Raw genomic sequence first — 71,656 nt, forward strand, 5'->3', positions numbered from 1 at the left:
TTTTCTTCCTCCAAATCCCTCCTTCTCTTTTACTCTGGAGACAACTTGCTCAAAGTGGCTGAACTTCCCCCTCACTGTTTCATCTATCCTCATTGAGCTTCCTCCATGTATTTCACTTCATTCTATTCTTTTCACCCTTTTCTCCGAAACATCACAATTTCCATCATGCTCTGCAATGGGAAAGAGCAAGGCACATCTCCACACAGGCAGAGTCTCACGACGGTAGTGACCGGAAATAGTAGAAGAGAGGGCTCAGTTTCCTGAAGAAACCCAGCTTCCATCCGTCTGAAGTTAACTATACGCACTTTCTTTCATAAATTCTGGACCGAGCAAACTGTTTAATCATCTCCACCATGACAGTCTTTTGACCCTCACCTTTCAGGCTTCAAAGAAGGATATCTTTCCTTTATGTCTCTCAGAAACTCGACACTGTCAAAGCAGCCTTTCTCCCCTCTGTCTTTATCTTTCTTGACCTTGACTGCATTTGATACAGTTACACATCAGATCTTTATTTCCTCCCTGTTTTATGATGGCACATACTGTACATTTGCATGATAATGTGTATGTATATAGAATGTACATCAGAAGTGAATATCATGTTCATGTACGATGTGTCTCTGTAACAGCATGCATGGTTACAGAAGAACAAGGGGTCAGTGATGGAGCCTTGACACTAAAGGTCAGATGTGCAATAGAAAAAAAACAGATCATGTCAAATGTAAAGCTCAATTTTAAGAGGATCGTGGAAACTTAGTCTGAATCAGCTAAATACAGTGTTGTTATGTATAATTGACAGGAATTAGGAGTCTGTGAGTGTTTACTCGTGGCAATGTGTCGTGATGGAATCCCTGAAAGTGTCAAACATTGTTTGGTTCACACTCTATCACTGGCTGGCCACACCTGGCCTTCGCATCTGTGTGGTCTTCCGTGGAGGTAAAACTCTGCTTTATTACACCTTCTTTCTGTCAAACAGCTTCGTCCGGCTAACTGCGTACTGGATAGTATCCCTGCACGCTTACTGATGCAAGATGTTTTTAACACTGTTAAGGATAAAATACTGGACCCATCTCTCAGCTCAGGGTGTGTTCCAGCCGCTTTTAAACATGCTGTTGTGCAACCACTCTTAAAAAAGAAAAATCTGGATCCGTTAGTTTTGTCTAACTTTAGACCTATTTCTAAATTACCCTTTTTATCTAAGGTCTTGGAGAAGGTGGTTTTTAATCAACTTCAATCATTTTTAGATGATTTTAGTATTCATGAAAAGTTTCAGTCTGGCTTTAAGCCCCGCCACAGCACTGAAACTGCCCTTCTAAGAGTCTATAACGACCTCCTCTTAGCTGTCGATTCAGGAAATTCTGCCGTTTTAGTGCTCTTAGATTTGACTGCTGCCTTTGACACTGTCAACCACTCTATCCTTTTATCCCGACTCAAGCAAAAAGTTGGCATTACAGGTATAGCCTTAAAATGGTTTGAATCCTACTTGACAGAGTTTTTCTGTCCACATTGGTAACTGCTCTTCATCTGTTGCCCCTCTGTCCTGTGGGGTCCCCCGAGGTTCCATTTTGGGACCAATGCTATTTTCTCTGTATATGCTGCCCTTTTTAAAAAAAAACAACATCTCTTTCCATTGTTTTGCTGATGATGTACAAATTTACTTGCCTGTAAAAAACAATGATAAGGACACTATCAAGCCGCTGTTAAACTGCTTGAGTGATCTCAAAGTATGGATGGATCAGAATTTTCTCTGTCTTAATGACAATAAGACGGAGGTTGATGTGTTTGAACGTGCTGAACATCTCAGTGCCTGTGTAGATACTCTCAGTATTTTAGGCTCCCAAATTCGTCCTTTTACCAGAAATCTGGGAGTGATTTTTGATGCTTTTAAACTTGACAAAGAGATTAGTTCTGTTGTCAAAACTAGCTTCTTCCAGCTGAGACTCCTGGCTAAAGTCAAGCCCTACTTGCTACGCAAAGACTTTGAGAGAGTCATACATGCATTCATTACGTCCCGCTTAGACTACTGCAATTCACTGTATGTTGGGTTGGATCAGTCATCCCTTCGTCGCTTGCAGTTAGTCTAGAACGCAGCAGCTCGACTTTTAACCAGGACTAAAAAACGCGACCACATTACACCGGCTTTGGCCACCCTCCACTGGCTTCCTGTTTGTTTCAGGATTGAATTTAAAATTGTATTAATTGTTTTTTAAATTTTAAATGGGTTGTCGCCTTCCTACTTGTTGGAGCTCTTACATGTCCACACACCTATCAAAGCACTGAGGTCGTCTAATCAGATGCTCCTCGATGTACCTCGATCCAGGTTAAAAACCAGAGGTGACCGAGCCTTTTCAGTGGCTGCTCCAAACCTCTGGAATAGTTTACCTATCCATGTAAGAACAGCTCGGACCATTGCAGCGTTCAAGTCCCTGCTTAAGACCCACTATTATTCATTGGCTTTTAATACAAGTTGAGCTTTTATATTTTGACTTTATTCTTTCTCTACTGTCAGATATTTTGTATTGTACATTGTGCTTTGTCTGTGTTTTATTGTATCGCTGCTTCTCGAGCTTGTTAAGCACTTTGGTCAACTGAGGTTGTTTGTAAATGTGCTATATAAATAAAATTGAACTTGAACTTGAACTACAGCACTTATAATAAAGCTGTCAAACTCATTCATGCACTGTTACAATCCAGGTCATATATCTCTGGGTTTGATCTGTGCAGTTGAGCAACAGGATATTTGCCAGGCATCACGTCTGCTGTAAAGCAGATGGTCGAGATTTGTGCAAGTGAAGCTCAGACACCTTTTGAGCCTCGGCTCACGACTTACCTCGTGAGCAGACCATGGAAGAGGGTCGCAGCAGATCTTTTCCAATGGCAGAATGGGAACTATTTAGTTGGGATGTTATGAGGTTTGCACCCTACTCAACAGCTAAACAGACTATGGCAAGATTTAAAGCTGTGTTTGCTAAGCTACAACTACTGATGGGGAGGAGACTCCAAACACCAGTCCCAGTGTCACCTCTGCAACTACAACCACAGTGGCCTGATCTCAAGGAATTCAGAGAAAAGGACACTGCGACAGCAACAAACATTCGACCGGAGACACCCACTCAAACCCTGCCACTTCTTCAATCTGGACAGCAGGTGTGGATCAGACCCTCACGCACTAGAGGAACAGTTGTGGGCCCTGCACCCACACCATGCTCATATAAGGTCAAGCCCCCGGATGGAGGACGGCTGCGACGCAACCGTTCACACCTCAGGAAAGTGCCAGTGCCCCCAACATCAAGTGACTAGGTCAGAGAGACTTTCTAAGCTTCCTGAAAGACTGGACCTTTGAACACTAAACACACTACGAAGGACAAAAAAGAAAAACACAAAGATGTTAAATTAAAAGAAAAGTCATGATGTTCAGTTTGAAAAGTGAAATGTCAAGTCGAAAAAGCTATGTTCTGATCTAATGCATTTAGTGAGTAATCTCATACGATAGCTACAGTAGTTTCTCAGTTTAGACTTTTAAGTTAAGAAGTTAAGAAATTGCACTTTCTTGTTTCTTCTTCTTCTGGGTTTGTATTCTTATGGTTGAAATGCACGTTGCTTTGGATAAAAACGTCAGCAAAATGACATGTAATTCTGACTTTTATAATACTCTCTGCTTCTGTGGGAAGCCAAAATGGCGTGTTGGTACCAGTCCTTTCAGCATGTGTTGTGCAAACTAAAGTTAAGAGCAGCCACGTCGGCTGAGGAAGACAGAGCCTCGATGTTTAGGTGCAGACACTTCGAACCTCACCAGGCTCAGTGTGTAGCGCATAAGCTTCAGCCTGAAAGACAAAAAAAGACAGACCCCTGGTGGAAAGATGGTGTCACCACAGGACCTTGGTGTCCGTTTAGAAAGTATCTGTTCACTCTTCATAACTTTGTTTGTTCTTGTTGTTATAGAAATACACACACACACACGTGTCATTAAGACCCACTGGGCTGTCGCTGTGTACCTCTACGTCCATGACAACTTTCACACATGCTTTCATTAGTGTCACATGCTGACATCAGTGCAACATTAAAACATGATGCAACTGTTACATAATAGACCAACTATTCCAAGTGAAGAGAAGTTGTTGTTCTTGTTTCTTTGAGACAATTTCTTCTTTCATGATTAAATATGTGTGATGCAACCCCTCTGAGGTCTGATCAACCAAATTCCAGAAAACGTAATGTTATTGTAATTGTGAGAAAAAACAAGGTACTTTTTAATCGGGAATGTACTGAATGTTTCATATGGAGAGATGCACTAAACAGATGACGTATCTGATAACATAGTATGAAAACAGCCAACCAGTCAAGTTTTTAATTTCTGTGACATTAAACACAGTAAGTGTGCATTCTTGTGCATTGGAATCCCAATCTTCAATAGAGATTATTTTCCCTTTGTTTGAACAGGCTAATAACATGTGAGTTGATTGAGGGTAATTAACTCCAAGCGTTCTATCTGTCCAGCTGAACCAAGACAGCAGTCTGACATGGCCATATGGTGGAGGAAGTCGTTCAACCCAGCAGCCAACACCGAGTGACCTGCAGGCCCCCACATGCTAACATGAGGGCAGGAAAAACAACTATAATAAAATATAACCACATCATACACATGAACCATTTATTAAATCACTATGTTTATTGTGTATTTTGTAATGACGAATACTCAGTGGTCATCCCCTCATTTCTACAAAGCATTTCAGTGTCTCTTCCCTTGGTTGGTGATCTTATGTATATTGTGTCCAGGTGTGGATTTCTGCTTTTAGGGCCAACGAACTGGAAACTGAATATTGTTTTTCAGGAATGAGCCCAGAAACTGTAGTGTCATAGATAAACAAGTGTACTCTCGTGAAGCAGGCTCCCTTCAGGGCTTGCAATACGCTCATCAACCCAGAGCCCTTCATAGCAGCCTGCACATACCCTTTGTGCAAACACCCTGCAGTGGATTGTCTCAAGTGCCAGTTCCTGGAGGCCTACGCCAGGTGGTGTGGTGGTCAGCAGTGTCGCCTCACAGCAAAAAGGTCCTGGGTTCGGCTACGCCCAGTGGCCTTCCTGTGTGGAGTCATGGATGAATCCTATCTGGAGAAACATCCTTTTCTTTTTTTCTATGTGCATGTGCAGCTGCTGTCCTTCGGGCCTTCTATAGGGACAGGTTCTGCTGTGGTCATGAGTTCTGTGCTGAGCACAATGTTGGGGAACCCACCAGCCTCATATTTGTCTCCAACTAGTTTTTGAGGTTTTTTGGTTATGCACAGTTGTAGCTCCATTACATCCTTCAAGGCATTTATGCTTGATTTAAAATCATAAATATAATTTATTGCTGGTATTATCTTCATATGTTATCTTTTATCGGACCTTCCCGATTTCATGACACTGTGAGCATAATTCCTTCTATGGTGAACGTGTGTTCAACCTTACGTGGTCTGTTGATCTTTATTGTCATCATAGTTCTACATACAGGTGTATTTGTGATGCCACTGGAGCTGATATTAAGTGTAATCAATGCTCACATGATCATTTCTAGCTCTTAATCAAATATAAAATGAGACAATGACATGTTCATCTGCAGTTTATTCATGTTTGTTCCAGTTTGAAAGTCTGTTCACTGTGCAAAACTTTTGTTGGAGTAGAGTTGAGTTTGTTGTCGTTGTTATGGACACACACATTGAGACCCACTGGGCCTCACAGCTTTCGGCATGAAGGCCATTACCTGTCGCTGTGTACCTCTGCAGCCAAGGCAACTTTCACACCTGCTCTCATTAGTGTCACATTCTGACCTCAGTGCAATCAGAGATGTTACTGTGAGACGAAACAAGGCAACATTAAAAGATGATGCAATCGTTGCACAACAAACCAACTGTTCCCAGGTTGGTGTTGTTAGTTTGAGGCAATTTCTTTTTTCATGATTAAATATTTGTGATGCAACCCCTCAGAGGACCCGATCAACCCAAATTCCATAAACTGTAATATCATTATAATTGTGAGAAACAAAGAGGTCCTTTTTAGTTGTACTGTATGTTTTATATGGAGAAATGCACTAAACAGCTGATGTATCTGCCGACATGAAATCAAAACAGCAAAGCAGTTTAGTTTTTAATGACAGTGACATTAAACACAGTGAGCGTGCGTTCTTACGTATGACCACAGGCCTGAACAAACATCCTTGTTGTGAATACAGGGAGAGAGAGATGTTTTATTTCATAGCGCTATGCCCCTCTTCCAGTTTAGTCTCAATGATTTGAATTTGTTCCCGACCACAACATGCTCATCCAACGCTGTGGCTCTCCACTAAACAAAGGCTGAGGGCCAAACTCAATAGCCATGAATGAATGAATGTCAGTCGCTTTGGATAAAAAGCGTCAGCTAAAATGACCTGTAATGTAAAAAGAGCTTGTAACACCGTATTGCCCTACAACGCAGCTGCGCTCCATTGATGCTGGGTTACTTGTTGTTCCTATGGTTTTAAAAAGTAGGCTGGGAGCCAGACCCTTCAGTTATCAAACTCTTTTTTTCTCTTCTCTCTCTAACTCTTTCCTCTTTTGTGGAACCAGGTTCCACTTTCAGTTCGGGGGGTAGATTCGGTCAGCTCTTTTAAGGTAAAACTTCAAACTTTCCTCTTTGATTCTGCCTATAGTTAGGGCTGGCTCAGGTTAGCCCGGACCAGCCCTTAGTTAAGCTGCTATAGGCTTAGAATGCCGGGGGACTTCTTAGGACACACCAAGCTCCTCTCTCACGCTCTCGTTCTACCATGATTCACGTTTTATTAATGCACGTGACAAATTCAGCTTCTTTCCAGGAGCTTTTTTGTGCTTTCTCCCCTAGCAGGTCTCCGTAGATCGTGGTTCCTTCTGGACCCTGGTCCTGACACCTACCATGGCCATGCTGACGCCTGCTGCTTCCATCATCATCATCATTATTATTATTATTTTAGATATTAATCATATCACTGTAATCATAAACCAACATCACCCTCTCCTAAAGTCTCTGTGCTCTCCCTCCCCACAGGCTTCTGTGGATGGTGGTTCTATCTGACGGTGGTTCTATGTGACGGTGGTTCTATGTGATGGTGGTTCTATGTGATGGTGGTTCTATGTGATGGTGGTTGCCCCTGCAGTGGTCCTGCTGTGCGGCTGGCTTACTACTCACAATTACTTGAATAATTTCTGTCATAGGAGTTGCATGTATTACACATTGTTCATTCTGTACACACGGCATCCATTGTAGTCCGTCCATCCCGGGAGTGGGATCCTCCTCTGACGTTCTCCCTAAGGTTTCTTCCCTTTTTTTCCCTCTTGGAAGGGTTTTTTCATTCTTTGGGGAGTTTTTCCTGTGCCGATGGTGGGTTTTGGGACAGAGGATGTCGTGTGTGTACAGACTGTAAACATATGTCTATGCACAGACACGATGAGACTGGATGGATGGAATCTGCGATTGAGATGCTACAAACATGCTACAACATGTGAAAAGCTAACCGGGAGTGGCTGCGCTGAAAAAGTGAAGCAACTCCAAGCTGCTTGGGCATCGGGCCTGTGAGTCAAACGAAAACCTCACCAAAGCCAGCTACGACCACGGAGAGTTGAGGACATATCGTCAGATATTCAGAGACAACTGGGGGACAAAGGGGCTTTCGATTATTTTTCACTAGCCTGCTATGAGAGCACCGATGCATCAGACACTACTACTTCTTTTTTTTTAAAGGACAGGAGTTGCTCAACCTTAAAAGCCTTACAGCAGGGGTCAACGTTTCTCAGACCAACTGATGGCGAGATGGAGCAGGGGACCGCTATTTTACGAGTTTGGTCCGCCATCTTTTATTTTTGAGCTTTGCGCTCTTTATACGTGAGCATAAATGCGATCTGATTGGCTAGAATGAACCGGTGACCAGCTTGAGAGATCTCCTGGTAGCTGAATCTGTGTGTTGCAGACTGAGGGATGACGTCCGCTACAATATGTTGGATTCGTGTTAATGTGTATTTAAAGACAAATACAATTCTGAAGACAGAAAAAAAAAGAAAAAGTCTTATCATGGGGTAAAGTTCCTGGGATCATTACCAATGGTGCGCTTGCCATGGCTGGTGAGCGAAGTGGATTGTCCACCCTGATCTGCGATAAAGTCCGCGAAGAAGCAGGGAACGCCACTAAACTTCCCTGCATCATTCAACAGCATGATCTCTGCGCCAAACATCTCAAATGTGACAATGTTATGAAACCAGCGGCAAAGGCAAACAATTCTATTCGCTCTAAAGCTTTGTTGAGTGAGAAGGGACAACCAATGGAAGAACTGTCCAATCCTGTGTGGCTGGCATATCTGGCCTTCTTGGTTGACATAACGAAGCATCTGAATGGTAATCTTGTAAGGAAGATGCAGGGATGAGCCAACTATACGCTCACATTAAGGCCTATAAACAGTTATGCAACAGCTCTCTTTCTGCAGAATTCAATGCAGTGTGACGATGAGTGCCGCGGAAAACACCAACAGTGTTCTCTTGTTGACTTTTACCGGCAGATGGAAAAAAGCAGGATTCCAGAAATGCGGTTACTCGCCAAGAAAATACTGAGCTTATTCGGCTCCACGTATGTGTGAGCAAACGTTCATGAACTTAAACAAGAACCGCATGAGGTCAAGGGTGAGTGACTCCCACTTGCGTGACATTTTACGCATCTCAACCACTGTTCTCAAGCGGGACCTGGTCTCTTTACTCAAATCTAGATCTCAGTACCACCCTTCTCATTTTCTGTTCCTTGATCAATCGGTCACTATTACAGTGAAAAGCCTAAAGCACACAAATGCACTTGTGACCACCGCCACCACAGGGGGGTGGTTATCGTCCCGTAGGAACAGTTATTAAATCGGCCACGGACCCACAGATGACCAAAGCAGACAAACCAAGGAGAGGTATTCCCCCCAGAGTACAACATTTATTTGAATATCGGTCTTAATATATCAGTGATATGAAACCAATTAATTAAAACTATTCCCATCAGCTCTAGTGCTGTCAACGAATATTCTATATTCAAATATATATTCGAATAGTTGTTGAAAACTATTTGAATGTGAAAATTAATATTCTAATGTAAAAAAAAACGACCGTGCTCATCTTCCTTCCCCCTGGAGATGACTATGATGTGTTTTGATGTTGACCTTTGACCCAGGCCTTTGTGATCATGTGCAATGTTTTTCATGGAATGCACTATTATAATTTCCGTGCACCTACTCATACAAACATTATATGCTCAAACTTCATCACTTGAAGACAACAAATTAAAGTGTACCAACATTAGATCTGTTTATTGAAGTGTATTCGCAGGGATTCTTTTTTACTTTTACTTTTCCTGTAATTATTATTCTTTTTTCTTTTCTTAACTTAACACTGTGAACCGTTGACAGGATCATTTTGAATAAAAAGCATTTTTAACAGTTTTTTTATTTGTTGTTGTTGCATGAACAAGAAAAACAATAGTAACACCAAACAAAAAAGCAAATTACTTGTATTTGAAAAGATTCTCATAGTGATTTCTCTCCATAGGCTTAAGGTCTATTCATATGTGGAAAATGCAATGAATCATCAGTCGAATTGTTATTTTTACATTTGTCACTATTGAAACTATTTTTCATTTTCATTGTCTGCTATCAGCAGTTTCTACTATTCCTTTGTTTTATCTTTGTCTATTGTCTAACTTCATGACATATACCAGGAGAATACAATGAGTCTGCCATCTCAATGCCAACGCTCAGTTATTAGTGCCGCCTAGTACATTTGTCACCTGATAAAAAAATGATTACAAAACGTTGCCATTTTTTCTGGTTTAGTTTAGAGAGAGCACACTTTGAGTACAAGCAGAGGTCACTCTGTTGCAGAGTGGGAGTGGAGAGGGTCCATTGTGATCTGATTCATTGCATCATGGTCTAATGTGATCACACACATTGCATTACGTTCCATTTGACCTTATATATCTGTGCCGGATTGTTACTTTTACGTTTGTCACAATTGCTGCTATGTTTCATTTTCATTGTCTGCTATTAGCAGTTTCTACTATTACTTAGTTGTCTTATTGTCCAATGTCATGACATTTATTCTGTATATGCTGCCTGTAGGCAATGTTATCAGAAAACACTGCATAAACTTTCATTGTTATGCAGACACTCAATCATAAAGGTTGATCAAACCAGACGAGACCAACCAGCTTATTAGACTTTAAGTTTTGGAGACGTCAAAACTTGGATGACCAGCAGTTTTCTGACGCTACATAGACAAAACAAAGGTTATCTTCATGCCCAGAGCGCCTTCAAGTCAGGGAGCAGTTTTCTGGGATTTCTCTGTGCACATGTACTGTGATGGGGACTGAAAACATTACAGTTTTCAAACCTAAACCTTCAATTAATTGCTCTTAATGAGTGAAGATCAATTATGACACTTGATTTATAGTTTGGTTATTAGTTCCTTAATCTCTTATTGATAATTATATTGATGTCAATGATTTAATTTCACACTAGCTATTAACCACATGCCACCAATCCCAACAATAAAATCATTATATATATGTATATATATATATATATATATATATAAAAATATTCATACATATGGGGGCTTGACATTAACATGTTTGCTCACCAGCGACTATGGCCTTTGGTTTTACAAAGTTACTAGCCACTCAGCAATTTCATTAGCCACAATTTTTGTTATTGGGAAATTAAATTTGATTAAAGTTGACTACGGTTATGGGTCAGCTGCCGTTTCTCCCCATCCTGTGTGTTTGTATCTTCCTTTTCCGCTGTGTGTCTGTCTGTGCTGTTTTTCCCACCTACAAGAGGCGTGGCCATCCATCCTGTGTGTGTGTCTGTCTGTGCTGTTTGTCCCCACCTACAAGAGGCGTGGCCATCCATCCTGTGTGTGTGTCTGTCTGTGCTGTTTGTCCCCACCTACAAGAGGCGTGGCCATCCATCCTGTGTGTGTGTCTGTCTGTGCTGTTTGTCCCCACCTACAAGAGGCGTGGCCATCCATCCTGCTCCGTCCCCACAGCGCTGATCCACATTCCACTATTCACCCGTGCAGTGAATGTTCGCTTCTCCAGCGCCAGATGTTGCACACCCCTACGTGGTAACTCGACTCCGTATCCCGGCTCGTAAGACTTTGTGGTGTTCTGTCTGTCTAACCCTGGTTCCTCTGTACAGATCCCGCTGTTCCGACCTGCCGTACCGCCTGCCTCGCGTCGCTCCGGCATCCCCACCTGCGTCCCCGGGATTCCCCTGAGGAGCTCGGGCCCCCTTCACAGGAACCCCGGGCTCAGCCTTGGCTATCCCCTTCCCGTGGAGTCCTGCACTCATTAAATCACTTCTACTGATTGTCAGTGTCCTGTAGGGCTGTCAACGAATATTCTATTCTATTCTATTCTATTCTATATTCGAATATATATTTGAATAGTTGTTGAAAACAAAATAATAGACTGTCAGCTTAGCGGGCGTGCGCGCGCCTGACTACTGACTGTATATTGCATGAATAAAATAGACTAGTGCTTCACCAGCTCCCCGAGCAGCCCTTCGTCCGGGACGAACGGCGGAGCGTTCGATACCGTCACCCTGACAGCCGGCACGGCGAGTGGCAGAAGGGGCACGTGCGCCCCGCAGACCACCACGCCGCCCGCCACCACCTCGCGCGCCTTCTCAACGCTGTCCACAAAGAGGACCACCGCTCGGTCCATCCGTGCGCACTTCCGTGACACACCAACTCCCCCACGGCCAGCCCGCAGTCCTCCACGGAACACGCAAAGCCCGGCGCGAGCTTCACGCCGTGCTTCCGCGTCAGCTCTGTGAGGTATGACGTGTCGACCGGTGTTACACCCCTACTGGTTTCTACACCTACTGGTTTCCCTACGCGTGTGTGTTTGTGTTTACTCCACAGCAGCAGATGTGTCCGCCTCAGTTCCCTGATTCGTCACACATTCACAAACAACCAGTTGTTTCAGATCTCCTACACGAGAAGGTTTCCTCCATACTAATCTGCTTTAACTTAATATATCATTGATACGTACTACCAAATTCCAATACAGCTTCGTAGCGCAGTGTTCACAGTGCCTTCCAACCAGGCAAATTAGTGTTTTGCTCCATAGGTTCGAATCCTGGTCAGTTCAATCTTTTACTATATATTTTCTTAACTGTATTATTTTGTACATGGCTGTGGTAAACGTCACGCAATGGCCGTCCAAAAACAATATGCTTTTTTTTTATCCAAATGTGTCGATGCAAGGCTGCAGCCCCGCGAAAAAGTAGCGTTGCACATGTTCGGAAGTGTTGTAAGACCCGCCCAAGGTAACCAGTTGTTTCAGATCCACTTCACCAAAAGGTTTCCTCCATACTGATCTACGTCAACGTAATGGATAAATTATACTGAGGGTAGTGTACTTCTGTCAGTCTTTGTGGTGCGCTGCCTAGAGCACTTGCCAATTTGGTGTTTTGCGCAACCGGGTTTGAGATCCAGATCGTTACGATCTTTCCTTTAATATATTTTCTTAAATAAATGTCTTCATACATGGCTGTGATGTGGTGCTCTTATACAATCGTAAACGCTGCAATGGATTTGTGATGCGTTTTGAAGATTTCCAGCAATATGTTTGTGAATGTGTGACGAATCAGGGAACTGAGGCGGACACATCTGCTGCTGTGGAGTAAACACACGCACGCGTAAGGAAAGCAGTAAGTGGAGAAACCAGTAAGGGTTTAACACCGGCCCGCCGAGTATTATTATTACTATAAATTATAGTAACGACCGCTGTAACACTTCTCCGTTCCCGACTTGAGTTTCCCAAAGCTCGATGACGGCAAAAGACCATGCATCGAGGTTTCTTAACTCAAGTCGGGAACAGAGAAGCGTTACAGCGGTCTTTACGTGCCGTGCGGCAGAGGACAGCTGTGCCGTGCTTTCTGAGTCCAGCTGCTGCTGTCTGCACAAAGCTGACACCAAACTATCATGCACTGGCAAAAAAGGGGGACCAACAACACTGTTTCCACTGAAATGTAATGTAATGTAAAAATGTAAGTTCACTTTACTTTTTAGTTATTGGCTTTTACTTATAATTTATATTGGTTGACATAAACGCTTTCTATCCATCTGATCCTGGCCGGCCCGTCTGTCAAATTTTAAAAGTCAATGTGGCCCCTGAGCCAAAAAGTTTGCCAACCCCTGGTCTAGAAAGTGCAAAAAATAGAGAGAATATTCACACAAAAAAATCCTTCCTGTTCATTTTAGAGCATGGTCCCAAGAGACTTTCTTTAAAGTCTCCCTGATATACATATGTCCATAAATGTAGGTCAAACAGGGCGCTGGGGCTACATCAATAAAAACTGCCAGGGGGCGCTATGAAGCAATTTACCACTTTTGAGCCAAAACTCCACATTTCAAAAACTCCCAATATTCACAGTGAACAATGATCAAAGATCTACTCCTCCTCCGAGAGTTTAAACCTAATCGATTTCAGGTTTGGGCAAATTGATACTGACACCTGCGTGGTCAAAAGCTCATCAAAATCAAGAGTTTACATGCAACTACCTGGGCGTGGCCTGGCATGCATTTTGGTTGATTTTTCCTCAAAATGTAAAATGTTATAACTCAAAAGGAACATTTTTATTCCTGGCCAAAATGTCTTATTCATTATTCTAGTGTAGACCTTATAGTATTCCCAGTATTTTCCAAAAATTATAGCGCCACCTCTTGGCATAGGTTACGGTGCCACTTGAATTTTAGTTATGTCTTTTTAATTGTAAAATACATAGAAGTCAAGGTTAATTTGGTAAAAACAAGACCTACACATATGCACAAGATGTAGTAAACATTTTTTGTGATATACAAGCAGTGGCGTGCCGTGGGCCTGGGTGCTCAGTGAGGTCCTACACACCCAAATTAATCCACCTCTTCATTAATATTCTTCTTCTATCCAAAAAATCCATCCTCCTTTCTTTCCTCAAGACTTCATGACTCATTCTTATGGAGCAATCTGGATTACTGAAAATTGATTATTTGGGCTGTAAATAGATTTTGAAAAAGACATACATTTTTTTAAAAAGCACGGATGGAGGAGTCACAAAATGTTATTTCAATAAAAATGTACAATATTGTTAAGGCTGTGAGGCATTTTTTCTCTCCCAAAAGTGGGTCGGGACAGAAAAAGTTTGAGACCCACTGAGTTACGTAATGCGAATGAAAATCTGCCATCTACAATATTAGTTTCTCTCCTCTTTTTAATTAACACACACATTCATGTGTAGGGAGAATGCAACATGTCTGCCATCCCACTGCCAACACAGTCGGCAATTATTAATGCTCTATTGGTCGAAGGTGGTGCATTAGGTAGAGAGGGTGCTCTGGGAACCACAAAGTTGGTGGTTCAACCCCTGGCTTTAGCATGTCATATAGCGTCAGCTAAATGACATGTATTCTAATAACTCAGTTAACATACAATGGAAATTAACCAACACTAAAACAAAGGCCCTTTTTGGGCCAATATAAGAGTGTTTGTTATGAGCAAGACCCTGTCAAACACACTGTTTCAAATGGTGTGCCATACATCAATTTGATTCAATTAATTTGAAAGCACAATCTATTGCATTTTGATTTTTTTACATTTTGTAAAATGTAATGTGCCTGCACTTATCAAGTCAAGTCATTTTATTTTGTATAGCCCATTATCGCAAATTACAAATTTGCCTCAGAGGGCTTTACAGTCTGTACACATACAACATCCTCTGCCCCGAAACCCAACATCTGCACAGGAAAAACTCCCCAAAAAATGAAAAAACCCTTACAAGAGGGAAAAAAGGGAAGAAACCTTAGGGAGAACGTCAGAGGAGGGATCCCACTCCCGGGATGGACAGACTACAATGGATGCCATGTGTACAGAATGAACAATGTATAATACATGCAATTCCTATGACAGAAATGATAGTAATGAAGTAGTTGTGAGTAGTAAGCCAGGCGCACAGCAGGACCACTGCAGGGGCAACCACCATCAGATAGAACCACCATCCACAGAAGCCTGTGGGGAGGGAGAGCACAGAGATTTTAGGAGAGGGTAATGTCGGTTTATGAGTAAAGTAATATGATTAATATCTAAAATAATGATGATGATGATGGCAGCAGCAGGCGTCAGCATGGCCACGGTAGGTGTCAGGACCAGGGTCCCGAAGGAACCACGATCTACGGAGACCTGATAGGGAAGAAAGCACAAAAAAAAAAACTCCCGGAAAGAAGCTGAATTAGTCATGTGCATTAATAAAACGTGAATTATGGTAGAACGAGAGCGTGAGAGAGGAGCTCGGTGTGTCCTAAGAATTCCCCCGGCATTCTAAGCCTATAGCAGCTTAACTAAGGGCTGGTCCGGGCTAACCTGAGCCAGCCCTAACTATAGGCAGAATCAAAGAGGAACGTTTTAAGTTTTACTTTAAAAGAGCTGACCGAATCTGCCCCCCGGACTGAAAGTGGAAGCTGGTTCCACAAAAGAGGAGCTTGATAACTGAAGGCTCTGGCCCCCAGCCTACTTTTTAAAACCCTAGGAACAACAAGTAACCCAGCATCTATGGAGCGCAGTTGCCTTGTAGGGCAATACGGTGTTACAAGCTCATTAAGATACGACGGTGCATCACCAGCAAGTGCCTTGTAGGTGAGGAGAAGTACCTTAAAATCTATTCTTGATTTAACAGGGAGCCAGTGCAGAGAAGTTAATACAGGAGTGATATGATCCCTTTTCTTAGTTCTTGTTAATACACGTGCTGCAGCATTCTGAATCAACTGGAGAGGCTTAAGAGATTATCACATTGAATAGTTTCATAATGAAGGAAAGATATGGCAGGGCAACAAGGGGAAATACCAAAGGGGATAGTGTTGTACAATACATCTGTACCAGCTTATCGTAGGTCTGCGCGGGGGCCTGACGAAGAAAATTGCTAATTGGAAAGATGAATTGAGGTGAAAAGGAAAATCTTGAATGCTTTGCACCCTAAATCAAATTCTGCATGTTCTGTTCAGGCTATAGCTTTACATTTAGACCCATGCAGCGTGTCTCTAAAGCACGTTGGTCCGATAGGAACCAGGCTTCAGTATCTGAAGTGTAACAATGACCTTAATTGATTTTCTGAACCAGGGGTAGAGAGTGGCATAGATCAGAGGGTTGAGACAGGAGTTAAACTGAGCCAACCATATTACAATTGCTACAGATGAAGTTGTGTAAAAGTTATTTTGGGGTGTAAGAGTGAAACAAAAATATGGACAAACGGATATCAGAAACACAACCACACCAAGATTCCTGGCTGCTTTCATTTCAGACTTTTTAACGGTTACTTTCGTTGTCACAACTGCAATGACCGCATGGCACGAGCCTGATACACAGCCACGCAAAATATTCTAATATATAGAATGACAATAACAGTAATGGGTAAAATGAATGAAATAATCAGATGAAAAAGATTAGCGATGTAGTTCATGTCAAAGACACACTCTCCTATGCAGGAGTTATACCTGCCTGGATGTTGCAGGTTATTCTTCATCAGCAGACTGTTATATAAAGCAGCAAACATCCAACACAAACAAACACAGACTTGAACTCTTTTTGGTTTGACTTTGGTGAAGTAATGCAGAGGATAACAAATAGCCACATATCGATCCACTGATATGAGCACCATGGTTCCAATTGAGGACGAGGTAATACTGGATGATAGAATCAACCAAAGAGAACACATGAGATCACTGAACAACCAGCAGCCGTCTATTATCATTATTTGAAAAATCATGTTAAGGCCCACAAAGAAATCTGAGACGGCCAGAGAGAGGAGGAGGTTGGTGGGGGTCTGGAGCTGCCTGGAGGGAAACAGATATTGATATTTGCATTAATATGTATGTCATCAATCAGTCAAATATAAATACACAATACAAGAAAAAATGAATTGGCAAAATCTACGAAATTTGTGATTAAGCTATTAAACACTACCAGTTTCACAAATAAATGAGACATTTCACTACTTGAAGTGGGAGACGGAGATGATGACCAGCAGGTTGAGAGCTACAGTGAGCAGAGAGATGGAGGACAACAACATGTAAATCAACATTGCTTCTAAGTGAGGACGAATTGTCTTTCTGCAGGAGGTGTTGATGAGATGTGGAAAGCAAAGTTCAGTTCCCACCAAGGTTTCCATTACCGGAGAGGAGAAGCTGATTTGTCTCTTTACTTTGGGTCCACCCCTTCCACTTCATCACCTCTGCTGTTGTTTCTTTCTCCATGGAGATTGAAGACCAATAGTTTCCGTGCTCATCTTCCTTCCCGCTGGAGACTATGATCTGTTTTCATGTTGACCTTTGGCCTTCCCCGCTAAATGTTCTGTTCTCACATTCAACTGTTCTGAAATCCTATATGTTGCTTACGTGGACGGCCTTGCCTTTATCTTTAGGTTTTACACCTTTATTGTCTGGTGACAAGTCAATGTCATGTATAGTTAGCTATCTGTATTTTGCTAATTCATTAGCTGGAGACATTGAATGTGTTGTGAAGTTTGCAAGCCTTTTTCAGTGCAAATATCTCTGTTTCGAGTTTGACATTGTTATGCTGGAGGCTCTAGACAGAGACAAGGTCAGGGGTCGTATATGTGAAGTTCCCTCGTCCAAAAAATTTCTACAAGTGACAGAAAATTATTTTCCCCCAGGGTTAAGACTAAAGGAACTCATGTACTAACGCTTTTGTGCCCACTTAAGGCGTATTTGTTTCAAAACATGCACCTAAAAGCATAGCAAGTTATGTACAAACATGCCACACCGAGGTAAAAATGCAGATGCATATCGCTGGAACTGGAAATGGCGAATTGCACTTTTCCGTGTCCTATATATGCATTCACGGGAAGGTCAAGGGGAAAGTGGGAGGGCCAGCAAGATCGTGTCAGCCGACCAGAATGAGCCAGTTAGTTTAACATCAACAACCAGATAGGGGGGCTGGTGAAGGACAAGGAGAAGAACAGCCGGACGACAACAACAGGAGAGTTACGCAGTTAGGATTGAAGAGGAGGGCTTCACACAATCCAATGGTCAAAGAAATGTACAAAACTATTGTATAAACTCATTGGTGGCCTTCCGGAAAGAGCTTGGTTTATTGGATCTCCGGTGTGTTCTAGGGGTGTGTCACTGAAAGTGCCTGGTCTTTGAGGATGGGTGGGTCCTCATCTCGAGTCAGATAGATATAGTCAGTGAGTTAGAGAATAATTGGAAAATACTTGAAACTATAAATAAATTAATCCACAACAGTATTGTGCACCTAATTATGTATTTTGCCATATGTACAGAAACCGCCTGTGAAAGCGTGCCTCCATTTTGCGGTGAAAATTCTCCGCCTGCAGGGCTAAACCAGAATGCAGGTTTTCTTGCATATGCCTCCTGGTGAAATGGCAGCAGTAATCAGAGCTAGACGGCGACAAGGAGATGAGCTGAAAGGATTTTTGCCAGAAGGATCACACTTTTTCAATTGAGTGAACACAAAATCATTACGCGTTACAGATTAAGCAACCATGCAATATTACAGTTATTGGCAAAAATCAAAGATGACATTGTATCTCTGACTCAGCGTTCACATTCCATTCAAGCAGTTGTTAAGCTCCGCGGTACATAACAATTATTGGCATCAGGATCATTTCAAACAGTCACAGGGTTGGCGGTTCTGGTCATGCCTGCAATTATTGTCTTGAGGCAGTTGTTAGTCTCCTGCTGCGTGCGACATGATCTCGCGACAGCTTGCGTCATTCCATTCACTACAAACACAAGATCTATTACCAGCTGACTGTCGCCCATCATAGCCCTAATCAAAATGCCCACAACAAAATCTTTTGTAGGGCCCTCATTTAGCCCCTTTTCTCAGTCAAGAGCCTTTCATCCAGGTCATCCACCGTATTCATCCTATGTGCGGGTGCAGATGGTTGAGACGAGGTAGAAGGTTTAAAGCTTGGGTCTTGTAGTAAAGGTTTCTGACTTGCTAAGAGTAGCTTTGAGAGGTTTCATTTATCACCCCTAAGCTATGACGATAAGCTAGTGTCCAAAATGTGAATACGGGCCCTGTTGTGCAAGCAGAAACACCCAGGAGGGTGCAAAGGAGGCTGGAGGTGGGGAAAGTCGCTGGAATGGGCCAGATAATTGTGGGCGGTCTCCAATTTTTGCTTGCATTGACGCTGACTTACTTATGGATCGTGTGCAATGATGTTTTGTTTGTGATGGAACACACTAATACAAGTTTTGTTAGGAATTAAGCAGAAAAGCTTGCCTGTGGAGTCTGCCACCTCAATGCCAACAATTAGTGCTGTGTATAACAGTTGTTATCGGATACAAACGATTCAGATGCGATTCAGTTTGCATGTTGCAATATCTAATATTACAATATTTTTCAAGTTGTTATATTTCAACTGTAAATATCGGCGGTAAAGTTTTTTTCTCACACTAAGATGTTTATGCTATGTCATTAATTTATGGTTACATGACTCCATGGTCATTTAAGATACTGTCGCCAAGCAACGGGGGGAGGAAAGACGTCTCTTAGTGGTGCCGAGAGCGAATAAGACGTCGTCCTGGAACTGGCGCATGCCCACCCAATGGCTGGCCACCTCGGGGTTCCAGAATACTGTCCAAAGGATCCGGCATCGCTTCCATTGGCCTGGCCTCGAGGGAGATGTGAAAAGGTTCAGTGCTGCATGATTTATTTATACAACAACCAGCTGAGCTTTCCAGATTTTACTTTGTGGACTGGTTAGTCACAGAATCAGGAATAAGGAATCAGGATCAGGAGGGGCTTTTGTCTGAACAAAAGGAGGCAATTCTTGGTTTCACTGACCAGATTAAACATTTCCTCTTTGCCAGACACAGAGATGGTGCTAGAAAACTTCATTCTTGTAGTTAAGTAATGCTGACAAAATCTGCCTCCTAAACTAGTACTCTCTTGTTTACACTCATTCACACACATTCAACCTCTACATGACAGACTCAAGCCCATGAGACTGGATTTGTTCAAAGCGATTTACACAACAAACATCAACATTACGCCATCGCTCTCTTGTGAATCCCTCTCATTAAGGATTCACACCTCCTGTATCGACGTCAGTCTCAATTCAGATTTCCAGGCATTGTTAATACTTGAAGTATAAAGTTTATATGTTTAAAGATGGCTTAATCAGTCATTTATATAAAGAAATGTATTTCTCAAATCCTTTGCCCTTTGCCTTTGAAATCTGGCAGTTTAGCACAACCTAAAATTGGGCTCAAAAGTAAAATATAACAAGAAAACTAGAGATGTCAACAAGATCTCTGAGTCTCGCCAACTTTGGGCGAGACTGGAAAAAAGTACTAAAAGAAATTAAAAAGAGTTCAACTCGAGGCTCCTTTCCGTTCCTGTGAGTGGTGTCCAGTTCCGTCCTGTTCCTCTTTGGCCTGCTCGCACCCTGCTCTGCTCGACCTCTGCATTTTCTGTCCTCTGCTTGTTTCCCTCCTCTCGTTTTTCTCTGCTCGTGCCGTGCTTCATGTTCTTTAATAGTAGCTGTGATGATTGGGGAGGGGAGGTCCTGTTATCCTGTTGGCCAGTTGCTTCAGTACCAGCGCTCCCTGTAACCGATTACGTCCCTCCAGGTGCATGTGATTATTGACTGCTAATAAAATGTGGGTCAACATGCTAAAATGTAAAACAAACCATGCTAAAATCAATAAAAATAATGTGCAGCAAACAACCCAATGTCCTCCTGGCGACACATTGAGCACGAGGCCGGTGGTGGACCAAGAGGAGTCACAGAGGTGGATTCCTTGGCCGAGGAGCTTTCCTCATTTCTACATAGGTGGTGTTGCCAGCTTCTCCGTTGCTGCACTGAAGCACAGAAACAGAAAAGTAACGGTTACCTAAAGTTCTTTTCTTCACCAGGTGGAGCTCAATGAAGCCTCATACGGCGCCTGAGACTTGTAGCTGCAACAGCTGGGGTGCAGGGCTGTGGTCGTTGTGGCGCAGGGGTCAGAGAAGGTGTGCTGGGAAGCACAAAGTTGGTGGTTCGAGTCCAGGCTGCCCCATGTTCCATGTCGAAGTGTCCCTGAGCAAGACACCTAACCCCTAATTGCTCCCCGGGCAAAAATGTGAAAAAGCCGTGGGTTTAAAGTAAGTCGCTTTGGATAAAAGCGTCTGCTAAATGACCTGTAATGTAATACACAAAAAAGAGTTGTGGCATACCTACGAATAACGCAGTTTTATTTATTAAAGGTACAGATATGAATATAAATGCTTTAGAATTAAACTATCCTGGAACATTCATTATAACCTTTCATTCGGTTCAAATTGCTGTCCAAATGTTTCCCTAAATGTAGACAGAAATGTAGACAGTAATTCATAAGATTTTCCTTGAGTATCTTTGTTGTTTCTTTTGTCTTTTCAGGGACAGAAAGACAAACAGAGACATATCCACCCTCAGTCTGATGTAGAAGGAGGTGATGACACAGCTGTACAGGAACATCAGAGCCAGCAGACCAATCGCAATCCAGAAGATCTCAAGAGACGGAGGACGAGAAGAAGGTGAAGGCTGAGCCAAGCAGGCCACTTCTTTTTGACCTGGATAAAAAACATGGTAAGTTAATTTCCTGTTTGTACTTCTCTGGTTTACAACACAAATAGAAATTCAAAGCGTTTGACCAACTGCACAGATCCAAGAAAACGTTTCCAAAAGTTTAAATATATGAAAGTGGAAACACGTGTGTTGCATGTGACCATAATTCTTCTCTACAAACCGTGCAGAGCGTTGAACGTACTCGGCAGCAGTTCGCTCGGCGTTCCCTTCCTGGTTTTGTCGATGTCGTCTTCATTCACTGTGAACTCACACTCGTATTTCACAGTCATGGCCTCTGGTCCGATGTTGAGCATGATGAACAGCCATTTCTGGGGATTCTCTTGGAGCATGGTGATGTTCTTACAGTCCTTCCTCCCCTTCTGGCAGAGCAGTCTAGCTCTACGTCTGTCTGTTCTGAGAGCAGACAAAGACGATTTAAAGAATGTGATAATAGCACACCAGGCCTAGAAATAGTCTGTCACATAAAACGGCAAACTGGGATCCACAACGTGCTGAATGATTGTGTAAAGCTTTAACACCAACATAGTTTTTTTTACTGAGCTGACGTTGGCCGTCTGTTCACAGCTGATTGAGACGGACCCGTCAGGGTTTACGGTCCGATTCTGAATCACCTCGAAACCTCGGATTCAGGATTCTTTGGTCATTTTCCACAACAACAAATTGCTTCACATTTCTTTTGAGAGGTGAATGTTTTCAATCTGTACTTTCGATTCTTTATTCAGTGTGTTAAAATCCTCACTGTGGCTGCTGTGTGACAACAAATCATTTTACTACAGAAGCATATAAAAAAAAGGTGAATTGCGCTGCTTTCATTCGTCCCACTGTTTAACTTAATACAACACGCATTAGGTAAAACTATGAATCAATTTGGACAGTATTTGACCTACTGTGGCTCCGATGGAGGAGGAAGCTGAGAGGAAATGTGAAGATGATGAAGATGTTCCTCCTGTGGTGAAATCAGCAGAGAACCTGACAGTCCGTCACAGCACAAAGACACTCAGGAAGCTCATTCTCACGCCGAGCTCTCTATTGAACAGGAAAGGGGAAGATTTGAGGTTGGATGATGAGCTAACCTCAGGATTTGTTACTCTGGGGGCCTCATGGTTTTGAAAACTTCACACTCAGGATCTGTAAAAAAACAAACAGATGAGGCTCCCCCGTTTCTCCATCACTTCTCATCAGCCCTGCAGCACACAACCGCCCCGTCTCCACTCACATCAGACCAGATTGTAAATGTTGGTTTATGACTTCCTTTGCAGACACCTGAACGACAGCGGCGTGGGGAAAAGTTCTGAGAAAGCCAAGTGAGACACAACCTCTAATCTGTGTGTGTTTTATGGGGGTGGGGGCAGAAAATCATATGTTGCTATTTCATGTAGTTGGGTGAACTAATACAACGCCCAGCATCACTTCACCAGGAATTACACACGCTTGTAATGTAACCGACACTTTGAGCACCGTCTCTCTCTCACTCATTTGATATTGGAAAGATGCGAATTCATTCACACACTCAATCAAAAGCCATTAAGTTTTACATCCACGTCAAACACGACGTGTACGCTCTATGTGAGACAAATGCTTTTCACTTTTCCTTATCGTTGATATATAATAATAAATGTAACTGTTCATTATACAGCAACACAACAACCTGTGGCTATAACCAGCACACCTGACATGTGCATGTGTTCAGACCGCCCGGCCCGTCATGGCCGTTGCTGTCCGTGCTCTACATAAACAACAACAATAAACAACAACTTCAGTGGACTCACTTGCTGCTTAATCAAATCAACGCAAGCAAGACTCACATCGCTAATTGGGCAGTTCAGTAACTACTAAGCTGCTTTTTACATTCTTGCCCGGGGAGCAATAAGGGGTTAGGTGTCTTGCTCATGGACACTTCGTTATGGGACATGAGCATCTGCTCATTGTGCTTCTTTGTGCTCAGACTTTTTGCCAAGTCCAGCGCCTCATTAATCCTGACGCGTACAAACAGCTTCAGTTTCCCACCGCAGTGACCACGTGTCTTTCAATTGCCCGAGACAGGTTGGCAAGGTGGGTGAATCCTGTGGTAACCCAGGTATTGTTCAAAGACCAGGAATCCTTGTCAAAAAGGAGACAGCAAAATAGCCGCTGAAGATTGGCGCTACCAGCTAGCCGCTCACTGCGGACGTCATTTTTCTCGTTGAAAGTCCGAAAACGTTTCTTCCTCTCAGCACGGAGCTCTAGTTTTGGTGTTGGCCTGCCGTCAGATTTCATTCGGAGTTGCTGCTGTAAAGGCAGCTTAGTAAAATTATTTTTTACTAAATATTCCAAATCTCCACCCTCCATCATTGCGCTTAATTCTTTCACTAGCTTACCAACACAAATCTTCCGTTATTTCATTCAATCACAGGGGAGCTGTGTTGTCACAATAGCCCCGCCTGATTGGTTAATCATTCTTTTTTTTTTTTCATCAAGGGAGGCCAACTCAGCTCAGCTTCCTCACGGACACAACTGCGTGTACTAAGCATGTTTTACACTACCATGTTTTCAACCCTCATTCACCACCTAACGTTTAGAGGGCCGCTGTTTTACACATCATAAAACGCTTAATAATGAATGAAGAGAGACAATGGAGACGACAGACGCAACTGAGAGGAATTACGTAAAACGTTAAAAAGTGTTTTTATTAAATGACTAATCATTAATGATGATTAAATCAGTTATATTCTGAAAAAAGTGAGGAAGCCTGGCTTCCCTTGGCCTCTGCAAGAAAACGCTACTGCTTAAAGCCAATTCATGTGGAGAATGAAATGAGTGCCTCCTCACTGCCAACACTGCAAGTGCTGTGTAGAACAGTTGTCATCTGATATAAAATGATTCAGGTTAGATTTGACTATTGCAATACTAAATATTGCAATATATAATATATTGTTATATTTCAGCATTTAAATGCATTTTTCTTTTTTATCTACTGAAATCCAGTTTTCACTTGGTTCATCTCACTCATTTTCATAGCCAAAAAATGGTTTTCTCTCGGTCAAACAGAACGTTTGTGTTACACTCTACATCGTCCAATCCTGCTCCTGCTAAGTGGTTATTGGCATAATACACCATTGAAATGTTTAGCGTATCAAAGATATACTTTTATTCAAAGAAAAACCTTGTCAGAATCATTCCATACAAGTTTCTCAACACCATCATGAAAATGTTGCAATGTAATTTCATTGAGTATTTTACTGAATGGAGCTGAACACATCTCGACGCAATTAAATTAACTCCATGCGAGAGCTGCACCACTTTGAACTGACATTATAAACATTATTAGCTCTCCTTTGCCGGGGTCTATGCTACGTAATCAATTCATGGTTCACATGACTCGATGGTCATTCAATATATATATTGAAAATACTCCCAGGGTCAAATAAAGGCCCTTTTCAGGCCAATGTCTTACATACAGTTTTGGTCAAAAGTTTACATGCAATTGTAAAGAACGAATGTCATGGCTCTCTTGAGTTTCCCTTTATTTCGACCACTCTCATTTTTCTCTGAGTGATTGGAACGGATACTTCTGTTAGGGGGGTGTAGTTGGTGGACCCAAATGCACACGCACAGCAGTTTGGATTTACAGCCAAAATGATTTTATTTTCCACAAAAAACAAACGAGGCGAAAAGGGAAACAAAGCGCTCCTCTGGCTCAACTGGAGTCGGGAGGGAAACTCCACCGACGTCTTGCTGTCTGGGGCAGATCAAGCAGGGTCTGGTGTGGAAACCCGAGGCCCGACACCATAATCAGAGTCCAATTCAAACGAGTCACGTGTACTCCGTGGTACTCTGTGGGTCTGATACTGCAGGGGAAAAAACAACAACAAAACATGCAAAACTGGTTAGCTGCTACTTCTCTTTTTCAACGGCACCTGAGACCAGCTTGGGTACTGGGACGGACTGACGACGACGAGCCTCTGAACGAAGGAGCCTTTATGCCCGTCACTAGTGATCCCCGGAATGAGCCACAGCTGAGCTCTTGGGAGAGGGGCGGGGCCGGAGGCGGAACACAAGGTTGGAAACTCTAGGTTGAAAAAACAACAAAACAAAAGCAAAGACTGGGGGAAAACTAATAAGCAAATACGGACCCTAACAACTTCTTTGTCACAAAAAGACATTCGTGAAGTTTGGTTATTTTATGACCATTATGGGTTAACAGAAAAAGTGATCAAATCTGCTGGGTCAAAAATAAACATACAGCAGTGCTAATATTGGGTTACATGTCCCTTGGCCATTTTCACTTCAATTAGGCGCTTTTGGTAGCCATCCACAAGCTTCTGACAAGCTTCTCGTTGAATCTTCGACCACTCCTCCAGACAGAATTGGTGCAGTTCAGTTAAATTTGATGGCTTTCTGACATGGACTTGTTTCTTCAGCGTCGTCCACATGATCTCAATGGAACCATCGCTGCACCGATGTGAGCGAGCGTTCTGGGTTCGTGGATGATGTCATCATGATGATTAATATCCGCCGTACGGGGCCGTTATTTGCCTGTCTGTTGGGTGCATGCGAATTTAGGGTGAAAAAATTATTTTGACTTCGTTGACCACCAACATTTTCGTCTCGTGTCTTTCACGAAAGTTAGAATAGATTTAGTCACAGTTTTTATTTTTTAAGATCGTTTTCGTCACGCCTTAGTCTCGTCTTAGTCATGGAAAAAAGGTTGTTAACGAACATTTTTCGTCATAGTTTTCGTCGACGAAATTAACACTGAAACACATCATAGTCTACAGCGGGAAGGAAGATGAGCACGGAAACTATTGTTCTTCAATCTCCATGGAGACACAAACAACAGCTGAGGTGATGAAGTAGGAGGGGTGGACTCAAAGTAAATGTCAGGGATGTTGCGTGGGGAAAAAGGCAGGACTCAAACGCAGAGTTTGCGGGAAACAAAAAGAACTTTAATAGTCAAAACGGGAAAAAAGTAAAAGGCCAATGGGCAAAAACTAGTGTTGTTACCTCCGACCCTCCTGCTTCGAAGCTTGTGTAGAAATATGAACCAGTGCAAGGCGAAGCAAATGTATCGATGCTCGGTTCGTTTGCTGCTGATCACGTGATCAGTGACGGCTGAAGCTTCGGTCCGGCTCAGTGACGTCATCAGTGCCGTCCGAAGCTTCGATCCTGCGCACAGTCACGTCACCGCTTCGATTCAGATGGGCTCGAAACAGGGTTCGGGCTTGTCTGTTCGATACAGTCAAAGTCAGTGTTGTTGCGATTAGCAATGAGCAAATTTACAATGGAACCTGTGGCAAAGAGAGGTCGCTCCGAGATGTGGGAGCACTTCAATTTGATTTCCTCTAACACGGTTGGCAAGCCACCACCTGATATTTGGCGGAATCAAACATTCCTCGGAGTGAAGACCAGCTAAAATATTGGGTCAAACACAAACATGTGTACCCACATCTATTTGTATTAGCACGTAATCTTTTGAGCATTCCTGACTCATCCGTGCCGTGTGAGCGTGTTTTTCCTAAGGCAGGGGAAATAGTATCTACAAAAAGAAACAGACTCAACCCCAATACTGTGGAGAAAATTGTGTTTCTCAATAAAAATCAATAATAATTTCATGCCCCATCCCATGTGTCCACAAGCACCTCAATATCATGTCATAACAAACCTGTCCAAAAGCACAATCACTGCCCCACTGACCGTTCCTCTGTAAATCACTTCCCACATTCCACATTCAAACAATTCACATAAGTCCCTGTGACTGCCATGAACTGCACATGCGGTTGGAAGCACTTCCTGGTTTTTTAAATTATATTGCTTACATATAACTTATATATATATATATATATATATCTTCTATTAATTCTTCTGCTAGTATGATCACAAACATACATGCACAAAGGTGCAGAAAGACATAGATAAGTCTTTGTTCCACTTTTTCCCAATGTACAGAGAATTGAAATACACAAACGAGGACACAATTCAAATCTGAGAAACAATAGTTTTATTCATATAGGAATCCATGTATTTATTAGATGATTTATTGGTTCGACTTTTCATATTCATGTTCAACCCACAGAGACTGGGCCAAAATATACTGGTAGGCTATTCGATACATATGCACTATAGGTTTTCAACAGCAGAGGTTGTCATTGAGTTTGCGATGCATTGAATGAATGAAAAAATAGAAAAAAACTATAGACCGGTCTCTCTTCTTCCCTTTTTGTCTAAAATGTGGCATCTTTAACCAACTCTCCTCGTATCTCCACCGTAATAGACTTCTAGACCCCCACCAGTCAGGCTTCAAGGCAGGCCATTCCACAGAGACTGCTCTCCTCGCGGTGTCAGAAAAAACTCCACACTGCTAGTGCCACCTCTCGCTCCTCTGTCCTCATCCTTCTGGGCCTCTCTGATGCCTTTGACACAGTAAACCACCAGATCCTTATTTCCTCCCTACGTCTGGGGATGAGAGCTCCTGGACAGTTGTACTCTATGAGTAACCCCACTTCGCAGTTAAGAAGAGGCGGCATTTGATCTGCAATTGCTGTGAGATGGTGCCATCCCTTTGCCGTTTCGTGCGTTGGTATGTGTTGTCTGTTTACAGGAATGCAGTCCTTTGTGTATGTAGGAGGCAGTTTGATGTGGACAGTGGAATTGAAACCGCTCACACGCAGACCAGATGTCCGTTCACTTTTGAGGACCATATTTTCACCCGTCATCGTAGTGAGTTCCAGTTTAACTGGGAAGGTAGTGAGCTGCAGTTCATTACTTACATCATGTTCAATGAATGTTGTATCACTTTGTGTATCCAACAGGGCATACACAAGTTTTTCTCTGGATGGATTATTGTCGCTTGACACCCACACTGGCACTATCATTGAGGTGTTTTCTGACAGACCTTGACTGATGACATTGAGGGACACAGCAGACGTTGGTTGCATTTCCCTATGTTGCACTGACATTTTCCTATTTGTCCATTCTTTGTTTTCAACTTTTCCGTAACCATCATCGTGGAGACATGTAGGATGTTACGGGCTGTGGTAGTAGCCAGTATTTATAATAATAATAATAAATTATTTATACTTTATTAATCCCGTAAGGGGGAATTCCATGAGTCCGGCTGTTATGGGGTGCTGCCCTGCTGGGGGGCGGAGGTCGCAGCTTTTCTTAGACAAAAGTAGGGACGAAAAAAGGTTGGGAACCACTGCTGTATGGCATGGATCAGTGCAGTATGTGCAAATATTTAGGGATGTTTAAAGGTTTTAGAATATATGGGAAAGTATATAGTCCAGGATCCACAGCCCGTAAAGGGGGGCAAAAAGCGTCAGTATTATAAATGTTTTTGCCCACCATAGCCTACTCTTTAGCTCAATAAGTAAGTTAACTTACCTAAGGCCTTCTTTGGCCAATCTCCTCTGAATCGTGCTGGATGACACACCAAACAGATCCGCGATTTCTCGGGTTGATAGACCGGACAACACAAAGTTAGCCAGCTTGTCGCCAGGAATATCCAGAGGCGGGCGTCCAGCATCTGTGCTTGTAGTACCAGCGCTAATGTTGACTTCATCAACTTGGACCTCACGCGGTGCTCAATCAGTCTTAAACAATTTAAAACTTCGTCTTCTATGTATACATCTTAAAGAGCACTTATCCGCCCTAGTATTTCCAAAAAACCCTCAATATGCGTCAAAATAGTATCTGCAGAAAACCCATGTTGATCGATTTGATCTGCTAATGCTAGCATGCTACCTCGGAGCCCACCGATGTCTTCCATTATGTCAACACTCACGTCCCTTAGCCAGCTTTTTTTTGCACACGGCTCTGTTGTCTGTTCTGAATGTGAGATATAGCCATGCCCCCTGATTTCCATATAAGAACGTGAAATGTAAAACGGCATTATGAAATAAAAGTACCATGAAATGAAAAGTGCCATTATGAAATAAAAGTACCATGAAATAATGAAATGTATTTAATATTTATGTATTTATTGCCTCATTTATTTATTTCATGATGTACTTCAAATGCATATTTCATGTATTTATTTATATATTTAATTTTGACTAAAACGGCATTCCATATTCTGTGACTAATCAGTCTGCTTCTGGGAAGCTCAGCTGGTATAAATAACACGCCATTTGGGGTACATTTCGTTTTCCATGTTTGTGCATTTCATTTCTTTCACCCATTATTTAAAATCCAGCTCTTGCACAGCCGTCACACAAGGAATCAAGGGTAAAGCTTCAAACACTCTCTAACCAAGCCATTTTTAGGCCCAAAAATTGCATATGTCACGGTTTGGGTTAATGTCTGGTTTTATTTTGTAGTTTCCTTCCTCTGTTCTCCCTGGGTCACATCCCTTCCTGCCTTGTCCTGTCGTCCGCTGTGATTGTCTGTCATGTCATGATTGTTCCCAGCTGTGTCCAACCACCTGCACCTCCCTTGTGTATTTAAGCCATGTGTGTCTGTTGTCACTTGTCGCGTCATTGTTCATTGTATGGAAGTCCTAGTCCCTGTCCACGTCCACGATCTTGTTCTCGTTCCTGTCTTCGTTTTTTTGCTTTTGAAAACCTTTTTGACAATTAAAGTCCCTTTTCTTTTTGAAAACTCTGCGTCTGAGTCCTACCTCCACGCACCCCTTGACAGCATACCCATGTACAAACTTAAAACTTTAAATTCCTTGCTCCTAATGAGTGAAAATCAATTCTGAGACTTGATTCATAGTTTACTTATTAGTCCTTTTTTAGGGTGGTGCACCGTTATTTATTTATATTGTCATTATTAGTGCTATTAATGTCAATGATTTAATTTCACACTAGTTATTAACCAAACATTGCCCCTACGTCGTTCCCAACAGCAGGCAACATATATGACTTCAGAACAGTCGAATGTGAGAACAGAACATTGAGCGGGGAAGGCCAAAGGTCAACATCGAAAAAGATCATAGTCTCCAGCGGGAAAGAAGATTAGCAGGGAAACTCTTGTTCTTCAATCTCCATGGAGAAAGAAACAACATCAGAGGTGATGAAGGAGGAGGGGTGGACCCAAAGTAAAGAGACAAATCTGTTGTAAGACACGAAGCTTTGGCCAGTCAGCTGAAGCTGTTCTGCAGCTTCTCCTCTCCGGTGATGGAAACCTTGGTGGGAACTGAGCTTTGCTTTCCACAACTCGTCAACACCTCCTGCAGAAAGACAATTCATCCTCATATTGCAGCAATATTAATTTACATTTTGTTGTCCTCCATCTCTCTGCTCACTGTAGCTCTCAACCTGCTGGTCATCATCTCCATCTCCCACTTCAGGTAGTAAAACATTTAATGTATTTGTGAAAGTGGTAGATGGAAACCAGTGTTACATATTTGTAGATTTTGCAAATTCATTTCTCTTGTATTGTGTATTTATATCTGATAGATATAATCCCATAATTATTGATCCGAATATCAATTTCGGGTTCCCTCCAGGCAGCTCCAGACCCCCACCAACCTCATCCTCCTCTCTCTGTCCGTCTCAGATTTCTTCGTTGGCCTCTTCATGATCTTTCAAATAATGCTAATAGACGGCTGCTGGTTGCTCGGTGATCTCATGTGTTCTCTTTGGTTGATTCTATCATCCACTATTTTTTTGTCCTCAGTAGGAACCATGGTGCTCATATCAGTGGATCGATATGTGGCTATTTGTTATCCTCTGCATTACTTCACCAAAGTCAAACCAAAAAGAGTTCAAGTCTGTGTTTGTCTGTGTTGGATGTTTGCTGCTTTAATTTACAGTGTGCTGCTGAAGAATAACCTGCAACATCCAGGCAGGTATAACTCCTGCATAGGAGAGTGTGTCTTTGACATGAACTACATCGCTAGTCTTTTTGATCTATTTGTTACGTTCATTTTTCCCATTACTGTTATTATAATTCTATATATTAGAATATTTTGCGTGGCTGTGTATCAGGCTCGCGCCATGCGGTCTCACATTGCAGTTGTGACAACGAAAGTAACCGTTAAAAAGTCTGAAATGAAAGCAGCCAGGAATCTTGGTGTTGTTGTAGTTGTGTTTATGATATCCGTTTGCCCATATTATTGTTTCGTTCTAACATCCCAAAATAACGTGTACACATCTTCATCTGTAACCATTGTAATATGGTTTTTTCAGTTTAACTCCTGTCTCAACCCTCTGATCTATGCCATTCTCTACCCCTGGTTCAGAAAATCAATTAAGGTCATTGTTACACTTCAGATACTGAAGCCTGGTTCCTATCGGACCAACGTGCTTTAGAGACACCCTGCATGGGTCTAAATTAAAATTAGCCGGAACAGAACATGCAGAATTTTATTTATGGTGCACATTAATCTTTCATTACTTAAACCACTTCATTGCAATCAAGGTTGATTTAAGACGTTTTTCGCTAAAAACATTATGCAAATTAGGATTTATTAACCAAAAGATTTGAAGTAGCTATGACATCTTTATTGATTCCTGCATTGACAGACTTTGTGTGTGCTGAGAAACCTCCCAAGAGTTAGTCATTTAACAATTGAGTGTGTGTGGATTTGTTTTGTGTCTTTCCTTCCTCTAACAAACACTCTGGCCTTATAGTGGCTTCACTTTAGCGTGTGTTTATTTTCATTATATATTAAATGAGTTGTGTGAACACGGTAGTAATGAATGGCAAATTAACAGCGTTGGCAGTTAGGAATCAGGAACATGTATTACCAAATATGTTAAAGATACAAGGAATTTGACTTGGCGGAATAATTGCTTTCTCTCTACACATGTACTTTCAAAACAGAGTTTCAGACTTGATACGGGCTGTCCTTACTTTTAAAGTATAAAGTTCTTAAAATAAAATAAATTTTCCCCATTCCATTATTGATTCGTTACTCTTCCTTATCAACATATGCTATTGCTAGAAAACATAATTTATGAATGCAATGTTCACTTTCAATTCAAGTCATTTCATTTTGTATAGCCCGAAATCACAAATGTAAAATAAAGACGTTTTGTCTTCTTTAGCCTCTGAAACTAATCCACACTCCATCGTCCGTGTGAGACACCAGACTTTTGACCGTTTTTGAAGCTGCCCGGGATGAACCCAATGTAACAATCACACTTGTGTTAGCTTAGCACAACACTGTGCGACCCGTTCACACTTTTCACAATTTTGCATTTTTTGACTTTGCATGATAAATTCTAACTGAGGGGGAGGAGATACACAGGTGAAAGACCTACGAACATAGATTAACAGTAAGGGGGAAGTTCAGTTAATCCCACTGAAGTTTTCATATTAAAAAAGGAGGAGGGATGTGGAAGAAGACAAGAGCATGACGAGCACAGCAGCTTTGTGTCTCTTCTCTCTGAGAATGAAAAGTCTTGGGAAGAAGATGAACTTTGCTTTCCTAAACTCCTCCTGCAGGAAGGCCCTGTGTCCTCCCTTTGTGTAACCGGCTGAAGTGGGGGCAGGGAGGTTTTCGTACTGCCTGATGGTCCGCATACAGGGTTAGGGAAATTGACAGGTGCTACTTCAAGTTAGGGCGTACTGTCACTTTAAGTACATGGGCATGAGTCACGTGATACAACCAAGTTCACGTGGGATTTGGAGTTGCAAAACGGGACCTGCCGGCTACTGACGACAACACAGTATTAGCGTTTAGCGTCGGGGCAGCGCGTGGGAAATACTTGTTCAGCGGGTCAGCAGGGGAGTCACAAGCTGCCGTGGCCACAGGCGCTCGAGAGGGGGTCACTACTGTTGTTTTGTATGTAGCTCTATTCTATGCCATACTGTTCTAGTTTAGTAAAGAGAAGCAATCGCTTACTTGTTGTACACTGTCCTAAAGTGTCTTCTTAATTTGACACATTAAGGATGTGCTCCAGGAGTGCAGTCAGGGGGAATAAAGAACCCATGTTAAAGAAAAAAATGTATCTTAATCAGGCTACACTAATTTTGGTGTCAGAAGTGGGATCCCCGGCAAATTATGAAATCATAGTCAGACAGGGCTACTAGCATCCGGATCCAGGATCAGAGTGGGTGACTGCTGCCATGAGGTGTCCCAGAAGCAGCAGGGTGGCGGGTGACCAGTGCTCCTGGACGAGGGAGACTGCATCGTTGCTGTAGACTGTGGGAAGAGAGGACCACAGGACACGGAAAGGACATTTTGAAATGTCAGGCGAGGGGGCTGCTCCAACGACCGGGTCCAGCCAGTATGACTACAATCTGGCTGCCTCCATGGCTGACGTAACCTTGTGGTACAACTGCAGGCACAGATTTTGGAACTGGGTAAAAAACATGTCAAGTATTGTTAACCTCGGTGATGCCCAATCAAGGTAGATTGTTTACGTTCCATGAGAAATACAAATTATGCCTTTAAGTGGCGAACAAGGGAAAGACGTTGACTGAAATACAGGGCACAAACACACGTTGATTTCTTGCACCTGAAGCCAATTATGCCTACACCTGGCACCGTTGCCTGAGCCACTCCCCTCTCTCTCCCCTCTGCAGCTGAGCCAAACCACACCCGCCACCACACTGAGGTGTCTTGGTCACCAAGTTTCAGCTCAAGGTATTGGCACAGACCCTGACAAGATAGGTACAGTGAAGAAATGGCCTATCCACAGTACTGAGAAAGAGCTCCAGCCCTTTTTAGGGTTTTGCAGTTACTATAGAAGGTTTATTAAGGGTTTCTTCCAAATTGCAGGGCCCCTTCATGTTGTTGTAAATGTTTGCATCAAAGAGAACAGTAATGTCAGGAAGAATGAGTTGTTCAGGTTAGCCTGGAAGCCACAACGCCTACAAGCTTTTGAACTCTTAAAAGAGAAGCTGACCAGCGCCCCAACGATTGGCTACGCAGACTTCAATTCCCCTTTTGTGCTAGAGACAGATGCGAGCATTCAGGTGCAGTCCTGTACCAGGAATGGGGGGGAAGCAAAAGTCATCGCTTATGCAAGCTGGAGGCTCAGAGTGGCTGAGAGGAATGACCAAAATTACAGCAGTATGACGTTGGAACTTCTTCCTCTAAAGTGGGCGGTCACTGAAAATTTAGGAGTTATCTTCTGGGATCCAAATTCACCATCATTAGTGATAATAACCCCCTGTGTCATCTTTAGCCCATTTAGGGGCTATTCAACAGCAGTGGGTTGCTCAGCAGGCTGTATTTGATTTTGATGTGAAATATCGCAATTCTGCAGCTGATGCACTCTCCCAGAAACCAGCAGCGAATGAGCCAGAACCTGAGAGAGAGGATGCCGAGTATGATGGGTGTGTGGCCATATGCAACTTGCTTAGGACAGGTACAGCTCTTTAGTTGCAGCAGGGATTGAGTGTGGTAGGATTAGGCAGCTATGTGCATCTGAGGCAAGTGAGATAGCAACAAGGAAGCTAGCTCAGAATAACGCACCAACCTTGCCAGGATATTCTAACACAGAACTTCAGAAGTTTCAAGCGTCAGACCCGACACTGACTGTAGTGAGAAAGTGTTGGAGCAGCCAGAAGAAACCTACTTTCCATAAGAGAAAGGCTTTATCGAAGACAGTTTGCTCTTTGCTGAAACAGTGGCCACGGAGCAGTGAAAAGGAATGACTCCTGTACCGTGTTATTAAAGATGTCCATGCTGGAAAGGTTGAACAGATTTTGTTGCCTACCTTTTAAAAGTGTGCACGACCAGATGGGGCAGGGCATTGAACGGACATTGACTCTGCTGAGACAGATGTTTTTGGGTGGGTATGCATGGGGATGTAGAGCAGCGGGTGAAGGGATGTCAGAGGTGTGTGTTGACAAAATTGCCACGGCCAAAGATTCAAGCACCCCAAACCCCATTCTTGGCCACTCGTCCCCTTGAGGTTGTTGCTATGGACTACACCACGCTGGAACGTGCCACAGACGGTCAGGAGAATGTACGTGTACTGATGTATTCACCAAATTCAGCCAGTATTTTGCTACGCGAGACTTCTGAACAAATGGTTCATGAAGTATTTGTATCTATGCTTGCTTATATTTTATTATCCTCCATCTCTCTGCTCACTGTGACTCTCAACCTGCTGGTCATCATCTCCATCTCCCACTTCAGGCTATTCAGATATGAAATATGTTTTTTGTCTTTAAGTAATTGTATTATCTCTTGATATGACAATTGCTGCTACCAATAATGATACGCTTGTTGTTTTCTTTCTAACCCTAAGGCAGCTCCGCACCTCCACCAACCACCTCCTCCTGTTAGGGATGCGGGGAGGGCAGGACTCAAAATGCAGACTTTTAACCAAAAAGACTTTAATTGTCAAAAAGGCAACAAAGCAAAAGGCCAACAGGCAAAAACGCACACAGGAACCGGGACAAAAGGCAGGCAGGAACTCTGAACATCCAGGACAATAGACAATAACGCGACCAGTGACAGGAGACACACACACAGCTTAAATACACTAGGGAGGTGCAGGTGATTGGAACCAGGTGGAAACAATCAGACAACCCCCAGATTTCTGGCTTTATTTGATGTTTTCAGGGACAGAGAGTGAAGGTGTTTGGTTACTTCAAACCTCTCAGTTTTGTCTTCATTTAGTTGTAGGAATTTTGCTCAATGCACTGGCACAGAAGATCTATGGGGCGATTTTGGTCCTCCCTGGACCGTTTTGCTACATAGATTTGGGTGTCATCAGCTGCTTTATATAACAGTCTGCTGCTGAAGAATAACCTGCAACATCCAGGCAGGTATAACTCCTGCATAGGAGAGTGTCATTGACGTGAACTACATCGCTAATGTTTTTGATCTAATTGTTTCATTCATTGTTCCCATTACTGTTATTGTCATTCTATATATTAGAATATTTGGGGTGGCTGTGTATCAGGCTCGCGCCATGCGGTCTCACATTGCAGTTGTGACAACGAAGTAACCGTTAAAAAGTCTGAAATGAAAGCAGCCAGGAATCTTGGTGTTGTTGTAGTTGTGTTTATGATATGTGCTTTTACATATTACTGTTTTGTTCTCACATCACAAAATAACATGTACACAGCTTCATCTGTAACTATTGTAATATGGTTGTTTTATTTGAACTCCTGTCTCAACCCTCTGATCTATGCCACTCTCTACCCCTGGTTCAGAAAATCAATTAAGGTCATTGTTACACTTCAGATACTTAAGCCTGGTTCCTGTCGGACCAACATGCTTTAGAGACACGCTGCATGGGTCTGAATGTAAACCTTTTAGCCTGAACAGAACATGCAGAATTTTATTTAGGGTGCAAAGCATTCAAGATTTTCCTTTTCACCGCATTTCATTTTTTCAGAGTTAGCAAAGGAGCAATTTTCTTTCTCAGGCCACCGCGCAGACCTACATAAGCTGGTACAGATGTATTAAACAACACTATTCCCTTTGGTATTTCCCCTTGTTGCTCGTTGTCCGCCAGTACCGTGTGTGTGAGCAAACTATACTAAGGAGAATGTCAGACCTGACCCACACCTGGTGAGCCCAGAGTCCTACCTGCTGGTGCACAGGTGCCTTGGGCCTAGGAGGCTGAACTGGTGACACGGACCAGTCTGGTTCCAGTCAGGCAAATATGCTTTAGAGACACGCTGCATGGGTATAATTTAAAATGAAAAGCCTGAAAAGAAAATTCAGAATTTTATTTATGGTGCAAATTGATCAAGATTTCCCTTATCACCTCAATTTACTGTGCCGCAGTTGGCAAAAGAGCAATTTTCTTTTTCAGGTCCCTGGGCAGACCTACAATAACCTGGTACAGCTGTATTGTACATCTATCCCCTCTGGTATTTCCCCTTACCCTTCTGTTTCTATGCTTCATTATGAAATGATTCAATGTAAAAAGTGCAAGCAGATGTCTAAAAAACAAATCGAGCTTCTGAAAAATGTGAAAAAAAAACATTAAAATGGAATAGATTGCTCAAATTATGTATATTGACAATTGTATCCACAGTAACCAGACATTTAATATGTGTTAAATATATTGTAGCAATATTTCATTCGTTAAACCACTTCATTGCGATCAAGGTTTTCGTGATTAACCATTTTTATAAATAAATAAAAGGATGCAAGTAATGATTTTTTAAGCTTAGCTTTAAGAAGCAATGTCATTGTGAGGTGCAGTTCTTGGGCGGAACGGGGAATAACGAGGATACAGCGAGGGGTTTCTGCAAACAGTCTTTTATTGTTCTTTTTAATCGCACGAGCGTCCGGCTCCAGCTTCCTCGCCTGCCTCAGTCTCTCCTGGTGTCGCCGGATCTCTCGTTCTTAAGGATCACACACACACTGATTACTCCCACCTGAGGCCAATTATGCCTCCCCCTGGCACTGTTCCCCGAACCACTCCCTTCTCCGTCCCCTCTCGCGGGGGGCCGTCCGGCCTAGCCTACTCCCACTCCCCTTCCAGGAGCGGGAGAGGAAATCAGCCACAGCCATCTGCGCCCCCGGCCTATGGACCACCTGGAAATTAAAAGGCTGTAGAGCCAGATACCACTGAGTGATCCGGGCGTTGGCATCTTTCATGCGGTGGAGCCATTGGAGCGGGGCGTAGTCCGAACAGAGGGTGAAAGAGCGTCCCAGGAGGTAGTAGCGTAGGGAGTCGACCGCCCACCAGATGGCCAGGCACTCCTTCTCCACCGTGCTGTACCCTCTGTTCAACGCGTCAGTCTGCAGAATAAAGGGGAGAGAGAAGTATGAAGGAGAGGTTCCCCACAGAGAGCCTGCTTTACCTTCTCAAACGCCTGCTGGCACTACTCCGACCACTGGACCGGATCTGACGCACCTTTCCGGGTCAGGTCGGTCAAGGAGCTGGTGAGGTCTGCAAAGCCAGGGATGAACCGCCTGTAATACGCCGCCAGCCCCAAGAACCGCCTCACCACTTTTTGTCTTGGGCCGCAGGCAGTCTTGTCCACCTGAAGGCGCACCTGCCCGCCCCCCAAGTGGTACCCCAAATACCGTACCTCCACCCTTCCAACTGCACACTTCTCCGGGTTAGCGGTTAGCCCCGTCCGTCCCAGCGCCTCCAGCACCGCGCCCACCTGCCGCACATGCTCCGCCCAGGTGGTATTGTGGATAATGACGTCGTCCAGGTAGGCGGCAGCATATGCAGCGTGCGGACGCAGAACCCGATCCATGAGACGCTGAAACGTGTCCGGGACCCGAAAAACCCGAAGGGAAGTGTGGTAAATTGGTACAAACCGTACGGGGTGGAGAATACTGTTTTCTCCCTGGACTCTGGCGGCAGAAGAATCTGCCAGTAGCCCTTGGTTAAATCCAGTGTTGTGAAAAAACGTGCAGCTCCTAGTCCAGGAGTTCATCGATCCGGGACATTGGGTAGGCATCGAACCGTGACACGTCATTCACTCAGCGATAGTCCACGCAGAACCGTACAGATCCACCCTTCTTAGCCACAAGGACGATGGGGCTGCACCAGGCACTTTTAGACTCTTCTATTACCCCCAATTCCAATATACTCGCCAATTCCCTCCGAACCACTTCTTTCTTGTGTTGGGGCAACCTGTAGGGTCGTGACCGTCACGCTCCGGGGGCGTCTCAATACTGTGCACTATGAGGTCGGTCCAAATTCTCACGTGACGTCCGTCCCAGTCTGTGGATTTTTGCTCGCAGGTCCAGGACGTACTGGATCTCATTCTTGCAGGGGCTTGGACCTTCCTCCCAGCTTTCTTTAATCAGGTCCAGCACCCCTCGCGGCGTCCTGCCAAACAGAAGAAGTTCAAAGGGAGAAAATCTCGTGGAGGCCTGGGGGACCGCACTGAAAATAACAGAGGGTCAAGCCAGTGGTCCAAATTACGTTAATCGTTGCTAATAAATTTACGGATCATGGACTTTAGAGTCTTATTCATGCGTTCCACCAGCCCATCCGTCTGCGGGTGATACACGCTAGTACGAATGCCCAGTAACCTGTAAAGTTCTCTCAGTGTGCGCGACATGAACGAAGTGCCCTGGTCAGTCAGAATCTCCTTAGGGATTCCAACTCGGGAGATGACCTGAAACAGAGCCTGCGCGACGCTCTTTGCAGAGATATTGCGCAACGGCACTGCCTCCGGATATCGTGTTGCGTAATCCATGAGGACTAACACAAAGCGATATCCGCGTGCGCTCCGGTGAAACGGCCCGATGAGGTCCATGCCGATCCACTCGAACGGAACCTCCACCAACGGCAGAGGGCGTAACGGCGTCCTCGGAATGGCCGGAGCGTTCACTAACTGACACTCTGGGCAGGACGCTCCGGATGCCTGGCCAATAAAATCGGGTCATTATCCGGTCTAGCGTTTTCTCGTATCCCATGTGACCAGCCATCGGGTTATAGTGAGCCTCCTGGAAAATCATTTCCCGGCAGCTTTTCGGCACCAGCAACTGTGTTTTCGTGTCCCTAAATCAATGAAAAGTGCGGAAATGACTGCGCTGCGTCAGGGCGCACCAGGTGACCATCAATACATATCACTTGGTCGTAGGCTATCGTCACGAGACTGTTAGAGTGGAAAATCTTCCACGGAGCGAAACTCGGGAGCCGGGGGAGTCTCTACGGGAGGCGCCGCGGGCTCCCCCTCCCCGTCTGCAGTGTCAGACGACCCCGCGTCACCGCTGAGCACAGCGCACATCTCGCATAACCCTGTCGGTCGTGAACGCACCTCCGTAGCCCCCCTCATTAGCTTATGGAACCCCGGCCAATCTGTACCTATAATGACGGGGTGCGTCAGGCGGGAGCTAACGGACCTTCATTCTCTGCTTTTTCCCCGCATACCTAATTTCCACCGATACCACAGGATACTCGTGAACATCCCCATGCACACACCGTATTCTCACCCGGTCTGCCTCCACCAATGCCCCCGGCTGAACCAGGCTCTGGTGGATCATAGACTGCGTGCAGCCCGAATCCACCATCGTCTGGTGTGTATCCCCCTGGATTCTTACCGGAACGCGGTACGGCGCTCCTGGACCAGGGGAGGGTGCCGGAACGCCGGCCACTCTGATCACCTGTCCCACCTCCATCAGCGGGCACTCTCTCCGGAGGTGACCGAGCCGCCCGCACCTCCAAAACTCCTGCCCCGGCGCTTGAGAACCTCTCTGTGGGTTGGGAAGGGTGCCTGAGTTCCCCGGGGCCGGTGGGTCGTGGCCTGGGGAAAAAGCCAGTATGGGTTGCTCCTTCGTCCGCAGCAGCCTCCCTCCCCGTGGCGCAGCTACTGATCGGGCCGATGTCCGCGAACTCTCCCAGTCTCTCTGCCCGCTGGGATGCACCGCCAGGTGATCCTCCGCCAGGGTGATGGCCGCCTCCAGGGTCGTCGGACGGTGGCACCGGACCCACGCCACTGTCGGGCCAGGACCCCCTCCCCGAACTGCTCCAGCACCACCCGCGTCATCACCCCTTGGACCCCTCCAGCGTCGTCTGGCTGCAGCCACCTCATGGCGGCGTCTTTCAGACGCTGGCCGAACGCGAACGGGCGGTTCCCGGGCCCCCGCCTGGCTTCGCGGAATCGCCAGCGATGGTCTTCCGGCAACAGCCCAAGTCTGTCCATCAAGGCCTTTTTTACATTGGCGTAGTCGCGCCGCGCCGCCGGTGGCAGCCCCATGGCCGCAGTCTGCGCCTCCCCGGCCAGGGGGAGGCAAAAGCCGGACCGGCCACTCCCCCCCACGCTGTGAGGGTTCACGCCCCACAGCCCCAAAAATATTGTACATATTGAATTTTCAGTGAAAGAACATTTTGTGACTCCTCCATCTATGCATACATGGAATATAAATTGCAATCAATCTATTAAGATAAACCAGATTGCTCCATCAGAAAAAAATAAATAAATTTGAGAGAGAGAACCAGCTGATTACAGCTGCTAACGTTAGCTTGTGTTGTCTACACCACTATCTTTAAGGCTAATGTTAGTAGTTAGAATAATTTAAGTGAAACTACCGGCACTGTCTCCTGACGCAGGCCGTTAGTTTTAGATAACTTTTCGGTAAAACTATTGCTAAAAATTATCGTGTAATGTTTTCAGGGGATTTAACGGTGTTAAAGTAGGCGCTCATTACCTTTCGAGCCAAATACTGTTTTATTTATGAAAGCAACCGGAGTCGGTAAAAGGACGCCAACGCCAGTGAGTTAGCCGTGCTCTGCTATAGGCATGACCCAGACCGAGGTCCATCGTCATTTTGCGGAGGTTAAACATTGGTTAAAGGTTCGCCAAAATTACCATCGATGCTAACAACATATCCGGGAAACCAAATCCCAAAAAAATAAGATATCCCGCTTCAACACCCCAAATAGCCGGGGTGTCAAACTCATTTTAGGTAGGGGGGCCGCATACTGTCCACGTTGAAGTCTTGTGGGGAACCTAAAATGAGTTTAACACCCCAGTTCTATAACAAAGAGATAATTCATCCGGACTTGCCAGATTGGCTTGCTGCAGCTTGAATTACCATCAATATTGTAACTGATATGTAGAGTGAAGATTTACATTTAACATTTACATTTAGATTTAACAACAGCCAAACATTATCCTTGGAAAAGTTATAGCATGAATTTCTCTCTAAATGTTTAAAAAAGTGACATATGAATATTGTCGTGCTTTTTTGTTCATATGATAATGCTAAATGTAGCAAAACTGCGCAGGATTTTAGAACGTGCAACATTTAACAAACGGCGCCCCATAAATAAAAGCTCTTTCACCGTCGCCTAAGTGAGTCTTACTAGTTTCTCTCATCACAGTAACTTTCAATGTTATTGATTTTTTTGTTATTTTAAACGCTCCCATGGTGGAGAAGATGGGACAAGTTGATCTCGTGCTCCGAGTTCAAGGGAAACAAGCCAAATATTAGAGGTTGCGTCTCGCTTCCTCAGAAACTTTCCCCACGCCACTGCATATAATAGTTTTCACTGTCCGCGTCAGGACACAGTGCCGTTAGATCTAACTAAAGGCTCCTATCAAGATAAATACATGATGCATCAAATGTTTTTGTAGTTTGACTTTCTCATGAGTTTGAGGCCACTAAAAGTTATCTAGCTTCCTCGGTTTGTAGAAAGGCGTAACGTTGCGGACCGACTTTAACTTAAACAAACAAAAAATAAAGTCAAGTCTCGTTGATAAATGCGCACCACTTTTTGCATTTGGCGCCAAATGGGTTAAAGTTAATGTTAGCGTAGCCTTTCAGTTACCTCCCTTGGGTCAAACATAAACCGAACGGCAGCCGTGGCGTCACCACGTTAAGGTAAAGGATTAGCTCAGTTGTCGTTCTTTTCCAGACGAGGCTCTGCTCATCTCTTCTCTGTGGGAGTATCTTGCCACTGTGGCAACATTAACTTGTTCTTATTTATACACTAAGGAGCCAGCGTTAGCCTGAACATGTAAATGTAGCGCTAAAAGCATGCAGGAAATATTGCTACTGCACAGATCATATTTTAAGTGAAACCTGTCATTTTAAAGCAGCTGTAGCGTCCCTAATTTTTCTGTAATAAAGGTGGCAACCCTACCCAGGACCGAACCCTGGGGGATCCCAGTGGTGAGGACAAGGTTCAGAAACAGATCTTGAAGGGGGAAATAAGGATCTGGTGGTTCACTGTGTCAAATGCAGCAGATAGGCCAAGAAGGAAAAGGACAGAAAAGTGGAAGGCTGCTTTGGCAGAGTTTGTTCAGAGTTGCTCAGAAACAGCAAAGAGGGCAGTCTCTGTTGAGTGGCCTGCTATGAAGGCCGACTAGTGAGGGTCCAGAAGACTTATGGTGGAGATCGAGTAGGAAGACAGTTGGTTAAAGAAAGCTTGCTTAAATAGTTTTACAAAGAAATGGCAGAAGAGAAACAGGCTTGTAGTAGTTAACTTCAGAAGGATTGTGGCAGGTTTCTTCAAACTCTACAGTAAAATACATGGAGAAGCCCCATGAAGCCCCATGAAGATGGAAGGGGAAGTTCAGTCACTCCCACTAAGAAAGTTGTCTCCAGTGTAAAAAAGGAGGAGGATGTGGAGGAAGAAAAGAGCTTCATCAGTTGCATGACGAGCACTGCAGCATCGTGTCGCCTCTCTGAGAATGAAAAGTCTTGAAGATGAACTTTGCTTTCCTCATATCAACTCCTCCTGCAGGAAGGCTGTGCGTCCTCACTTTGTATCTATGTTCACTTATATTTTATTATCCTCCATCTCTCTGCTTACTGTGACTCTCAACCTGCTGGTCATCATCTCCATCTCCCACTTCAGGTATTCAATCAATGCATTAAGCTGGTAGATAGGAACAAATGATTCAGACTTAAATGTCATTAATGTTAGTAATTTCTTATATCTAGATTGCTGCTACAAATAATGATGAGCTCGTTGTTTTCTTATCTTCTAAGGCAGCTCCACACCTCCACCAACCTCCTCCTCGTCTCTCTGGGCGTCTCAGACTTCTTTGTGGGCCTCATCGTGTTCTTTCAAATTCTCCTTATAGATGGCTGCTGGTTTCTAGGTGACCTGATTTGTATTCTGTATCTGTATGTAGCATACGTTATTACTTCTGCCTCAGTAGGAACCATGGTGCTCATATCAGTTGACCGATATGTGGCTATTTGTGAGCCTCTACATTATTCCAACAAAGTCACACAAAAAAGAGTTAAGATCTGTGTTTGTCTGTGTTGGACATGTTCTGCTTTCCTTCACAGTCTAGTGCTGAAAGATAACCTTGAAAAACAAGCACGGTATACTTCCTGTTTCGGAGAGTGTGTTGTTGTCAATAACTACATTTTTGTTCTTGCAGATCTTTTTTTGAGTTTTATTTGTCCCGTCACTGTCATCCTAGTTCTGTATATGAGAGTCTTTGTGGTGGCTGTGACTCAGGCTCGTGTCATGAGGTCTCATGTTGCAGTTTTACCTCTAAAGGTTTCAATGAACATAACTGCTAAAAAATCTGAAATGAAAGCTGCCAGGACTCTTGGTGTTGTTATTGTCGTCTTTCTGTTGTGCCTCTGTCCATATTATTGTGTTGCACTCTCAGACCAGGACACCTTGCTCGATGCCTCATCTGCTACGATCGTAATATGTGTGTTTTATTTCAACTCGTGTCTTAACCCTCTGATCTATGCCTTTTTTTACCCCTGGTTTAGAAGGTCTATGAAGCTCATTGTTACTCTTGAGATACTGCAGCCTGGCTCATGTGAGAGAAACCTGCTGTAGAGACACTGCATGCTGAGAGGAAATAGACAAGAAAAATGTACTTGATCGTGTTGAGAATTTAATAACAGATATAGACGTCTTGATCTAGTGAACTCTACAAACACTTCTTGGTCCAGTCTTGGTCCAGTGTACAAACACTTGAAGATCATATTTGTGTCTTTACATTGTGTACCGCTTAAATGAGACGGTGAACCAACTTAGAAAACCTCTACAAATCAAATTACTCTAGGATATCTGTTGCCTGACATGTGTGAGACTAACATACAATAAATAAGTTCAAGAATGTTTTGACCAATATAAAAATGGTGTTGTCTTTTTTGCCTTGAACAGGTCTTTAATGGCATTGTGAGACCTTCAAGGGCAGAGACGCACTGGGGAAAGAAAGTAACTCTGGAGTGTTGTGGAATATTTTAATAAAACTTGTTCGGGAGAAGAGAATGAATTCTTTCAATGTTCATCTAATTAAAAAACAGACTCTTGATGAATGGTCAAAGTTGCAAAAAGTCCATTTATTGCTTGCAAGCAGGAGGCCAAATACACCAGCACGTATCACAGTGCTCTATGGAGATGGCGTCTCCGAGCAGTAAAAAAATACACATAGGAAGGCCATTCTCAGTGGCAGGTATGAGAAGTTGCAAACCAAGTCGAGATAAGAACCAAGGTGAGGGTAACACACACTGCTCCTTTGTACGAGTGCCTGTGAGAGCAAGTTAACTCAATTTTTCAGACACAGCTGCATATGGAAACCTTAAATCTTTTCTGTTTTTGCACATGAGGGTCAAACACAGACGCTTGAGACACAGGTTTAGCACAAGACAATGTTATAACATATTTTTACCATTACAGGAGTTACTGTCAGATCGGCCCACTCAGTGCACGATGCATCGCCAACTCAATGCATCGCATGTATCGACCAGTCAGTGGCCTAGTTGGAAAAATGCACTTAACAATATTTTGGATAATTACAAAGAAATTTCATATCAAATGTTTCATGTGTTGTTGTTTTTTTAATAACATTTGGATCTGATCTGATCAGTAGTGTTGCATGTTGGGTGTGTGATTGTATTGAAGGTGCATAACAAAAGTTGTGTCAACAGTCTGTGGTTTCCTAAATAAATCTGAGATTTTAAAATGTTTTGATGCACCTTCCTCCAGACATCTCTTCTTCTTCTCCCTGAGATTTTTAGTTTCACTTTTAAAGTTTTGGTGACGGGCCGGGTCCAAAACGCGTTTGTGAGTGAGGGACACCAGTGTTGAGTAGGATAAAGCGGTGGTGTCAAACTCAATCGCAGAGAGACACAATTAAAAACTCATTACTTCGATACAATAGCACAGAACCCTGAGGAACTCCAGTAGTTAGAGGACAAGGTTCCGACACAGATCCTCGCCAGGTTACCCGGTAGGTGCGGCCGTCGAGGTAGGACGAGAGAAGGGAGAGAGCAGAGCCTTTAACGGGGAGGGACAAAGGTCAACATCAAAACACATTAGAGTCATCTCCAGCGGGAAGGAAGATGAGCATGGAAACTATTGTTCTTCAGTCTCCATGGAGAAAGAAACAACAGCAGAGGTGATGCAGTAGGAGGGGTGGACCCAAAGTAAAGAGACAAATCAGTTGTAAGATAAGAAGCTTTGGCCAGTCAGCTGAAGCTGTTCTGCAGCTTCTCCTCTCCGGTGATGGAAACCTTGGTGGGAACTGAGCTTTGCTTTCCACAACTCATCAACACCTCCTGCAGAAAGCCAATTCGTCCTCACTTAGAAGCAATGTTGATTTACATTTTGTTGTCCTCCATCTCTCTGCTCACTCTAGCTCTCAACCTGCTGGTCATTATCTCCATCTCCCACTTCAAGTAGTGAAATATTTTTATTTAATTGTGAATTTGATGGATTGAGTGTTGCTTATTCACAAACTCGTAGATTTTGCTGATTTTCTTGTATTGTGTATTTATATCTGACCGATTGATGACATGAATATTGATCCAAATATCAATATCTGTTTCCCTCCAGGCAGCTCCACACCCCCACCAACCTCATCCTCCTCTCTCTGGCCGTCTCAGATTTCTTCGTGGGCCTCTTCGTAATCTTTCAAATAATGATAATAGAGGGCTGCTGGTTGCTCGGTGATCTCATGTGTTCTCTTTGGTTGATTCTATCATCTATTATTATGTCATCCTCAATTGGAACCATGGTGCTCATATCAGTGGATCGATATGTGGCTATTTGTTATCCTCTGCATTACTTCACCAAAGTCAAACCAAAAAGAATTCGAGTCTGTGTTTGTCTGTGTTGGATGTTTGCTGCTTTATTTAACAGTCTGCTGCTGAAGAATAACCTGCAACAACCAGGCAGATATAACTCCTGCATAGGAGAGTGTGTCATTGAAATGAACTACATCGCTAATGTTTTTGATCTAATTCTTTCATTCTTTTTTCCCATTACTGTTATTATAATTCTATATATTAGAATATTTGGGGTGGTTGTGTATCAGGCTCGTGCCATGCGGCCTCACATTGCAGTTGTGACAATGAAAGTAACCGTTAAAAAGTCTGAAATGAAAGCAGCCAGGAATCTCGGTGTTGTTGTAGTTGTGTTTCTGATATGTGTTTGTCCATATTATTGTTTCACTCTTACATCCCAAAATAACTTGTACACATCTTTATCTGTAACCATCCTAGTATGGTTGTTTCAGTTTAACTCCTGTCTCAACCCTCTGATCTATGCCACTCTCTACCGATGGTTCAGAAAATCAATTAAGGTCATTGTTACACTTCAGATACTGAAGCCTGGTTCCTATCGGACCAACATGCTTTAGAGACACGCTGCATGGGTCTAAATTTATACCTTTAGCCTGAACAGTATATGCAAAATTGCATTTATCCTGCAGCTAACATTTCCCCTTTTCACCTTGTACATTATGAACTTATCCGGTGTGGAAGGTGAAAGCACAAGTAGATCCTTAAAGACGAGCAAAGCATCTGTAAAATGTAAAAAAAAAATCGAATGGAATAGATTTTGCTTTCGAATTAAGTGACAATTGTTGCACGGGATACAATGTTATTTTTTTCATTTGATGACTTTAATCCGGAATAACCTGTAGCAGAGTCAATGAATACATTTAATAAATTATAAACATGTTTCATCTATAAACAAGTATCAATCTTTCATTACTTAACCTAAATTTTAATAAAATGGTTTATGAGAATTAAACCATGTTTTCTATAAAACCATGTTATGTAAGTCATGATCTTTTAACCAACAATTTGAAGAAGTGATATCTTTATTGATCCCAGCATAGATAGACTTTGTTTTATGTGTGCTGTGAAACCTCCCAAGAGTCAGTCACATAACAATTGAGTGTGTGCTGGTTTGTTGTCTTCCTCTAACAAACACTCTTTGTGATGGAAGATTTTACACAGACAATCGTAAAATAAGAACGTCGGCTCTGAATGAAATATGTCTTTCTCAGTTTATTTTCTGGCAACGAAAAAAGGTGACAACAGCTACGTGCACAGTAGACTGCCGAGAATTTCTTACTGCCCCCACAACACGGCAAGGCTGTTCTTATACTTCAGTTACAGATGGCATCAACAGAAAACTTGCTTATATCCAACACATGTGAACCAACTTGTTGTGTCTCTACAGTCAGGACATCTTATCAATGTGAGACACTTCAGTTCTTTTCCCATGGCCTCGCCATCCCAGCACAATTAATAAACTTAATAAACTGGTTATACAATGAAGCATTTTTAAGGGTTACATATATTTTTTCCATTGCACCTTGTAGTGGCCCGAAAAGGGCCTTCATTTTAGATAGTGTTCATTTTCATTATATATTAACGGAGTTATGTGAACACAGCAGGAATAATTTTAATTGTGTAAATGAAAAAGCATAGCATTACGTAACTCGGTGGTTCTCTTTTTCTGACCCACTTTTGAGGAAGGAAAACTTTCACAATCCAACCCCCTCCTCCCCCAACAATATTTGCATTTTGTGACTCCTATAATAAAAAATGCAATCACTTTCAAGTAAACCAGGTTTGCGCCATCAGAAAAGACAAATGAAATGTAAACCATCTTTTTAGATCAATGCGAATGAAGTTCTCTCCAACCTGTGCAAAGCAAAACCGTATTGGTGCGGCTACGTATAAGCCATCTCCTTTTATCAGTACCAGTCGCTGCAGTGAGCCTGCTTTCCTCAACAATTCTTTTCAAAACAGGTTTGCAGACTTGATACGGCCTCTCAATTCTTGCTCAGTGTTGACGTTGGATTGTATTTCATTTTGATAGAGGCAACAGCAGTCTGTGTGCCCTGTACTTTTATAATATGGGAGGTTCTCAATAAATATTTATCACAAGTTTTAACGTTGAACTTGAGCATGAATATAAAATACATTTTCTAACACTTAAGTTTTTTTCTCTTCAATTCAAATAACGGCTGTATTAAATAATAAATTACAAAGTGCTTTTTAAAAAACTGCTTATCTTTAAATAAGGTGCTTAATTTAAGAAAAATGTCATGTCAAGCTCGAACAGGACCCAAACACAGACTGGATTGATGGGAAGAATAAATAGTTTATTTACGTAGACCCAAAAATAACGAAAAAACACTAGTCCGAGGTGTTCTGGTTTCTGGGGGTGGGGTTTGGTGGGGAGGAATCCAGCAGCCTCCCCACATCTAGCGAGCCCATAGATTTCCCAGTTGCTGGGGGCAGGCGGCGAGGTAACGGCCTAACTGGCCGCAGTACAGGCAGCTGTTGGAATCCCTCAGTCGTTGACTTCCTTCTCCGGAACGCGATGGCCTCCCGGCTGCATGGGTTCTGGGGCTTGAGCCCTTGCCTCACATGCCGACTTGTGAGTGACCCATCGGTTTGCTGGAGTCGCTCTCTCCCTTGTCCGTTCTCTACCTCGGTTATCCACCCGCAGTGCCAACGCAATTAATTCCTCCAACCAGTTAGGTTCTGGATAGGACACTAGTTCATCCTTCAATTGTTCATTTACACCGTTATGAAACACTGCTTGTAGAGACTCTTCATTCCAACCGCTCTCTACTGCTAAAATACGGAACTTAACGGCATACCGTGCTACACTACTCCTTCCCTGGCATAATGACATCAAGTGCTTCAAGGCGTCCTTACGTCGGATTGGATGGTCGAAGATCTGACGTAAAGGAGCTGTAGGTAGGGGCGTCCCGGTTAGTCTGTTCCCAAACCGCTGATGCCCATTCCAGGGCTTCTTTCAGCAACCCCACAATATAGGCAATGTTTGCTTTATCGTGGCGTACATTCGTGGTTGTAGGTCAAACACGAGTCCACATTGCATTAAGAATGAACGACACTGGCCCATGTCCCCACCATACCTCTCAGGGGTTGGTACCCACGGTTCGTGATTGGTTGTCGCCGATAGCGTCGATGTCATAGGCATGGCGACTGGTGCTGGGGTGGGCGCAGGTGCTACGACCGGGGTGCTGAGGTGTTCCTGGATGGCAGACACACTGACGGAAAGTGCCTGGAGACTGGTCATTACTTCTTGCAGGGCCGAGTTGTGCGGACCAATCAGGATTCCCTGACTGGAAACGGCCTGGCGGACGGTGTCCAAGTCTGCTGGGTCCATACTCTGGCCGGATCGTTCTGTCATGTCAAGCTCGGAACCAGACCCAAACACAGGCTGGATTGGTGGGAAGAATAAAGAATACTTTATTTACGTAGATCCAAAAATAACAAAAAAAACACCAGTAGTCCAAGACATTACATCTCATTTAGCGGACGCTTTTATCTTTAGTCGAGGTAGAGTCTGAAGAGGTGTGTCTTTGCGGCGGAAGATGTGAAGGCTCTCTGAGGTCCTGGTGTCTTCAGAGAGCTCGTTCCACCATTTCGGCTTCGGTTTGACCATGTCCTGGATGTAAGCTGGACCCGATCCATTCACAGCATGGTACGTGATCACCAATGTTTTGAACTGGATGCGGGCAGCCACCGGTAACCAGTGAAGAGAGCGGAGGAGTGGAGTAGTGTGGGAGAATTTCGGAAGGTTGAAGACCAGTCGAGCTGCTGCATTCTGAATGAGCTGCAGAGGTCGAATGGCGGTCGAAGGGAGACCAACCAGGAGGGAGTTGCAGTAGTCCAGGCGGGAGATGACAAAGCCTGAATCAGTACCTGCGCTGCCTTCTGAGTGAGAAGGGGACATATTCTCCTGATGTTGTAGAGCGTGTATCTACAGGATCGCGTTGTCGCAGTGATGTTGGGAGTCAGGGAGAGTTGGCTGTCGAGTGTGTCGCCAAGGTTCTTAGCGGTCAAAGTAGGCAATAGCACAGAGTTTCCAAAATTGACTGTCAGGTCCTGGGTAAGCAAATCTTTTCCGGGAAAGAGAAGTAGTTCAGTCTTGTCGGGGTTGATTTTCAGATGGTGGGCGGACATCCACTGAGAGATGTCAGTTAGACAGGCAGAGATCCGAGCCGCCACCTGGGTGTCCGAGTGAGGGAAGGAGAGAATTAGTTGGGTGTCATCAGCATAGCTGTGGTAAGAGAAGCCATGCGAGCGAATGACAGCGCCAAGAGAGTTGGTGTAGAGCGAGAACAGGAGGGGACCCAGGACGGAACCCTGAGGAACTCCAGTAGTAAGAGGACAAGGTTCCCGACACAGATCCTCGCCAGGTTACCCGATAGGTGTCGGCCGTCGAGGTAGGACGAGAGAAGGGAGCGTGCAGAGCCTGTGACACCAAGTTCCTGAAGGGAGGAAATAAGGATCTGGTGGTTGACCATGTCAAATGCAGCAGAGAGGTCCAGAAGGATGAGGACAGAGGAGAGAGAGGCGGCTCTAGCAGTGTGGAGTTGCTCTGAGACAACAAGGAGAGCAGTCTCTGTGGAGTGGCCTGCCTTGAAACCTGACTGGTGGGGGTCAAGGACGTTGTTACAGTGGAGATAAGAGGAGAGTTGATTAAAGATAGCACGTTCAAGGGTTTTGGACAAAAAGAGAAGAGAGACCGGTCTGTAGTTGTTTTCTTCAGAAGGGTTGAGGGTAGGTTTCTTCAGGAGGGGGTTGACTCTTGCCTCCTTCAGAGAATTGGGATAACAGCCAGATAACAGAGCGTTGTTGATGAGACAGGTGAGGATTGGAAGAAGGTCAGGTGCGATAGATTGTAGAAGATGTGATGGAATGGGGTCAAGAGGGTAGGTGGTCGGACGGCCAGAGGTTACTAAGGTAAGAATTTGGTTAGGAGAGAGGCCGGTGAAAGAGGAAAGTGAGGGCGAAAGAGGTGAGGTCGGTGGGACGCGAGAAGTAGGAAGTGGGTTTGAGAAGGAGGAGCGTATGTCAGCTATTTTCTTGGTGAAGTAGTTGACAAAGTCTCCCGGAAGAAGGGTGGAGGGGGAAGGAGGGGTAGGGGGTTCGAGGAGATTGGAGAAGATCGAGAAGAGTTTTTTGGGGTTAGAAAATGAATATTCAATTCTGGATTGGTAGAAAGAGCTTTTGGCAGCAGAGATTGAAATTTTAGCAGGTCATCAGGTCGTTTATATTTACGCCATCTCCTTTCCGATGCTCGCATGATGGCTCTCATGGCACGCACCGGTTGAGACAGCCACGGAGCCGGAGGGGATTTGCCAGTCCGTCGTGTCGTAAGAGGGCAGAGAGAGTCTAGAGAGAGTTGAGAGGAGAGTCTCTGCAGCAGCGTTCAGATGCAAGAGTGTGAAGGAATCAGTTGAAGGGAGAGCTGATAGAACAGAGGATGCCAGCGAGGAGGGAGAGAGGGAGCGAATATTGCGACGAACAGGTACAGAGTCAGTCAATGACGGAGGTTTGTTAGTTATAGAGAGTGCAAGGGAGTAAGAGATGAAGAAGTGATCAGACACATAAAGTGGAGTTACAGAGAGGTTAGTGGTAGAGCAGTTTCTAGTAAAGATGTAGTCAAGGTGATTGCCGGTTTTGTGAGTAGGAGGAGAGGGACTGAGTGACAGAGCGAAAGAAGAAAGCGGTCAGATGACTTCTCTGTCTGGATGTTGAAGTCACCCAGGAGGATGATTCAGGGAAATTAGACAGGAGAATGTCCAGTTCTTCCAAGAAATGACCTAAGGAGCCTGGCGGACGGTAAAGGACAACGATGGTTAATCGTACCGGGTGAGTGACTGTTACAGCATGGCGTTCTGGTTTCTGGGGCTGGGGCTGGGGTTTGGTGGGGAGGAATCCAGCAGGGTGAACAACGGTAGCCTCAGGCGAAGTCCTGGCACGTAACGATCCGGCAGAGACTGGATCTCCGTACGGCTCCTAAATACCCCCCTGATCGGGAACTGGAGCCAGGTGTGTAATTGGCAGCAGCTGAGCGTCCAAGGTCTACGACCGTTGTCATGACTACTGGAAAAACATCAGACGGCGTCCAAAGAATAATGCCCACCTGGCCTGCCGGGAGTTGAGTCGTTTGGCGGACCGCACGTATTCCAAGTTCATATGATCTGTCCATACGACAAACGGCCTCCCCACTCCCTCCAGCCAGTGACGCCACTCCTCCAATAGAATCTTCACTGCTAGCAGCTCCCGGTTCCCCACATTGTAATTGGCCTCCGCTGGGGACAAACAGGCACATGGGTGGAGCTTACCGCCTTTGTCTGACCGTTGGGACAGCAACGGCCCTTTATTGTGAAAAAGTCATTAAATTCTATCTTTAGTCATATGAAGGTGCACGATGGTGAGAAAACCTACTTTTGAATAAAAATCCGAATTTTTTCTAAATTGGAGTCATAAGACATTCTAATGGCAGCAGTTGACACGGTGTAGTGGTTAGCACTCTCGCCTCCCAGACAGATGCCTCGGGTTCAACTCCACCCAGTGGCGCCTCTGTGTTAGGTGGTGTAGGCTAAGCCTTTATGGGATTCACTCCATACTTGTAAAAGTAATGGAAAAAAGTTTTTTAAAACTTCCGCGTCTGAAAGGCATCCCCAAATATTTTGCAAAAAGTAATTAAATTCTATCTTTAGTCATATGAAGGTGCACGATGGTGAGAAAACCTACTTTTGAATAAAAATCCGAATTTTTTCTAAATTGGAGTCATAAGACATTCTAACGGCAGCATTTGACACGGTACAGTGGTATAGTGGTTAGCACTCTCGCCTCCCAGACAGGTGCCTCGGGTTTAACTCCACCCAGTGGCGCCACTGTGTTAGGTGGTTTAGGCTAAGCGTGCATGGGGTTCACTCCATACTTGGAAGTTTAAAAAAAGTTTTTTCCATTACAAGTCTGAAAAGAATGCCAAAATATTTTGCAAAAAGTGATTAATAAATTCTATCTTTAGTCATATGAAGGTGCACGATGGTGAGAAAACCTACTTTTGAATAAAAATCCGAATTTTTTCTAAATTGGAGTCATAAGACATTCTAATGGCAGCAGTTGACACGGTACAGTGGTGTAGTGGTTAGCACTCTCGCCTCCCAGACAGATGCCTCGGGTTCAACTCCACCCAGTGGCGCCTCTGTGTTAGGTGGTGTAGGCTAAGCCTTTATGGGATTCACTCCATACTTGTAAAAGTAATGGAAATAAAAAATTTTAAACTTCCAAGTCTGAAAGGCATCCCCAAATATTTTGCAAAAAGTAATTAAATTCTATCTTTAGTCATATGAAGGTGCACGATGGTGAGAAAACCTACTTTTGAATAAAAATCCGAATTTTTTCTAAATTGGAGTCATAAGACATTCTAACGGCAGCATTTGACACGGTACAGTGGTATAGTGGTTAGCACTCTCGCCTCCCAGACAGGTGCCTCGGGTTTAACTCCACCCAGTGGCGCCACTGTGTTAGGTGGTTTAGGCTAAGCGTGCATGGGGTTCACTCCATACTTGTAATGGAAAAAACTTTTTTTAAACTTCCAAGTCTGAAAAGAATGCCAAAATATTTTGCAAAAAGCGATTAAATTCTATCTTTAGTCATATGAAGGGGCATGATGGTGAGAAAACGTACTTTTGAATAAAAATCCGGATATTTTCTAAAAAGAGTTGTTGTGTCCAACTACCAGGTTCTGACCATCCTGAGTATGTCCATCACATTGTGAAACGAAACAAAGACAAATATGAGAAAAACAGTGAGGACATTGAAAATGCAGTGGAAGAATTTGAACAGAACAGAGGAGTGATTGATGAATGGTGCAATCTGGCTCCAGAATCTGAAGTGGAAAGGTTGGAAGAACTGGAGGCAAGAAAGCCAGATCATGAAAATGTTCCAGAAAATGTTCCAGAATACACTTATCAAGCTAATGCTGCAACAGAAGCCAGAGCAATCAGAGAGCCTCCGACCTTTGACCCCACACTGCTACAGCAAATGTATCAGAACCTGAACCAGAAACAAGCATCTGTGTTCTATGCGGTTAGAGACTAGTGTGTAAAGCGTGTCTGTGGCCTAAATCCTGAGCGGTTTTTTTTTTTACATCAATGGTGGTGCTGGAACAGGAAAGTCACATCTCATTAAATGCATCTACTCAGAAGCATCTAAGATACTGTGCAAACTGCCCAGCCATTCTGAGGAGGTTGACATATCAAACCCCATGGTCCTGTTGACAGCTTTCACTTTCACTTCACAACTGCAGCCTTTAATATAATCAGGGTCAACACTGCACTCTCTGCTCAAGCTTTCACGAATTCTGAAACCTCCATTTCAAGGACTTGGTAACCAACTGGATGAAGTCCGATCATAACTTTTAAATGCTGAAATCCTCGTCATTGATGAAGTGTCCATTGTGTCAAAACCCCTGTTTGCTTATGTGGATGCGAGACTGAAACAGATCAAAGGTAGTCCCAAACCCTTTGGAGGAATGTCAGTAATAGCTGTTGGAGACTTTTATCAGCTACCACCAGTGCGACAGTCCAAGACCCTCTGTGTGTGCGAGCCATGTGAGATTGACCTATGGCAGGAACACTTTCAGACAATCACCCTGACTGAGATTATGCGGCAGAAAGATGATGTTGCCTTTGCAGAGATGTTGAACCGGATCCGTGTGAAAGGAAAGTCAGATGAGTTGTCTCAAGCAGACAGAGCCTTGTTGTCACAGACCATCACTGAACCATCACTTTGTCCACCTGATGTCCTGCACATCTTTGCAACTAATAAACAGGTTGAATCACACAACTCAGTAACATTAGCTCTGCTGCATTCTAATATCACCAAGATCGATGCTGATGACTACAAGAAGGACCCACGAACTGGAAGAATGGCTCGTCAAGCCCAACCATACAAAGGAAACAGAAATGAGTTACCAGACACACTAAACCAGTGTTTTTCAACCAGGTGTGCCGTGAAAAAAAAAAAAAAAAAAGAGCCAACTTGTATGTTTGTGTCGTCGCGCTGTTGGTGGTATGAAGGCTCAATACTCCCCTCTGCCTGTGGGTGGCGCTACGCAGCGTAATTAATAGGCAGATTTGCTGAGGCGACAATTTAAAAAAGTGAGATTAAGATTAAGGCCGGCGCATGCTTCTGCGTTTGAGTCTGCGTCGACGCACTCGTTTCAATTCATGCTTCTTAAAAGTCTTGCATGTGTTGCAGAGCAATTCACCCCCAGAACAACAGGTGGAGTAACGTGTTTTTGTTGAAGACGACCTAGAGAGTCACGTCTATTTATTTATTTATTTATCATAGACTTTATTGCCCCGTGCATCGCCACTGCTGCTTTTCATCGCGGACACATTTGCCCCGTATTTTCCTCCACAACTTTGTTCACCTCTCGACTGGCAAACCGGCGTTTGCGGCGATCTCCCTCCGTGAATCCAACACGCTTCTACAATCCGCCAATGACGGCTTGTAGAAGCGGTCATATTTACGCATTTCTTCCGACAGAAGTTATTAAATCTGATCCGTTCTCTCGTTAACATTCTTCGTTTTAATAATGGCGGTATCTGTCTATGAAAGCGGAAATGTGAGACTCCGTAAAGGACGTAGTTAGCGGACCAATCGCAGCCTGGTGGCTCGACACACGCACGGAGTTGTAAAAAGCGACGCAAGGGACAACGCAGAAGCATAAACTAGGCTTAAGAGATACCTGGGCATAAAGCCTGTGCCATCTTGGCATTAGGATGATGTTAAGTTTAATGAAACACAACAAATAGAACACGCGTTTCCCTGATTTCTTAAGAGTATATTATGCTCATTCTGAAACTATGTTTGGGATTGATTTTCATATCATTTCCGGTTGTTGGTGTGCCGTGAGATTCTTTCTGTGTCTTAAGTGTGCCTTGACGCAAAAAAGGTTGAAAAACACTGGTCTAAGGTGTGCGAGCGTGGGGGGTCCCGGTCCACGTTGCCCCGTTTTGACGTGAGGGACGTAACAAGCCTCCTGTTTACTCGTCATCCAGCTGATCAAGCTAGCTTTAGCTCGCTAATAACAGCAGTAAAGCAGTCTAAGACACGTGTTGTTGTCATGTGTTGTCTGATATTTTGTGCTTTGTCCCATATCGGTTATTGTTGACAAATATATTTGTGTGTGTTGTACTTTTTAATGCTGTCATATATGGTAGTCCAGTGCGCTTGCGCATATACTGTGGGTTATACGCTAGTTGATGTTATGGCTGTAAAGGGAGACACATGGTGATCCATTAAGGCAAGGCAAGGCAATTTTATTTGTATAGCACTTTTCATACACAAGGCAGACTCAAAGTGCTTCACATAACATTTCATACAATAAAGTGAAATAAAATGCAGGAATTAAAAGACAATTAAAAACAGCAAATAAAATTATAAATCAAAATCTTATTTAAATTGTTTAATTAAAAGCAGAGATTCAAAGTGCAATGTAGGTAAAATTTAGCAGAAGGCGAAGCTGAACATAAAAGTTTTCAGTCTTGTTTTAAACGTGGTCAGAGTTGGGGAAAGTCTTAAATCTTCAGGAAGTTTATTCCAGCTGTTTGTTGCGTAGTAACTAAATGATGCTTTCCCATGATTTGTATTTACTCTGGGAATCACTAACAGATTGGTGTCAGAAGATCTTAGTGATCTTGAAGGCTTATGTAGTGGAAGCATATCAGTGATATACTTTGGCCCTAAACCATGTAGTGTTTAAATCAACTAAGAAGCCTCTAATGCATTTATTTACAAATGCCATTTTAAATTCATCGCATAGCACTTGGTTGTTTTTTAGCTGTATGCATTTACTTAACTTGCACTACAATGATGGTAATAATTTAATGAATATGCTTCAAGTGAACATGAGGGTGTGTTTTAGTGTAGTATAGAGAACTAGTTCTGACGAATTTGAGGTTCTGTTTTAGAATAAAGGGTTGGAAATTAAAGCTTTTTAATGCCGTTTTAAAAAAAATCCGATTCATCGATTAATCAAAGAAATAAATCGACCGATTAATCGATTATCAAAATAATTGTTGGTTGCAGCCCTAGTTATGAGTGGTTTCTTTCAGTTTTGTTTAACAAATTGTGTTGGGAAAAAGTCTCGAAATAGTATGTATGCTTTGTCCGAGTTGTAAAAACAGCAATTCTAGAACAACTGTTCTAGAGATAAGTGTATGAGTTGTAGATAGGAGAGGTAAGAGGTGAGGGTGAGAGAAGAGAGTCTCTCAGAGTATTCAAATCAGATAGATAAGGTACCGGTAACCCAAGTCGAGCCAACAGAGCTTAGTCCAAAATTCAGTTCAGAAAAAGGTTTCCAGAGTTAGTTCCATTTCATTGCCAAAGATTACCAACGTGAGAGTGGGATAGAGGGGGACACAAAGTGTGAGTTGCCATATGCAAAAGACAGAGCGGTAGATGTGACAGTAGAGATAGAGAGCCAACTTGTAGACAGGAGTGGATACAAGGTACAGGAGAGATAGAGAGCCAACGTGAGGAGAGATGAGAGATGCTGCACAGCAGGACACCTGGAAGACACAATACAAACACACTTTAAACAGCAGTTTGAAGATCAATTTATGGAACATCAAACTAAAAGTGCAGTGAAGACTTTGCTCACATGACCAGAATATAAACCATTCTACCTCGATAATACCGCACTTATTTATATGAAAAACAATGTATCATTAAGTAGTCGCTCACAGCCTGCGTCTCTCTCCTGAGTTGTTTCACAGAGTCGCTGCTGCCAGCTCTCCTTTTACAGGGTTTGCCTGCATGATTACCAGTTTCATTTTATTTTGAACTAATTACATAATCATTTTATTTTAAATATAAAAGGTTTAGGAAGTAAATGGTAAATGGCCTGTACTTGTATAGCGCTTTTCTAGTCTTCCGACCACTCAAAGCGCTTTAACACTACATGACATCATTCACCCATTCACACCCATTCATACACTGATGACAGGAGAACCATACACAGTGACACCTGCCATCAGTAACTAACATTCACACACTGTAGTCGCAGCTACAGGAGCAATGTTGGGTTAAGTGTCTTGCCCAAGGACACAACGACATGCGGGTTAGCCGGGCCTGGGATCGAACCCACAACCCTCTGATTGGAGGACGACCTGCTCCCCACTCACCCCTGAAGCATTGGGGTTTATTCATAAGATGTGAACAATCCACAATTAAAAGCTGATACTCTGAATTCATGGAGCCGTGAGAGTCACTGCCTTTTCCTTTACTGTTCTGCAACTATTTCAGAATAAAAGCCTTTTGTTAATAAGGGGATTCCTGGACAGGAATCTCGAAAAGAGACGCAGTCTCACACAGGCAGTGCAGCTCGGAGTGTTTCATAACAACCTGTGTGAACTTACTGTGAAGTCACCAGCAGTGATGGTCTGTAATTAAAGACAGAGAGGAAACAGGAAGAGTCGGGAGAGAAATACATTTACATTCTTCTTAGAAAACCAGTGTATCACATCCTATTTCACTCCAGAACTGTTCTTACGGTCGGGTGATTATTGTTACGTACAGATAATTATGATGGGAGGACATTTAAAACTGTAAACCAATGTAAGATCAGTTTACTTATAGCATAAATATTAACAATGTGTGTGAACTTACACTTCAGAGTCAGCCTGCAGGAGAGGGATGAAGAGAGAGAGAAAAAGAGACATTTTAAGTTCACTTCAGAAAACCAACCTATATCTCATTTTAAGTACTTTCAGGTTCCTTATTTATTATCAATGTATAATTTAAAATGTACATAGAAGTGAGAGTGTGACTGAGGTAATACTGACTTGTAAACAACATGCAATCGTATCCCTTCAATATGCGTTATTGCCTGTCAAGGACTTTAAGAAACGCAGCTGGCTCTATCGCATAGGACACAAGATTAACGCTGCCACCATCAGTTACAGATAATGCAAGCTTTTTAAATGTTAATGTTTTCTGATTGAATAGATCTGATTTCTGGCTAAAACAATACATCCACAATAGAAAGAAATACATATTGAAGCTCATTTTTTTTTAACGAAAAAGATCTACATATGCTAAACAGTGATTCACATTTTCAATTTAATGACAGCATTTCTATACTTACCAATCAAAATGCAGATATGGATTAATGTTCTGTTGTCTGCCAGAGGAAACAATATGACAAAAAGAGTTAAAACTTCAAGCCAAACACAAAAAAACAAAACTCTATTCAATATATTATCTATTCGAGTACTACTCTTTATTACTACCAGCATCATATGGGAAATCAAGACTTAAACAATGCATGACAACGGTTGAGAAGTCTTCATTAGTTTGTGTGTGTAGCCTTTGGTTAAAAGAAACAAGCCAGGATTTCAAATGCAATATACATAATAATATCCAGCCTATTGCTCATCATATTTACCCCTATTCTTGCCTTAAATGTTACTAAATGCTGGTAAACTAAAGACCTAAGGAGCATTAACAGTATTCATGTTATAAATTAGCTTGTTCCTACTGACGTTTTTACTAATGTGTTGGCGGTTTAAAAGGCATCACATTCGTGTGTAACTCCTTCCTGTAACTACATAGATAGATAAGATACTTTATTGATCCCTCAAGAGGGAAATTTTGGTATCACAGCAGCATGTACAGGGAAGAAAATAGAATAAAAAGATACACATTATATACACAATAAGAGAAATATTAAATTATTAAATAAAATAAACTGAAACAAAAGAATAACCTTCCAAAAGAGACAATAATAATTTGTAAAAGAAGAAGAGGAAGAGGAAGCAGAAGCAGTACAGGGTTATTATTGTCATTATTTAGCCTGGGATGATTTATTGTAGAGTGCCTTGCACTGGGCAGGAACGACCTCCTGTATCGGTCCTTGTGACAGCGGAGCTGTAGGAGTCTGTTGGAGAACGCGCTCCGCTGTCCCTGTAGCAGGTGGTGGAGGGGGTGGTCAGGATTATCCAATATGGATAACAGTTTCTTCAGTGACCTCCCCTCCAACACCTTTTCCAAGCTGTCTTGTTTGCAGCCAATGATGGAGCCGGCCTTCTTAACAAGTTTGTTAAGTCTGTAGGTGTCACCAGCTCCAATGCTGCTCCCCCAGCAGACCACGGCCAAGTACAAAGCACAGGCCACAACAGACTGATAGAACATCTCCAAGATCTTGCTGCACACATGGAAGGATCGAAGCTTCCTCAGGAAAAGAGTCGACTCATCCCCTTCCTGTAGACGGCGTTGATGTTGGTCTTCCAGTTCAGTCTGTTGTCGATGGAGACACCCAGGTACTTGTAGTCCTCGACCATGGCCACCTCCTCTCCCAGAACCCTCAGCGGTAGCGGAGCAGTCGTCTTCCTCCCGAAGTCGACCACCATCTCTCTCTCTCACATAACATGACCGGAGGAGCTGGATATTCTCTGTGGGAATATTTGTGGGTTTTGGCATCATGGAGGGGAATCAGCTATGGACAAATTCACTCAATTTTTACGTTTTACGTGGTGTGGAAGGCCCACATATGCCAGGGAGACGATCGAGCTGCACTATCACAAGTAATCACGGTAGGCATATATATCACGGCGACTGGTTCAGTGCAGCAGTAAGAGCCCAGAATAAACATACAACAAGGGTCATTCCCTGAGAGGGAACTCTCCACCCTACACAATAGAAGTGCACAAATAAGTAACTAAAGAATTACAGGCTTAGGCCCTGATCCGTCCCCTCTCGGCACTGACGCGGTCAGGGATTTCTGACCGTGGAGGGGGAAGTTATCGAAGTAAGTGAAGTTTACTTTACATCAAATTGTAGGAATTTGTGAATAATGGTATAAAATTTGAATTAACCCACAAATCCAGCTGGCCACAATCAAACAGCTCTCCAAGGAAGGGAGGTCTTTCCGCTGCGCAATGTTACACTGCAGCAGGTAAGCAACACAAAGAAAGAAAGACATAGACAGAGATATAGAGACACATAGATACAGACAGAGATAAGAGACAGACAGAAAGACAAAGAGAGAGACTCACAGTGACAGAAGCTGAATTGAAATCTAATGTGACTTCACAGGGGAAAACCCGGGTGCCGTTGTGCCTTTGGAGGGAAGCGGCAGAGAAAGTGAAGCTTCAGATTGGGACACATATCAAAGTGTCCCATCTGAAAGCCTCCACCACTAACTATGGGTTCCAACTCCAATCGACGACATTTTCAACGGTCGAGGTAGGCCTACTTGGTTGTTGCTGTCTCGTATATCTTATCTATATTAAATTATCCAAAAAGTCATTTTTTGGACACATTTTTATATGATCACATCTTCAAAGTCTGCTGGAAGGATGTCGTAAATGTATTCTATGTACACAGTTTATAAGTGGCAATAAAAAAAACATATGGTCAATGGAGCAAATTTAAAATGAATAGGCAATGCCTACAGTGGATTCATTAAAAAGGAGTACAATCGATGTTTAGGTAATTGATGCGAGAAGAATAAACCTGTATGTGTTTCTCTCGACAGGAGCTACACTTCGATGACACTGTGGGTGTGCTCAGGGTGATGGACGTAGAGGGTGAGCCAGGCACCCTGAATATGCTCCTGGACAACGGCCGTATGGTCCTTGTGGTGGCGGGCGTGGTTTGGCTCGGCTGCAGAGGGGACGGAGAAGAGAGTGGCTCAGGGAACGGAGCCAGGTGGAGGCAATTGGCCTCAGCTGGGCCGATTGTACTAACGTTTTGTATTGTGGTTTTAAAATGCAGTAGCAGAGTCGACGGGGAGAGAGCGAGACGCCGGGAGAGCTCGATCCTGCATTAAGAAACCAAAATAAAAACGTATTGCTTCTATACCTGCTGTGTCGTGCCGACTCTGTACGCCCCCCCAAGGATCCGCACCGTGACAGTCCTCTTTGCGGAGGTCCTGTGGAAGACAGTGGAGGATCACCTTGTTGACCCTCCACTACAAGTCCACATTGCAATGAGTGGAAACAGTTTCATCCATTAAGATCAGTTTGTGAATATTTTACTGTTTAACGTTCCAGGTGGTTCTGTTCAAAATGTCTTAGTTATTTAGTCTTTTAATTGTATTGGTATTCCCCTTTGTATTTAATTGTTTACATGTGTATGAATTGTTCTTTATCGCATTAAATGTATAATATTTAAAGCAAAACTCAACCTTTGCATTTTTTTATTTGAACAGGCATTCATATTACATACATTTTTATACAATCACATCTTCAAAATATTGGGGAGGGAGAAGGACATTTTTTGAGGGGGGCGAGGAATGGAGAAGGCATCTCTTTATGGGGGGGAGGCAGAGTTGAGAAGGAGGGGGCAGGGGGGTGGGTTATTATCAATAGCAGTAGAAACAGCTGTAATAATATTAGTCATAGTATTTGTAGTAACATTAGTAGTAGTTGTGTTATTAATGCCTGTATAAATACTGGTAGTACTTTTTATTATAGTTGTAAGAGTAGTACTACTTGAAATACTAGCAGTAGTGTTAGTTATGGTAGTAGAAATATCAGTTGTAGTAGTAGTACTACTACTACTACTACTAGAAGTACTAGTAATATTCGTAGTGGTTGTAGTATTTGAAAGAGCAATACGTATTGCAATAAAACCGCTTCATTCTGAGCTCATGTTTAAGGTACAGATAATCATTGAGACTTATTTTGAAATGATGGAATTGGGTGAGGGGGGGTTGGGAGACAGAATGTTTGTTATTCAAACTAAGAAGTTATTAATTGATAGGCCTCATCACAAACATTACAGTAAGAATTCCCTCCATGGGGCTTTTATTTTAAAATGATTGGATTGGGTGGGGGATACTGTAGATAGTGGGAAGGAGGGTGAGGGGGTGAGGTGCTGAGGAAGAGAAATAGACAGACTGACTGAGCGAGTGATTAACAGTGAGAAGAGGTCAGGGGGGGGCGAGTGTCTTCATCATATTGGTCTGTTGACAGAAAGCATAGCTGCGTTATGTGACTCCACTAATCAGGTAATAAGAGCAGCAGAGACAGGACAGCGAGTTACACAGAATCCACACCTCAAACAAGTGTCCACTAGCGCAAAACTATAACAGCTATCTAAAAAATAAGACGTTTGTGAGAGACCCAAGACTCTACCGAACGCAGCGATGGAATTTTTATGTCTGTCCGGTCATAAATACGGCTCCTGTGGCAGTTTACAAAACGTGTACCTCTTTGATTTTTTTGAGAAATATGTCGGCCGATTTGTATTGGAGCCTATGGGGCTTTTGGCAGAGGTTGTGTCACTCTAACACTCCTTAAGCCAGAACTAAAGAACTCTAGGATTCCATGAACACATTAATCCAATCAGCACAACCATGCCATTATTAATCTGAAGAAATGAAGCCTCTAGTGTTTTTGTGTGTTGAGTGAATTTTTTAATCCACAATCTTTGCCCTTCCGTCCACCAAGACCCTGAAGGAGGTTTCTGGAGCCATGTTCGAGAAAGTGCTCATACAGGTAGGTGGTTTTATTCTGTATTTGTATGCAATACAAATGTTGTTGGAGTCTAGACAGAAGTGTATTTTTTGTCTGCCCAATATACATCCTGGCAGACTTTGCGTTGTATACAATAAATAACATTAGTGGAATCGGGCTTTGTAAGACCAGTGCGTCCAGGTAAGTATGGATGAAAGTTATACTTTGAAAGTATATGGAAAAATCATTTGTTCTTTTTGTTGCCTAGGGAGGCGTGGACTGGGATATCTTTAAGGTTCTGCTGCTGCACAAATCCCGGATGATAGCTGGATTTGTGCAGCAGCGCATGGGTCGGTGGGCTTAAAGACCATCGTTCCAAGCCTGGATCTTCCCTCCCCGGTATGATGTAGACCTCTGTGCCAAGAAATTCAATCTTCTCCCTGTGTAGATTGTATTTTACAGAGATCGAAGAGTGATTGTTGAGTACCAAGATGAAATCCCTGAAGTCATCTTCTGAATTATCCCAGACTCCAAAGATATCATCAAGGTACCTGGCATAAGTTAAATGGGCTACCTCAGTTTTATCAGGGTGTTTTTAAATCATAAAAAAGGTGCTCACAGTCTGTCTCTCTGTACTGGTTGTTGAGAGAACCTTTGATCCACAGAGCAAGGCTGGACATCAGCAGCAGTGGTACCCCAGGCCTGATGGGGGCGCTGCTGAAAGCACGAGTCCTGTGCCTGCAACAGCTGGTGGACGCAGTGGGGCCGACGCTGAGCGACGCCCCGGCCCTGGGCTCTCTGCTGGGGCTGCACTCCGTCCGGATGGCGAGGAGGCTCCTGGAGCTGCGGAACCAGAGCTGACGGGGGAGGAAAGGAGCCTCCTCACAGACTACAGCCAGAGAAAAGTGGAGCCGGACCCTGCAGACCCCTTCCCAGAGATCTACCTGAGCCCAGGACTAGGGGAACTCACCGGCCCCCTGCTCGCCACAACACGCCCCGAAGCACTGACATTGCACGAAGCAGACAAGAAGACTCTGTATTTTAACTGTGTGAAGAGCATAAACCGGTCCAGACTGTGCAACAGGCTCCCCACAGTGTGGTCCAACAGACTGGGACAAAATGGACCGGGCCCACAGTGGAGGATTATATACAAACCTCCCCTTAAGAAACGGACTGCCGACCTCCAGTGGAGAATTTTACACGGTGCTGTCGCCTCCAACGCTTTTATTTGTTATTACCCACTGTTCTGAGCAAATGCCCCTTCTGTGACCTCAGAGAGACTATTTCATGTTTTTACAGAGTGCAAGAGACTTGCAAGTTTCTTCTCTTTTAACATTGGTTTTTAGTCTTTTTAATGTGGTTTTTACAGAAAAGATTTTTATCATGGGAGCTGCCTACAGGAAAGCAGAAAAAGAAAAGTGGCAGCTCCTCAGCTATCTTTCAGGGGAAGCTAGGAAGGCAATTTATTTAAATAGGAAGGCCAGAGTAAAGGACAGACTGGGGCAGGAGGCCAGAGCAGTGTGGCTGGTGAACATCAGGGCCATGCTCTGACTAGAGTTCCAGTTTTATAAACACATTGGAGACGTAGACACTTTTAAACAACCTTGGTGTTTTAATAATGTGTGCTCAGTGGAAAAAAAAATGAATTAGTTTGCTCCTGTTTTTATGGCATGAAATGTAATTCTTTTTTTTTTTAAATCTCTCACTCACACTAATAATTGTGGTTATTTTTAAGTTTATAAAGTGCCTCACTTTCCCCATTTGACAAATTAGTTAGTCTCGCCCATAAAAGTAAGCCTTTTAAACGTACGGATATCAGTTTGGATGAGTGACTTAAATTGGTTCTGAAATCAAGTCCTCCGGTTCCCACATAGTGGGATGAATAAAAGGTTGGCGAGAAAATGTAGTATTGTATTTGAAATGATTAAAAGTTTTAATTGTCTGATATTTGTAAAAGGTTTTAATCTACCACCAGTGGGGTCGGGATAAAAGAGGCCCCTCTCAAGAAGACACTTTCTCTTTCTGAGGAGGAACGTAAAGAGATTTAAAAATGTTTGAATGGTCCTGAGCCACCGCTCAAGGTCCCCCTATTTCCAGTTTAATTGAGCCATCCAGGGGCCTCATATATAAAACCTTGCGTAGGATCTGCTCCAGAAGTGGCGTACAGATGAAACGTAAGGACGTGCGTACGCACAGAAATATTCAGACTTATAAAACCGTGCGCACGCACGTCCTACGCAGTTTTTCCCTTAATAAATCACAATCACTTCTAAATGCAGCGCCCATAGTTGCCCATATATAGTCTGAATATTAATTTGTGGGCGTTCCACAAATTAATATTCAAGCGATTGCAAAATCACAACAAACACAGGAAAACAAAGAAACTTAACTTCACTCAATGTGAAGTTGAAATTATCATTGGCGAGGTGGAAAGGAGAAGTAAAATGAAACATCGGCGTCAGGGGGTCGAGGCACATTTGGAAGCTGTGCCACATTATGTAGCACAGCACATGCAGCACGATGTTGCACACCTTTTCAGGAGTAAACGATAACCTCCTCCAGTGCAGTCGAGGCAGCGCCGTCTGCCCTTAAACAGGCCGATGGTGCGCTGCACTACAGCGCCAATCCTTCCATGTGCCACGTCTCCTAAGAGCGAAGATCAGCCATCAGCGTCATTACGCATTGTGACGGCATCATGGCGTTTTATTCCATTTGATTTCATCTGACAAGCAACCGCTGTGTTTTGAGGATGAATCGCATAACATGCCAATATTATTGCAGAACATATTTCACCTTTTCGTTTTGAAAATGTGTTAATTTGTATTTGTTATACGCTGCAGATCGATCAAACGGATGTTCGTGTTATTTATGAGAGGCAGTATTGGCATTTCTTTTACAACAGTCTAGTTTTACACACGTTAAGAGTGTTTCTTGCGTTTGCCGACGGTTCTCATTTCACCCGTTTTTGTGCGTACGCTTGGGTCCGAGCTTGCGTGGAGGACCGCACATTTTTCCATCAAGTTTGCTTTTTATAAATACCAATTATTGAGTAGAGAGCGGCGTACGCCTTCTTTTGTGCGTACGCAACATTTATAGGAGTCAAATAGTAGGAGCCGTAGCTGGGGTCCAGTGGGTATGATCGGAGTTAACCAAAAATTGTTCGTGTTGGATTCCCTCCAAAAAGGTTCTAATAGTGTCACCTAAGAGGCTGTTGAACCCACGAATGAGTGTTTTTGCCTCTGTATCAAGTCCTGTAGAGAATTGAACCTTCCGAAGTTCCACCATCTTAGAGGCAAATACAAAAATCGCTTTATTCAAGGCCACCCTATCGAACCCTGGGAGGTCCTCTAAGGCAAGGGCAATGACCCCGTCATAGTGATCCTTCAAGATATGGAGGTTGTTTTTCATCCATTCTTCCGCATTACTTCTAGCTGTGGTTGGATTTGGAGAGTGTCAGGATCTCCGATCCCCCCGAGTTGGTTGATGAGAAAAATCGCAGCACGTTGATCAATTAGTCAAAAAGTTAACATTTATTTAGGAATCAGGAAACATTAGCCAAAATATGTCAAACATACAAGGAATTTGTCTTGGCGGTTAGTGCGCGACAGTAGACAGACAAGACAAGAGTGCACAAGTAATAAAATAAAGTGGAATGAAATGCTAATGCAATGGGTTGGTAGAATAAGGCTAAGGCTATGGGTTAGTATAAAACAAGGGAATAAAGTTAAAACAATTTAAATATTAAGCATAAAGTGCACTAACGAACAAGTAACAGACAAGAGACAAAGTGACAAGTGACAAAGTGATGAATTGCAGTTAAAGTGACGTGTGCAGTATGAGGGGGAGTGACCGGTGGAGTGTTATAGTCAGGCAGTGGGGGACCGGGCTCTGTTGATGAGCCTGACTGCCGACGGTAAGAAACTGTTTGTGTGGCGGGAGGTCGTAGTCCTGATGGACCTCAGCCTCCTGCCAGATGGAAGGGGCACAAACAGTTTTTGTCCGGGGTGAGAGGGGTCGGCCACGATCTTTTTAGATCGCTTCAGAGACCTGGAAGCGAACAAGTCCTGCAGGGACGGCAGATTGCAGCCGATCACCCTCTCTGCAGAGCGGATGACCCACTGAAGCCTGCCCTTGTCGTTGGCTGTGGCTGCAGCGTACCAGACGGTGATGGAGGAGCAGAGGATGGACTCGATGATGGCCGTGTAGAAGTGGACCATCGTCGTCTTTGGCAGGTTGAGTTTCTTCAGCTGCCTCAGGAAGAACAACCTCTGCTGAGCCTTCTTGGTGATGGAGCTGATGTTCAGCTCCCACTTGAGGTCCTGGGTGATGATGGAGCCCAGGAAACGGAAGGAATCCACAATAGTGACGGGGGAGTCACACAGGGTGATGGGGGAGGGTGGGGCTCTGTTCCTCCTGAAATCCACAACCATCTCCACTGTCTTTAGAGCGTTGAGCTCCAGGTTGTTCTGACTGCACCAGGACACCAGATGGTCAGACTCCCACCTGTAGGCGGACTCGTCCCCACCAGAGATCAGTCCAATGAGGGTGGTGTCATCCGCAAACTTCAGGAGCTTGACGGACTGGTGGCTGGAGGTGCAGCTGTTGGTGTACAGGGAGAAGAGCAGAGGGGAGAGAACGCAGCCTTGGGGGGAACCGGTGCTGATGGTCCGAGAGGCTGAGACATGTTTTCCCAGCTTCACGTGCTGCTTCCTGTCAGACAGGAAGTCTGTGATCCACTTGGTGGAGTCGGGCACGTGCAGCTGGGAGAGTTTGTCCTGCAGCAGAGACGGGATGATAGTGTTGAAAGCAGAGCTGAAGTCCACAAACAGGATCCTGGCGTAGGTTCCTGGGGAGTCCAGATGCTGGAGGATGTAGTGGAGGGCCATGTTGACAGCATCGTCCACAGACCTGTTGGCTCTGTAGGCGAACTGCAGGGGGTCCAGGAGGGGGTCGGTGAGGGACTTCAGGTGGGTCAGGACTAGCCGTTCAAAAGACTTCATGACTACAGAGGTCAGGGCGACGGGCCTGTAGTCATTGAGTCAAACACAAGGCCATTTAGAAGGGAAAAAGATTACATGAGCAATTCTCCGCAGATATCTGGCTCTAACTATTGCTTCCAAGCAAGAGGTCAAACACACAAGCACGTATTTCAGCGTTCGGTGTAATGGCATCTCCGAGCAGTAAAAAGGCTGAGTTTTTATACACATGTGAAGGACACTCTCAGCTGCAAAGCAGGTTGAGATAAGAACCCAGGTGAAGCGGAGGGTAGCACGCACACACACACGATCCTCCTCAGTGGCTGGTGCAAACTATAATTAAAAACATGGATCCGTAAATTCCGTACCAAATAAGATATGAACCAAGGCCATGAACACAAGTCCTTTGTTTTGAAGAGTCTATGAGCTCGAGTTGACCATCCTCCCTTCTCAGGACACAGCTGCAAACTAAGGTTTTGTATCATGCTGCTCGTTGCACATCAGGGTCAAATACAGGACACGGCTTTAACACAAAACAATATTATAATATATTTTACCAGTACATGCATCTGTGACGGCCCCAGGGCCACTGCCAGGGTATTTGTGGGTGTGTCTCTGTCTGTGTTACAGGGTGAACTTCCTGGTGGAGTGGAGCTGAGGCCATCAGGCAGATCAGACGCAGCTGGCCACTGTCTTGAGTGCATTAAAACCTGCCCCTTTCTGAGTGTTTGGGCGTGACTTCTGGCTTTCTCCTGTTCCCCAGCGCAATGGCGGTTTCGTTTGTCTAGTCGGTTAATTTGGAGAATAAAAATTGTTGGCTGATAATCCCTGTAGCGTGGTTTCTTGTATTTGTTGTGGCCTTGGAGCCGGATCATAACAGCATCTCACAGGAGGAAGGTTTGATAAATGAGGTGAGTTTATGGGCCTGTTTTAACATCCCTACTAGAAAGCTTTCAGTGTGATAGGCAAATTATCCTCATTAACACATTAAAGGGAGACTGAGCCCAATTCTAAAAAAAATCAGTGGAGTCGATAAGATCCAAACTAAAACTAAAGAAGGAAATAAGTGCAAAAGAACTCCTAACGTTTCAGCCTTCTTCAGAGGAGAATCATGAAATGAAAGCAGTAGAGGAGGTTCTTATATCCTCCCTAGGTGTAACAGGAAGTGGGCGTTCCCGATTCGGAACTTCTTATAATTAATCTGAATGAACGCAGCTGTTAGTCGTGGAGAAAAAGGCACCTGCACCCAACAGACATCTGATCACCGCAACTATTCCGTGCAGATTTGAGTTTGAGGTAGAGAAGCCTCTTCCGGAAATGGTTCCAAAGGGTGGTCAGTAATACCAGAAAAAACAGGAAGTGGAATATGCTTCCAAACATCCCCCAGAAGCATCATTTTCCATCCTTGATGGGTTAGGAGTTAGAAATTTGTGATGGTCCTGCGTACAAGACCATGGATGCACTGTCCAGCACTACGCAGCCCTCATCCCTCGTTCAGGCCTCTAGGATGCCTGGTGTCCAATTAGCAATCCAGATTCCACTGCATGAAAAGTGAGATTTTCGTCCCCGTAAACGCCCGGAAATCTCCCTAATTTCCGACAATTTGCAACCCGCGCACGTCGCGTTTGTCTGTGCCACAAATTGTCAGAAACAAACCATGACGTAGGTGGAGAGCTGAATTGCCCTAATTAGCATATGAATGCAGCAAAACCGTGGGTGGCCGAGCAGGCTTGAATATCCTTACTCCTTATTGGATGAAACCACAACTTTCTAACAAGTAAAATCACTCGTGATTGGCAGCAAAACCACACCTGGACAGACCAGGCTTGAGTTTCCTTGCTCATGATTGGATGAAACCACAACTTTCAATCACTCGTGATTGGTTGGCAGATCTGTCGCTATTGGTCACCCGCCTCATTTTATTTATATATATTTATATATTCCTATTATGCTGTATATTCATTTCATTGTTATCCTATGTAGGCTACTACACTATTATTAGGATACCAACCAGGACATCAATGAATGTATAGAGTAATGAACTTGAATTGAATTTGCCAGGAACATGTTTATGCAAAGAAAGAGCTTTATTAACAACATACAAACAACTATATACAAAGTGCGGATCTGCCCACACTTAAAGGCGTTTTAAAAAACTACAGCTCAGTAAACTGTCCGTTTGCCTCCTCGGGGTTGTAGACCGTCACTGGCGCCGTGTTTTCCGAGGCAGGTCTGTTGTGCAGGCGCCTAG

The 71,656-nt window shown here is 43.7% G+C and overlaps 3 protein-coding genes and 3 pseudogenes across 4 annotated transcripts; 4 read left to right on the plus strand and 2 right to left on the minus strand.

Moving 5' to 3' along the window:
* Window positions 1-16,075: 16,075 nt before the first annotated feature.
* Window positions 16,076-17,242, minus strand: LOC120834429 (trace amine-associated receptor 13c-like; annotated as a pseudogene).
* A 3,146-nt stretch (window positions 17,243-20,388) lies between these two features.
* On the minus strand, window positions 20,389-22,102 carry LOC144383520 (uncharacterized). 2 transcript variants are annotated; one of them, XM_078081218.1, is made up of 3 exons: window positions 21,801-22,102; window positions 21,482-21,615; window positions 20,389-20,895 (listed from the first exon to the last, which is right to left on the minus strand). In XM_078081218.1, exons 1-3 carry the CDS (start codon window positions 21,967-21,969, stop codon window positions 20,818-20,820), a joined length of 381 nt encoding a protein of 126 aa, XP_077937344.1. In that variant the 5' UTR covers window positions 21,970-22,102; the 3' UTR covers window positions 20,389-20,817. The 2 variants fall into 2 exon arrangements, with proteins under 2 accessions (XP_077937344.1, XP_077937345.1); XM_078081219.1 differs by having other exon boundaries at window positions 21,822-22,098.
* Window positions 22,103-30,738: 8,636 nt separating this feature from the next.
* On the plus strand, window positions 30,739-31,989 carry LOC144383519 (trace amine-associated receptor 13c-like). Its single transcript, XM_078081217.1, has 2 exons — window positions 30,739-30,911; window positions 31,071-31,989. Exons 1-2 carry the CDS (start codon window positions 30,739-30,741, stop codon window positions 31,873-31,875), a joined length of 978 nt encoding a protein of 325 aa, XP_077937343.1. The 3' UTR covers window positions 31,876-31,989.
* Window positions 31,990-35,442: 3,453 nt separating this feature from the next.
* LOC144383607 (trace amine-associated receptor 7h-like) lies at window positions 35,443-36,825 on the plus strand (annotated as a pseudogene).
* Window positions 36,826-43,557: 6,732 nt separating this feature from the next.
* Window positions 43,558-44,741, plus strand: LOC120813788 (trace amine-associated receptor 13c-like; annotated as a pseudogene).
* Window positions 44,742-46,266: 1,525 nt separating this feature from the next.
* On the plus strand, window positions 46,267-47,775 carry LOC120813789 (trace amine-associated receptor 13c-like). Its single transcript, XM_040169464.2, has 2 exons — window positions 46,267-46,559; window positions 46,717-47,775. The coding sequence occupies exons 1-2, from the start codon at window positions 46,387-46,389 to the stop codon at window positions 47,519-47,521; spliced, it is 978 nt and encodes a 325-aa protein (XP_040025398.2). The 5' UTR covers window positions 46,267-46,386; the 3' UTR covers window positions 47,522-47,775.
* The last annotated feature ends 23,881 nt before the right edge of the window (window positions 47,776-71,656 follow it).

The sequence above is a fragment of the Gasterosteus aculeatus genome, chromosome 10 (assembly GCF_964276395.1).
Source record: "Gasterosteus aculeatus chromosome 10, fGasAcu3.hap1.1, whole genome shotgun sequence".
NCBI lineage: Eukaryota > Metazoa > Chordata > Actinopteri > Perciformes > Gasterosteidae > Gasterosteus > Gasterosteus aculeatus.

Coding starts and splice junctions, on each gene's coding strand:
- LOC120813789 (XM_040169464.2), top strand. CDS start 46,387: ATGGAAACCTTGGTGGGAACTGAGCTTTGCTTTCCACAACTCATCAAC. Junction 46,560..46,716: donor ATCTCCATCTCCCACTTCAA/GTAGTGAAATAT, acceptor GTTTCCCTCCAG/GCAGCTCCACACCCCCACCA.
- LOC144383519 (XM_078081217.1), top strand. CDS start 30,739: ATGGAAACCTTGGTGGGAACTGAGCTTTGCTTTCCACAACTCGTCAAC. Junction 30,912..31,070: donor ATCTCCATCTCCCACTTCAG/GTAGTAAAACAT, acceptor GGTTCCCTCCAG/GCAGCTCCAGACCCCCACCA.
- LOC144383520 (XM_078081218.1), bottom strand. CDS start 21,969: ATGCTCCAAGAGAATCCCCAGAAATGGCTGTTCATCATGCTCAACATC. Junction 21,616..21,800: donor TACGTTCAACGCTCTGCACG/GTTTGTAGAGAA, acceptor CAGGTCAAAAAG/AAGTGGCCTGCTTGGCTCAG. Junction 20,896..21,481: donor CCTTCTACATCAGACTGAGG/GTGGATATGTCT, acceptor TCTGTGCTTCAG/TGCAGCAACGGAGAAGCTGG.